Source organism: Ricinus communis, chromosome 9 (assembly GCF_019578655.1).
Source record: "Ricinus communis isolate WT05 ecotype wild-type chromosome 9, ASM1957865v1, whole genome shotgun sequence".
Lineage (NCBI taxonomy): Eukaryota > Viridiplantae > Streptophyta > Magnoliopsida > Malpighiales > Euphorbiaceae > Ricinus > Ricinus communis.
In genome coordinates, this window is record NC_063264.1 from 20,094,231 (window position 1) to 20,166,319 (window position 72,089).

Here is a 72,089-nt window from a genome sequence, read left to right on the forward strand (position 1 = left end):
CTTAGTGATTGGTTTGTCGTCTATGTCTCTTCCTATCTTTCCTATCAATCAACTATAAGATTTTAGGAATGTGTAAAATATAAATAAAAGACTATGAAATTTTGGCAAATTTGCATGTATAGAATAAAAATACCAAAATGATAAATGGTACCTAACTTTCCTTTTGTTGGTTAGGCATGTCATCTTAGACTCTGATTGAGATTTCTTTAGATGTTTCTACTCCAGATCCTTCATGTGCCACTACTATGAACATGGTAATTTCTTGCCTCTTTTAACTTGATGTCTCTATACTATACTTCTTCTGTCTTAATGTCTTGAATTTTTTTCTACATGATAATCATGGCTTACATTCTTTAGGCATTATTTCTACTGTCACCACTACCACTGCAAGCACTTCCACTATTGCTTTTTCACATTCTCAGGTAGTATTCTCTACTCTTATGCCTTTAAAATTTTGCTTGAAAGCCATGACTTATCTGTAAGCTTTTTTCTTCAATCCTAACTCCCTTTGTAGACCTATTCTTTTCTCCAATAGTAAGGATTTTGATGCTTCCATATTCCTTATGATTGATCCATTGTTAATTATCCTTCAACATTATCTATTGAGGAGCTCTACTAGGCAAGGAATTGGATCCTTAGCAATACTTACAGGAAAAATGGCCCATCCTTTATGAAATAGTTGATAGTCCTCCTCAATCTGAATACGACATAAGTTAAAGTCTTCCTAAGAAACCTCTAAGGACTACCTCTAACTTCAAGTGGAACTTCTTTGGATTCCTTGATTCTAGAAGAAATCATGTGACTTTGCTAAGGATCTGCAGGTCCGTCATTGTGGCTGTGGTAGCCATCATTATATGGTGAATGAGGAGGATGAGTTGATTCCTCACTCTATTCATGTTCTTCATGTTGCTTCTTGACTTGACTATGATCATGGTCATTACTTTTTTGAGGATTGTCCTCTAAGTTCCTCTAGAATTTATGCCTAAAGCCTAGGGATGACTTCTTAGCCTTGATTGTTGAAGCTATGTTCTTTTGATTTCCTAACAACATGTCATATTGGGATTTAATAGACTCGCTCATCCTGAGTTGTGAATTCCTTGAAGAGGTGGATTCCATTTCTGCTTTGGTGCACAATCTTACTTCATCTCATGTTGGATTTGAATTATCATTTCCTTAGGTATCCACCTTCTGTAAAAGCATATTCCTGCGACTGGATTCTTTGACTTTTGATGAACTCTTATAAATTTATTTTATAGCCTTAAATTCATATCTTACTCTTGTCCTTAAGAATTGACCTTAATTCAAAAGCAGTAGCGTTAATAAAGGCCATAAGAGAGAGTGAATCTTCATCTATCAACATGGTTTTATTTTTCTCAAAGAACTTAAAGGTTCCTTTATTGATCATGTCCTCAACAGGATATGGCTTATGAATTTGAGGATGACCTATTTGATGAAGGCCAGGTCCATACAACTCATGTATTACTTCTCCTACTACACTTGCATTAATATTAATTTGAGGAATTGATACTTGAGGAATATCTTTTTTGTTAATTCTAGTGTGTGGAATTCCTTAAGGAATAGGCTCTGCCTCATACTAGTAAGATTGAGAGTTAAGATTGGTTGCTCCATGAATTGTTGAGGAACCGATTGTTGATGAGTCAGGGACCTTCCTCGTTTACGGCTAGGCTGCAGTGGGATTCCTAACAAGTCCTAGATTTTCTTTATAGCAGTGAAGAGGTTGATAATGCTCCCCATTCTATCTTTGAATTTGATTCACAATAAGAGAATCCCTTTAGGATTGCCTCCCAAGCTCCTCACTATAGAGTCCAGTAAGTCTGACTACAAGAAATTCCTTAGCTCGTAGTGGAGTTGGGGATGGAAAATGATGATGCGTCTGAACAAATTCAATTAAGGGATTCATATGGTAAATTGGTGCTATCAGATCCTCGCTATACCCTTTGGGTAACCTTGTAAAGTCTTTATCGAGGTGTCTAGTATGCTCTTCCACTGTCTTGAGTACCTTATTACTCTGCTTTCTTAGACCCTCTAGGATTTTAAAGTAAGCTCTTCTGCTGTCCTGGGTACCTCATTACTCTGCTTTCTAAGACCTTTTAGGATTTAAAGTAAGTAGTAAGAATAACAGCACTAAGGAATGAAATAAATTGTTACATGGATTTGTAACATAAGGTCCTGCTGGATTTTTGTGAACTTCCTCCCCTTAAGGGCGAGGATTTTGAGGAATTGAGCTCCTCTTCCTTCTTTGTTCGATTTGTTCCACAAGTTGGGGAATATAAATATTGTGCCTTGTCGTTGTAGGTGCACCTTCCAGGTTATGAGACCTAGTAACATTTCTCAAAACAGTATTGATCTTTGGAACCATTAGTTCATGAATTCTTCACTAAAATAAAATAAACATCTTATGGATGCACTATATGAATATGTCCTACCGAGTGTGCCAAAATCAACACGGATAACTTATTAAAGATTAAGTTAATAATGAGCTCAGAATGTAAATTGAGCTATTAGCATGTCGATATGAGCTAAGGAATGTAAAAATGAATTTAAGGAATAAAACTAAAAGCTAAATTACGGTAAGCTAAGAGCGATGATGTAATTATGTAAGCTATAAAATTGAATTGCAATACATATAGCTGAATTAGTAATTGCAAAGTTTTAGAATTTATTTGCATAAAGTAATTGACTTACATATATAATTAAATGCTAGAAACACTTGAACACACTAAAAATTAATGATTAAGGATTGCTTATTTAAATTAAGGATTGTTGTTCTTATATAATAATAGCTTTCTAATCTAAGGATAAAAGATAAATTTTATAGACTCTAGGTCTATTTTGATTTGATTAATTGATTATTTGGGGTTTGTTCACTGGAAGTACTTGCCTATTTATATAAACTTCCATGCCTTGATAGATGCTTTGACATATTCTTTATCCTTCGCTTAGTCCTCAATTAACTCTCTATCTTGAGAGCACATACTGTTACTTTCCACATTTTGCACATGTTGATATGTTGTAACTTCCTTATTACTTTCCTTACTCTTTTCAACTTCTTATCTTCATTTTGCTCCACTCCTGCTTTTGCTCAACTTCTTTCCTCACAATATAAATATGCTTTTCTTTCTTAGATATATTTTACTTCTACATAACTTTCTTCTTAGTTGACACTTGTATTCTTTCGTTCCCACTTCATAATAATGTGCTTCAAACTTCTAGAATACTATGTAAGTGACTTTCTAACCTTCTTGCTTCCTTATTTTTCACATGTGAATAATTCTTAAGGATTATCAAACCATCCTTATCGGTAGGCTAAGAAATTACTCATGGGCAAGAATTTGAATATGGGCCAAAATCCATAGACTTTAGGATTTGACATTAAATGGATTTTTTATATAGACTTAATCAAATTTAATGGGCTTGGGCTAGTAATAAATTTAAATATAAATGCTTACATATAATATTATACAAATTATTTCTCTCATACAATATTGTTATTTATATATAATTATTGTTATTTTAGTATGTTATTTTAATTAATTATTTATTATATTAATATTAAATTAAATATATAATTAATATTAAATATATTTTTAAATTAAGAATTATTATATTATTAAAATAACTAATTTATTAGTTAGTATGATTTTTAAAATATAATTAAAATATTATGTTAGAATCAAATAATTATCAAATTTATAATTCTAATAAATTAGATTTATAAAATTAGATATTATAAATAAATTATTAATTATAAATAAACTATTAATTATAATATTATCTAATATTAAATTAATAAAAATTTGAATAAACCTAATTAACTAAAATATTAATATGGTGTTATTAGTAAATTAATCCATCCCCTCCAATGGAAGGGGTTAGACCGCTTGGTTCATATTTTATAGGACCGAAGGCAGCCATTCTTATCCCATTAGACTTTTAAATCTTTTGCTCTTTTTCTTTCTCTCTTCCAGTCCTCTCCCTCTAGTTTATTTGACAGGGGCGGCGGAGAATACCACTCTATCAATAACAAGAGAAAAGGTAGATTTCAGTTTCAGATGGTTTAAAAATATTGTAGAGATTCTTTGTAATTCTTGGTTGCATGCTTTCATATGCGAATCTATCGAATTTTTTATTTCTTCTTTTTCTCTTTTAGTTCAGTTCCTATCTTTCTAATCGCACAATGAGACAAGAAGACAATATAATGGAAGTGGGAGACGGTACTGATGAATCAAAGAAACGCAAAAGGAAGTTGGGTGCATTAGCTGAACATGAATGCTGTATGACAACACTGGAAAAGATTTATAAGAGAATCATATTGTCTTTAGCCAAGCCATCTTACCTTCTTGGCCTAGGCTCTGATAATCTGCGACCAGAAAATCGTGCTAGATTACGTCACCTCCTGCGGAAGTTGGTTAGGCAACATTGCTGGACAGAGGCAAGCGGTGTGCTCAGCGTTTTGTTGAAAGGGACATGCAAAGAAAATCATCCTACCATGAACCGGTTCAAGTATTTGGTATGATTTTGATGCTAAAATTATTTTCTGGTGACATTTATATTGATGGGCTTTTTTTTATCCTTTGGCAATTGCTTGAGCATGTCATTTAATTTAACTCTAGAGATTAATGTCTTGACAAATGTTTGTAAATTAAAACTATATGACTATAGTCCTGTGCAATAGTTTTTAATTTTAGATGTCAACTTTGTATTTGCAGCTTAATCTTTCTTTGCTCTGTTATTATGCTTGACCCGTGAACTTGCAATTGACAAAGTAAGATAGAGGACCATAAATGGATTAGTTCCATGCTTTTCCTTTTTGGTATCATATATTTTCTTGGAATAGTTCACTTAGTTTCTAAGAAATTCTTTTGATTTCTTGAGATTGTAAAATGTGCTTTGTATAATTTTGCATATGTATTACATGTACTAACCCTTATACTTTACCACAATTTTAGGTTTCAATGGAGTTTATCAAGCATCTAGAAACTGACAATGTGAATCTGACGTCAGTCAATCAGATATATGATATTTGGATGACAAGGATTGGAATTAACTTATCAAGTAAACGAAAGAGGAATGGATCTATGAAGGAGGTACAATATTCACAAGAATCACAATTATGATATTTGTTTACTACTGCTAATGTTGTGGACTCTGTCATTGAGGCTTGCCTTCATCAGATGGCAATGCTTGCCATTTCCATTTTGGGTTGATCAAGAACCTTGATCGTTGTGCAGGCAAATTTTATTGTTCGTTTGGAGTCCATACTTTTCCGACTTATGCAAGGGAATATTGAAGGTGAACGCCAGAATGCTAGAAGGTTTAATTTTAGTTTTTGCTCATTAATCTGCCTACATGTGAAAAGCAACTGTAATAGAATGTGTATTTTCATCATTAAAATTAATGTTTTTATTAGGATAATGGATATATCTTTTTCATTACTCCGTAGGAAGATGTAATGTTAAATATTGCCAAGAAAGAAGAAAGGAAGGCTAGTTAAGTTTGGGAATCTCTAAGCTCTAGCAAATTAGTTGTTATTGTCCCTTTTAATCATTTAAAGTTAGTATGACTGGTCAATATGATATATTAATTTTCTAATTTCTTCTTTGATTATTGCATTTCCAAGATTGCGACTATCTTCCTTCTTCTACTCCAATTATTAATGTTTTTATGTTGAGAATTTGGGTGATGCTTAGAAGCTCTGACATAACTTGGTTTGCGTCATATTTGATTGATTCTAGTCTGAAAGAGAAAATTGCTCATATAATTTAGTTGTTTCCAGCTATCTTCCATTTCTCGTATATTTATTGTTGTTTTATTGAGAAATAAATGGTAGCTTTCCCTTTGCAAAAGCACATGCAAAAAGACACATACATAATTAGTATTATCACATATACATGGTCCAAAATATGTGCCTTTAGAATGCAATACTAATTTTAGGTAGGAAAACAGCATCCTGGATATGTATAACGAATCTGCTTATATATACACCTAATAGACATCTAGTAAGGTGATAATCAAGTCTTCAATGTGATTTAGGCATGTCTTACCATTGATTTCAGTTTTAATAGTTCGTGGCTAGCATTTGTACATAATTAGGAATTTAATGAGGTGAGGCAGGGACAAAAGAGCTAATAATAAAAGCAAGGCACTGTTGGTTGGATAATCTTTCAGACTGGTGGCTTTTGTGCGTTTTTTGGAGGATGATGCTTCCTTTATGATTTGCATATAGTTGATATGCACCCAATGCATAGTTTATAATATTTAATAAATAAGTATTTGTATGAGTAGATTACTTATTTGATGATACCCTAATGTTTAGGGGGGGAAGACCATCACATTTCTTGTTTGTGTGTATCTCTCTCTCTCTCTCTCTCTTTCTAAGATCAACAATGGTAATTAGCACTATTTGTGGTTTTTGTTCTTCTGCAAATTATTTGATCTGAATGATTATTTTGCTCACCTTTTTCTTTTCTCTTTTTTTTTTTTTTTTTGCAGCTTGATGCAAGAATCTGAATTTGAGGGTCACCCAATGTTCAATATGATTGTTGGCTTGATATTCTCTCAACTTTGTTATTCTAACATCCCAGAAGACATGAAGTGTAAGGATTCTAATCAAATTCGTGGCCCCACATACACACACATGTCAGTTACTACTCAGTTGGACATGTCAGCTACAGGATTTAGAAATGAAGTTGGGGGCTCAGAGGGCCATAATTCACTCTTTGACGATGAATCTGAATCTTGCTTTCGCTGTACTTCAGAGACTTCTATCATGAATTGTAAAGAAATGCCTGTCAAAGTGAATAATGATCTTCAGGAAGAAGTATTACCTGTAGAGATTGATGTTAATCTGCAGACAAATGTCCCACAAGACTTCCAGCCACAGGCTTTCTATGTGAATTCTGCTGAAGATGAGGTGTCTGTTGATAACAATGGTGATGGCCATATGCATTTCGTCCCGAATTTGTCTGCCTTTAGTGAGTTCTTAATCCCTTCAGATTGGTTCTTTTCACTCATATTTCTATTTTCTTAGTCGTTTTAATTATGTTGGAGGAAGATCATAGATTTTTCTTCTCTCCTGCATGCATTTTACCAGCTGTCCTTAGAAAGGAACAGCGGTACATTATGCCACACTTAGTGAAGTCTGGACTTATGAAACATAGGAAAGATAAAACCTTACTTTATGATTTTGAAGGAATGAGGGTAATAAAAGCCGGACAGAATGGAGCTCCTAATCAAATTATATGTATACATTTATCACTTAAGTACTTGGGGAATGCCCATCCTTGCACTTGGATGCAAATGAGCTCACCTATTACATTCAGTTAAACAACAAGACTAAAGAGCACGATTATCCTTGCATGGTGATCATGGTGAAGTTACATGTCTTAGTGCTACACCCATATTTTGATATTAGTAAAATCTCTACTTCTCGGTGAAGATGAGACGAGGAAAGTATTTACAAATTAATGTAACAAAAAATAACATATTTTATTAGTTTTCTGTAGGCTGCAATGGAACTAGGACCATCGTGGTCTTGACAATCTCAATCTTGGTTATTATATAAAATTTATGCTTTCATTTAGTTTATTTGTTGAATGAGCATAGGTGAGTGCAATATTGCTGAAATTTGGCTTGTGCATTTCAGAAACTAAACTTCAGCCAGTGGCTTTTTAGTAGACTTTAATGGTATGTCTGTAGAGGTTGGAAAATGGGAGGAAAACATAACATGGAATCACAATTTTTGTTTCTTGTCATGTCTCCTACATCCATTTTCCTCCCGTTTTCCCTATTTTCTCTTTACCCTGATTTTTCACCCTGCTATTAGATGAAATCATTTGCAACTTTACTAAAAAAAGTTAAAAAGTTTTATTTATTGACTGGCACTAATGGGGGCATTGAGAATTCAACAGTATGGCATTAAAGCCCTTGATATGATTGCTTATTCTGAATGTTGATTGTGGTGTATCATTGCATGAAATCATGTACATCCTTAGGATTTCAGATTTTGGGGTTGACTGAATCAATAATCTTGGCATCAGAGGTGTGTAGATAATTGAAATTCAGGTGGACATGTTTGTAACTGTATACCACCTATATCTTTTTTCATTTATATGAACTCATTTTGATTGTTCTATTATTGGCAAAGAGAGCGGGGATTCATGGTTGTTGCCTTTACGAACTGAGAATTGGGAGTTAAAATGGGTGATTCAAGCTGATGAATATAACCACGCAGTGAGGTACTTACAATCAGCTGTTTACTCGACACCCCCAGTATTCGCAGCCCTGATTCCCTTGATACAGGTACAGCCAACATAACAAATAGATATTTTATCAACTTTGTTCAGGAAATTATATGCATATTATACTGGATTTTAACTTTCCCATCATTATCTGTCCAAAGTTTTGCAAAATTACTGCTGTCAGTGAAGAAATCTGATTTTCGCATGCTCTGTTATCTGTTCAAGAAACTAAATTATTTAGTTCAGTTTGACAGAGCACGGCTCAAGTTTAAGTGCTTTGATGTAATCATGTTACCTACACTCAAATGGCCTTCTATAGAAGGATTTAGCTGATCGGATTCATGTAAATTACAAAAGCAGCATGCAAGTTCAATCATTAAACTACTAGAGCATGCAAGCTGTTATGCGTTTCTTCTCCAATTACTGCATTGATGATGGGTAGTGTTTGATAAGTGCTACAATGGATCTACATACACACCCACACATTCAAAAGTTAAATAAATAAATGAGAAAAAAGAAAGGGTACCTGAAGATTGTCACAACTTGCAGCACTTCATAAAACCTGCACTTTGGCTTTTTATTTTGTTTGACATTCCATTTATCCTTGATATGTTTGCATTGTGCTATTGCGGACCGTGCAAAGTGCTATTGCTTGCTGCTCTCCGGGGTTGGGAAAGTGACTTTTAGACACGAGCTGGTCCAATTTCGTTTTTCTTAAAAATTTGATGGAGATCATTATTTGGCATTCAAATTCTCAAATCTCTTATTCATTTGCAGTAGTTGCAATCATTAAGCAATTGGTTAATCTTATTATTTCTGGTTAATGTATTTATTTCTGAATTCAAATTCTCCATTTTATTCCAGTTACTATTGATTGGACGCAAGTATAGGGAGGCCCTTGATGAACTTGAGAAGTTTTGTGGCAATCTAAATGCAGCACTTCCTATTAGGTATTAAATTCTTTTCTTTTTTTTTAAGTTATCAACTGTTTCTTGTTGCGAATGTGGATGAAAGGTGAAAAGATATGTTTTATGTGAGGGAGGAAAATTCAATTTATTTGACTAGCAAGGGAAATATAATTTATTCGAGGCTTGTCAAGTAGACCAAATTTGGAAAGTTAGATGCAAATCTATACAACTTAATGCGATTTTAGCCCATCCTTTTAAAATTGTCAAGTAGACCAGATTTGGAAAGTTAGATGCAATTTTGGTGCAATTAAAATTTTTAATCAAAATTAGGTGATGCGGCAGATGATGTAAATGTTTAGTTAATATCTTTGCCACGTCATTCTCATATATTCAAAATAATAGGAATTAATTAATAAAAGTAAATAGAGAAATTAATAATTCAAATTGAAAACAAGTTCAAGCAAAAAAAAAGAAAGAATTATTGTTAAAAGAAATTAAAAAGAACTTATTATCAGTTCCTTCTTTCTTTCTTCCTAACATTAAACCCTAGCGTCAATTTCTACTCTCTTTCTTCGCTTTCTGATACTGTCACCTACCTCCATTAATATAACACCTATCTCTCTAATCTCTTCTTTATCACAAATTCTGTTACGGCTATTGATTGGAGCTTAGGCTGTAAGTTTTTGCCTGTTGAGTTTAAAGATTTGACTGCTATTCTGTCAAAAAACAAAAAAGCATTTCGAAGCCCTTGTTGCCGGGGATACTAGAGAAGGATTTAGATTGTGGAAGTGAGAGAATCGTGATAGAGAAGGAAGGTTTTGATGGGAATGATGGTGAACAAGAGGGAGAGGGTTTTTGGATAAAGGGAATGTGGATTGGTAAGGAAAGATGGGTTTATGCAACCACTGGCCAAAATAACTGATTATGATTACCATAGGCAGAATCTACAATCAAGCCACAAGTAGCTTGGCCAGAGTTTTTTTTTTTCTCTTCTGATTTGATGGTTTTTTTATCAGTATCTTGGCAAGGTTAGTGTTTTTAGTTTATTTTCTTTATCTGGTTAGTGAGGGAGAATTTGGGTTGTATTGATGTGGCTATTTGACGTGGTGAAAATATTAATTAAAAAGTTTACATCATCTACTATTAGGCCATTAGTTATTTATTTATTTATTTACCATTAGGCCTTTATTTCATCTTCTGGCAATGTTTTCGAAGGACTTGCCAGCATAACATATAAAAAGGCCTAATTACTAATTAAATATTAAATCTTACACTTAACAATTTCATCCAATTGTTTCAAAATTTAAAAACAAATGCCCATGCTTTCAATTTATTTTCAAAAACAAATGCCCGTGCACAGATGTAAGACCTTTAATGGCTACATTGTTAAATTCATGTTAGAACTTTTTGCTGACTCCTGAATTATTTTTCTTTATAAGCATAGTCAATTCGCATCATCTTTCCTGTGAAACTGCAAGTGTTTGGAAACAAATTGAAAGCATGGATGTTTATTTTCAAATTCTGACAATTAGTTATTTATTAAAAAATATAGAGTTCATGATGTAATTAGTAATTAGGTCTATAACAAACTGGATTAAGAGGTATGACCTCATCCAAATAATATTTTGCCAGACTTTAAATCATGTTCATTACTGCCAATTGCTGCAGACAAATATTGTTTAAAGTTCTCTGTTTGCTTTGAATCTATACTAGTTTCTCTTTCCTAAAAAAAAATAAATTCTTCTTTGTTTTTAATGCTGCTTCTCTATTAAGACATATTATTTGTTGGGCTGCAGATTCATGTGTAATAGTTATACCCTTTTCTCCCTCATAACACATGAAAATGTTACGTCAATCAATCTGGTTTGCCAATTTGTGCTAAATTCTCTAGTTTCTGCAATGTATTTCAAAGCTATAACCCATCAGTTATCTATTTTAAGTTCTTGTTTACAGATAAATGTTTTGGCTAGTTTGGATTGTCGAACAACATTTAAATGTTGCCTATGAAAATTAAAAGGTATCGTGCAATCAAGGAAAATAAAACTTACAGTTTATTTGGTTTGATTTAATTGTGAGTTTCAATATTTTTCTTCAGGAAGTAGGATTTTGTATATGTAGGGAATATATGAAAAGTAGTTGCTTCCTATTTATTAATTATTGATATAGAATTTTTCTAGTGTGGATTTGTAATCCTGGTGTGAGTAAGATTAGATAGCAGGCTGTGAATTGCCGTGTAACTTGGTTATTTTAGGATGTTATTTGGATGATTAGGTTGATTAAAGTTTGAAACTTTGATTTTCTATTTTATGTTTTTGTTCTTGGTGGTTCTTCAGCCAGAAATGTATCAGGTTTTCCTAGTCTTGTCACACTTGTTGAAGCTGTGTTTCTCCCACATGCTTTTCTCTTATTTGTTCCTTTGACAAGCTCTTACAAATGTCTCTTCTACAGATTGAGGGCTCACCTTTTGGAGCTTGTTGATCCTAAGAATACTGTTGTAATTTCATCTTGTTTTGAGGACACTTTAAAGACTGATCCTACATGTCGCATGTCCCTGGATAAGCTTATCAGCCTGCATCAGAAAGGTATATTTTTATTGCACGTGCATGATTAATCCTATACCTGTTTTCATCTTCTCTTGGCCTATTTCCCTGTGTGTAAATTAAGACACAGAGAACTTTTAATTAAATGAATCACAAATGCATTGTAGAAAGACTACAACTTTGTTGTTGCGTCTGCACATTGTGCAATCATTCTTAAAGTTAAATATAGTATCTAACTATATGTTGATAATTCTTAGGTGGAATTCTAAAAGATCGACTCCTCAAACCTACTTTTTAGCAAAGTGGTTTTTGTGGTTTTGAATTAAAACACTTTATTATGCATAGTTTTGGAGTTTAAGTGCTCAAGATGGATGCTGGTTATGGAACTACTAGCAGCACCCAACCTCCAGCTCATTCCTTCATTTTGATTTGCCATTCTTTAGGTCAGGAAAGATTGTGGACATATTTCTCTTTTGGAGAGTAAACTTGTGGACATTGGTGATCATTTTCTTTCATTTATTGAGAATACTAGAGTTTTTCTTATTTTTTCTATTTCATTAAGAAATATTATTCTAATTCCTGAGCTTTTAGGAATTGCAGTTAAGTTTACATCCTCACAATGGAAGCAGTAATTTTGGTTAATGCCAGACTGTTTTCCACATATCTTAGTATGCATTTTTATGTGATAAAAAACTTGTTGCTTCTGATATATCTAGTTATATTTATTTTTCCTAAAAAGTTGCTCCATTTTGATCTATCGCAGGAAATTATAGCCCTGAATCCCTTTTGGAAATGATAGCCTTGCATTTAGAGGCTGTCTTTGGGGAATACAAGATATGGAAAGAGTTTGCTTTATGTTTCCTGCAAGTCTCTCAATATGAAGAGGATTGTATGTCAGCATGTCTGTATGGAGATGAAGGTAAAAAGATTCAAGGTTATTCTGTTCGTTACAACAGGATCCCCAAATTGTTTATATGTGGGAGATCAGGAATCAATTGGAGGTTTCGGTGCCGATGGTGGCTGACTCGTCATTTTAGCAAGAAGCTTCTTGTCTCGGAAATTGCTGCAGGTATTGTAGCATTTACATCCTTGCTGTTGAGCTAATCTCACGTGCACTGTAACAAAAATTTGGCCAAATACTTTTTGGTTTTCAAATCTCGAAGTTTTCATAATGTAATCCCTGTGGTTATTTTTCCCCACTATGCACGCCTCAAATTTAAGTGTTGCATGCATTAGATTCCTCAAGTTATATGTGCAACAGGTGATTTTGATTTTAAATCATCATTTGATGTAAATATCTTCCAGATCACTTAACAATATGTTCTCCCACATCTTTTTTCTTTTTTCTTTTCTTTTTCTTGTGTCAGGTAATTTGGAATTCCTGGCGTACAAAGCAGCATGCGCAGCGCACATGTACGGGACAGAGTTTGATTACTTTGTAAAGGCTTATACTTTCTTAGAGAAAGAAAATAACAGGAGTTTGTTTATGTTCTTGCAACTGCACATGCAAAATCACATAGGAATTAATCTATACTATCAACGGAGAACAAACTAATATTATTTCTATTTTCTCTTTACAAGCAATACAAGCTGTGCTCTTTCTTTTTGGTAGAATTATCTCCTTTGATGGTTTTTTTTGTTCGATCCTCTTTCCAAATTACGCATCATGCCTGATGTACACTGTAGGAGCTATTCAAGTGGTGGCTCGTCTTTCAGATGGTTTTGTACAATGTCTATGCATGGCAAAAAGGAACTGTATTGGTGCAAGAGAAATTTCTTTTGCATTCACTGTATTTTCTTCGTAGTAGGTGTTCACTACCATCCCTATTTTCATCGTAATGGGTGTTCACTACCATCCCTGAGGATAAATCTTTGATTAATGCTATGTTCCTGTTTCATGGATTTGAGATTATACAGGCTGGTGAAACCACTCCTTTCAAGTTATTTTCTGCTAGGTCTAGGGCATTTAAAGAACTCAAATTCAATGCACAAGGAAGTTCCTGAGCATGAAGAGAGTCTCCAAAGCATTCCCAAACCATCATGGGAATTTACTAAAATCATTTGAAGTCCAAGTTTAGCGGTTCTTTTAACGACAATAGATTTCTCATGTGATCATATTGTTTCTTAGACGTATTGTTTGAAAATAAATTTTCTGACCTGAGGAATGTGAGTCGTCCCTGATAAATTATTGTTCTGAAGCTCCAAGGCCTCCCGGTAAAGACAATTCAGTATTCTGTCAGGCAGGGTTCCTTTCCTGTCAAATTATTCCTTGAAAAATAAACGACTAGCTACCCTGCATTTTCCTCACGGAAGTTGAAATTTCATCGATCATTTGATTGCTTGCAAAAGAAAGGAAATGCTTGCCATGAAACCTTTATTTACTGGAATAAGACATGAAACTCAAATTTCAGATGTATCTGGTAGCTGTCCTAACAGATGGGAAGAATTAACATTAGATAATCCATTTAAACAATATGTTTTTAAGATTTAAGCCACCCTGGAATGGACCTAAATTGCATGAATGAATCGTGAGTTAACTCAACTTGAAATGGAGGAACCCGATTAGAACCGACATTGGAAAAACGAAAGTGCAAAAACACTTTCAGGATCTTAAGTTTTTCCAGCTTTTGCAGAAGGGGATTCAGAGACAATACCTGTTAGTCGATTAGAAGAGACATTCTAAGACTGACAATCCAGAAAGCTTGCCCAAACTATCAGGAAGGTTTCCAGTCAAATACTTTGAAGAAACATCCGAGATATACAGAGAACTTTTGAACTATGAGAAAACAATCTCAATGTTGTTAGGATATAAAAGTTGTTAAATCACACACATTCAATGCTCGCTGACTTTAGAATTTTGTATTTACTGTGAACATTCATCTCTCATTGTTGCCTAATTATAATCTGACAGAAACAAAATGACAGGGCAATCTTTTAGCAGTATTTACTGTGTCAGGTTCAGCAGTAACTTAATCAAGTTAACTAATGACTAACTTATCAATCAAGTTACAATCTTTCTTGTATTGGTGTTTAAAAATATTTTAGAGTTATGAGAGAAGAGAACGAGAAAAGAAAAGATAAACAAAAGACTTTTTTTTGTACTTTGATTTTTATACACTTGCATAAAACAAGTGGCTTTATATGTACACATTAAATAAAGATACATTTAAGAGGAGAATTACTAATTAAGCCAACCATAGACAACTCACGGTTGCAAAATACATTTATTTCTAATATCAGACTCAAATACATCAACACTCCACCTTGAGGTTGATATTGAATATATCAAGCTCATGCTTGAGAAAAGAAATTCTATTCATTGAAAGAGACTTTGTCATCAAATCAACAATTTGCATATATGAAGAACAAAATTCCATCTTGATCTGCAAATTTTTCTCAGCCTCATGAATAGCATGAAACTTCACATTGATATGCTTTATTCTTCTATGCTGAACTGGATTTTCAAAAATAGCAATAGCTGACTTATTCTCACACAAAAAAAAACAGTAGCACTTTCTTGCTCAAAACCAATATCAGAAAGCAAATTTCTCAACCAAATTGCCTGGTTTGCAGCAGCAGCAGCAACAATATATTCTGCTTCTGCAGTTGATTGGGCGACAACTTGCTTCTTTGAACTCCAACAGATTGCAGCTGAGCCAAGGTTAAAAACATACCCAGATGTACTTTTCATGTCATCGAGACTCCCTGCCCAATCACTATTAGAATACCCAATTAACTTCACACTTCCTATCTTGAAATATTTCAGCACTTCACTTGTTGTGCCCTTCCCTTCACATACCTGAATACCTTTAACAACTCCCAAATGAACATCTGTAGGTGAACTCATTGATAGATTATAAATAGTTATACTTATTCTGTTTAATTCCCTTGCATTTTAATTGGATAATGTGCTTAATTGTAGAAATTGTATTTATTCTGACCTGGGTGGTGAAATATCAAGGATTGAGTGGAATTCAGCTTAAAGACATGTTTTAAGGCATCACTTGTGAGAAACTAAGTTGTTTGGAGAAAGAGAAAAAATTTGTGCAGAATATCATTTTTAATAAGGCATGACCACGCCTTACAATTTGTGAGCTGCTGGAATCTGTAGAAGAGAATTTCGAGTTTTTAGTTAAATTCGTGGTGGACCCACTTTTATGTTATTTTCTTTATTTTGGAAGTGTTGGATAAGGAAAACTGACTCCCATATTATTTAGAATTTTAATTTATTTACATTACCCTTTATCTTATCCTTCCTTATAGGGATAAGATCATATAGGAAGTTTATTTCTTTTTTATAAGGATTATCTTATTAGGGTTTAGGTTTGACTTCATATATAAGGAAGCTAGTTCTACCAAGTAAAAGGGGTTGGATACTTTGAGATTATTATTATTTTTCTTCTATTCCCTACAATTCTTTTCTTGTGAATTCTTACTCCACCATGTGTGGCTAAGTTTTTAGTTTCTGATTCAAGAGTGAATAAATTCTAATTGTGATTTTGTGAGGCTTTATGCTTAACAAAATTCTTCTTTAATTCAAGTATTCTTTATTTCTTATTTTTATTATTTATGAATTTTTGATATTGATTGAACTGACGACTCAACTTTGATATTAATTTTTCTATTGCTAAACTTTGAGTTTGTGATTCGAAATTGTCATGAACGATTGATACAAGTAGCAAGGAGCTGGCTCATGTGTGCGTGATTGTGATCTTTTCGAATTACATAGCTTGCATGATAGGCTCTAGGAAAATAAAGGAACAAGATTAATTCAATTGCAGCTATCTCAATTAATTAATGTTAATTTAGTCATTCTCATTATTCTTAATGGTATCATTGAGTTGATATGGAATGCTATCCTGCCCAGTTGACTAATAGTAAATTTTGATTTGGATGCTGGTTTTAAGTCAATTATATTAGGAGAATTTACACTTGTTGCGGCTTTTTCGAATAAGTAGACTAAGTACTTGAATAGAAAAATTGATATTTAAGTCTATGATCATGATTACAATTAGATGGAATTAGCACTCTTGAATTGAAAATTTGTTAAGATTGATTTTTATTTACTTTAATATTTAGCCTTCATTTATTTTCTGTTTATTTATAATTTTGATTCAAACATTCAAAATCCCCCCGTTTTTATTTTACTTTGAAAAGCTATCCACATTGGTTCCCTTGGGATTCGACGTGGTTTCACTATTTCTACAAGTTAGTTTAGGAAAATCAGCAATTTATTTTGAAGGGCTTCAACAACCCGTTCAAATTTGGCAGGGTTGCCGGGGAACTGTTTTAGTTTCTCATTGTTTAATTTATTTGTTTATGACTCGTTCTTCTCAGGCTATTGATTTGTAGTATAATCCTGAAATTGAGAAAACAGTGCGTCAATTAAGAAAGGAGACTAGGCGAAGAAAAAGTTGTCGCACAGAAGAATTAGAGATAGATTTGGCTATTGGCGACACATATATTTTTCAAGAAGTTACAGAAAATATGGCGAACAGAACTCTCAAAGAGCTAGCCGCGCCGGATTTGAATCAACAACCTTTATGCATTACATTTCCTAATATTTCAGTTGATTTTGAATTAAAATCTGGCTTAATTCACTTACTCCCTTCTTTTCATGGATGCACAGGTGAAGATCCTCATAAACACTTGAAAGAATTCCATATTGTATGCTTCGGAATGAAGCCATATGGTGTGACCGAAGAGTATATAAATCTTAGAGCTTTTCCCTTTTCTTTGAAGGATAAAGCAAAATATTGGCTCTATTATCTACCCTCTGGTTCAATAACAACATGAAATGAGATGAAAAGATTGTTCTTAGATAAGTTTTTTCCTGCAACAAGAGCTGCCAACATTAGAAAAGAAATTTGTGGCATAACACAGTTCACCGGAGAAACATTGTATGAGTATTAGGAAAGGTTCAAGCAACTATGTGCTAGCTGCCCCCATTACCAAATTTCTCAGCAACTCTTAATCTAATACTTCTATGAAGGATTGTTGCCAATGGATAGGAGTATGATTGATGCAGTAAGTGGTGGAGCTTTGGTAGATAAGACACCCGAAGAAGCCAAGCAATTGATTTCAAACATGGTTAAAAATTCTCAGCAATTTGGTACAAGAGCTGATGGAGCTACTAGGCGAATTAATGAGGTAAGCACTAAAAATCTTGAAAATTAAATTTTTGATTTAACTGCTTTGGTTCGTCAAATGGCTATAGAGCAATTGCAAATGGCAAAAGTTTATGGAATATGCTCAGTTCAAGGACATCCCACTAATATGTGCCCAACATTGCAATAAGACTTGATGCAAGAAGCTAATGTTTTAGCCAGGTTTACTGGTCAACCTCAAAGGAAGTATGATCTCTTTTTCAATTAATATAATCTTGGATGGAGAGATCACCCGAATTTGAGCTATGGAAACCAAGGAGGACAACAAAATTATCCTTCTTAGAATTTCATTAGACCACCTCAAGTTCTCCAAAAACCTCAAGCTTCAAATTTAGGTATGTCTTTGGAAGATATTGTTAAAAATCTTGCTAACAATGCTCTTCAATTTTAATAGGAAACAAGGTCAAGCATTCAAAACTTAGGCAATCAAATTACTCAATTGGCTATGTCGGTTAATAAATTGGAGGCTCAAAATTCTGGAAAACTACCTTCATAACCAAAGATAAATCCAAAGGATAATGTTAGTGCAATTTTCTAAGAAGTGGAAAGGAGATTCCTTCAGGGTCGATTCCACTTAAGGAAAGTGAACCGAGTAAGGAAAAGGAAGAAGAAGTTTCCTCTAAAACATCACGTGGGGTAAAATTCGATCCTCCTCTATCTTTTTCATCTCACACTCTATTACCTTATTTTCCTAGTAGATTAGCTAAGCCAAAAGAAGATGAGCAAGAAAAGAAGATCTTGAATATATTTAGGAAGGTGGAGATAAATATCCCATTATTAGATGCTATCAAGCAAATTCCTAAATATGCAAAGTTCTTGAAGGAATTGTGCACAAACAAAAGAAAGATGAAGAAAAATGAGAAAGTGGTGGTAAGTAAGAATGTGTCGGCTATCTTGCAAAAGAATATGCTAGAAAAATGCAAGGATCCAGGTATGTTTTCATTACCTTGTGTTATTGGTATTACGAAAATTGAGCGTGCCATGTTAGATTTAGGAGCTTCCATTAATGTCATGCCATTTTCTATTTATCAAGAGTTGAAACTAAATAACTTGCAAAAGATTGGTCTAATGATTCAATTAACTGATCGTTCTTATATTCATCCCCTTGGAGTTGTTGAAGATGTTTTGGTGCAGGTTAATGAGCTCATATTTTCTGTCGACTTTTATATTTTGGAAATGAATGGTGATTCCTCATCAAAATTAGCTTTAATTTTATTAGGACGACCATTCATGAAAATTGCTAAGATAAAGATTAATGTAGATGAGGGTACTCTCCCATAGAGTTTGATGGAGAAATTGTTAAATTTAATATTTTCGATGTAATGAAATATCCTAATAATGTATATTCTCTTTGCCATATTGATGTAATTGATCCAATTGTGCAGGAATTATTTTCAAAATAAAATATTGGTGATGAGCAAGAATTAGATGCACAATCTAATTTAGAAGGAATTGATTATGAGATTGGTCAAAAAGTATTATTATATAATTCTCGATTGAAGCTTATGCCTGATAAGTTTCATTCTCGATGGACCAGTTCATTTGTTGTTACTAACGTGTTTTCCTATGGTGCAGTGGAAATTAAAAGCTTGGATTTAGACAAAATTTTCAAAGTAAATGGTTATAGATTGAAGATCTTCCAAGAGGGTGAAATTGCCCCATGTCTCGTAAGTTTTCCCTTGGATCACCCTACTTATCCGGATGACTGAAATATTTCTTCACTCCGTCGAGTATAACGATGTTAAATAATTGCGCTATTGGGAGACAACCCAAATGCTTTCTTTATTTTTATTTATACTTTTTATTTTCTTTCACTTATTTTATTTTATTTTTAGTTACTAGTTATTAGTTATTAGTTTTTTTTTTAGTGAAGAAGTTTAATTTTTTTAGCAGGAGACTAATTTGGATAAGGCGTGACCACGTCTTTTTATAGCTCTCCCAGAAGCATTAACTGAATTTGTTCTAGAAGCTCGTTTCTTATAAGGCATGCCCAGGCCTTAGCTCAAAAAATCTTCTGTTTTGTTTTGACTTCTTCACTTAATTTTACAAAAGCTCGTTTCTTATAAGGCGTGACCACACCTTGTCTCAAAACATTTTCTGTTTTGTTTTGACTTCTTCACTTAATTTCAAAGAAGCTCATTTCTTATAAGGCGTGACCATATCTTAAAACATCTTCTGCTTTGTTTCGACTTCTTTACTTAATTTTACAGAAGCTCGTTTCTTATAAAGCGTGACCATGTCTTATTTCAAAACATCTTCTGATTTATTTAACTTCTCTACTTTATTTATTTATTTTAATATTATTTATTTTTGTTCCAAAAAAGAAAGAAAAAAGAGGAGAATAAAGAGAAAAGAAGAGGGAAAGTTTTATTTTGCAGCAGTTACCAACGTTCTTTCTTTTGCAGCAGCCACCACCAATATTCACTTCCTCTTCCCTCTACCCAAACACCTATCACTCACCATCCATGGTGCGCCTTAAGACTACCACCCGAAAAAGGACCTCAACACGTCGGCGCAGTAAAGGGACACCTTCAAATCCCGACAATACGATAGTTCGCCAAGAATAGAAAATGACAGCAGCCCCACGTGATGACGGCTTACAAATCAGGGGAGTTTCAAATTTCTTTTCATTTCTTTTGTGAGTCATTTTCTTTTTGATACATTAAGGACAATGTGTAGTTTAGGTGTGAGGGAGGAATATGATAATTACATGATTTTCTTTTCTTTTTAAAAATATATTTTATGCTTAGAATTAGGTATGCTCTAATTCATATGTGCAAATTTTTCTTTTGCAACCTTGAGTTTTGTTTTGATAACCTAGAATACCATGTAAGTTAGAGATCCATTTTTGGTTTGAGTTTTAATGCTAATGTTTCTTTAAAATTATCTGATGGTATCTCATTAGTTTATTGATTGAAAAATGCACAAGACTTGATACAAATTTGAATATTCAAGTGAACTTTTGAGCCTAAGAGCAGTTCATTATATTTTACTCTAATTATTTTTGTTGAGTGTTATCAAACTTAGTATGTTTATTCTAGAACTTTCTTGTAAATGCATGTTGAGACCACATCTTTGGATTGATGCTTTAATATGATAAGGGCAATTAGGATTAATCTATTCTTAGACTCTTAAATGACCTACCTTGTTGATTTTCCTTTTAGTTAGCCACTTTGAACCTATTTGCCATTTTCTTTTTCTTGTTTTTAACACATATTGTTTAACCCAAGACCTTTCGTTTGCTACCCCTATTTTTCTGCCTTTGTCAAGACAAGAAGAAAAGTGTTGCATGGTACAAAAGAAATAGAAAAATAAAAAAATAAAAAAAGAAAGAAAGAAAGTTGATACTTATTCCTTTCATGATAGAGGATAATTGGAGAAGTATTCATCAAATATACTGAATTAAATTATTACATATTGTTCCTCCAAAGTTTTAGTGCTCATATAAAATATGGGAATAAACTTCAAGGTTTTCATTGTGTGTTTTGTGGTTATGTAGCATAGTTATCATGCAGGAACCTAACCTTTTTGTTTTGATTATTAAACACTTCCATTTTTCCTTTTATCATACCCTTTCCTAAAGCCCCATTACAACTCTTATGAAGTCCCTTTGATTTTTGCATCTAATTCATGTGTAGTGGTGGATACTTGATTCATTAGCAAACTTATGGTAATAACATGCTATAATTTGATTCTGAGAGTAAATGCTCCCTAAACACTTTGAGAGTATTGAGTGAAACCATGTTAGGGTGTTAAGTTTTGTTGCTTTGATTTTGATGAATTAGTGAGAAACTTGTTCTTTTTTATAAAATTTATCCTATGAGTGCTACTCTCTTGATTGTCATTATGATTCAACTCATTGATATATGTTTAACTTATTTGGTATTTGTGGAAATTAAAAGAGATAAAAAGGAAGTAAAGAGGAGAAATTGTATGTTGAATTGAGGTATGCTTGAGGACATGCATAAATTAGGTGTGGGGGAATGTGATAGATCATAAAAGTTATACTTATTGCGTTTAATTTCCTTACATTTTGATTAGATAATGTGCTTAATTGTGGAAATTGTGTTTATTCTGACCTAGGTGGTGAAATATCAAGGATTGAGTTAAATTCAGCCTAAAGACATATTTTAAGACATCACTTGTGAGAAACTAAGTCTTTCAATAAGGTGTGACCACGTCTTACAATCTGTGAGCTGCTGGAATCTGTAGAAGAGAATTTTGAATTTTTAGTTAAATTCGTGGTGGACCCACTTTTATGTTATTTTCATTATTTTGGAAGTGCTGGATAAGGAAAACTGACTCTCATATTATTTAGGATTTTAATTTGTTTAGATTATCCTTTATCTTATCCTTCCTTATAGGGATAAGATCATATAGGAAGTTTATTTCTTTTTGATAAGGATTATCTTATTAGAGTTTAGGTTTGACTTCCTATATATGGAGGCTAGTTCTACCAAGTAAAGGAGGGCTGGATACTTTGAGATTATTATTATTTTTCTTCTATTCCCTACAATTCTTTTCTTGTGAATTCTTACTCCACCATGTGTGGCTAAGTTTTTAGTTTCTGATTCAAGAGTGAATAAATTCCAATTGTGATTTTGTGAGGCTTTGTGTTTAACGCAATTCTTCTTTAATTCAAGTATTCTTTATTTCTTGTTTTTCTTATTTATGAATTTTTGATATTGATTGAACTGACGACTCAATTTTGATATTGATTTTTCTATTGCTAAACTTTGAGTTTGTGATCCGTAATTATCATGAACGATTAATACAAGTAGCAAGGAGCTGGCTCATGTGTGTGTGATTGCAGCCTTTTCGAATTATATAGCTTGCATGATAGACTCTAGGGAAATAAAGGAACAAGGTTAATTCTATTGCAGCTATCTCAATTAATTAATGTTGGTTTAGTCATTCTCATTATTGTTAATGCTATCATTGAGTTGATATGGAATGCTATCGTGCCCAGTTGACTAATGGTAAGTTTTGATTTGGATGCTGGGTTTAAGTCAATTATATTAGGAGAATTTACACTTATTGTGGCTTTTCCGAATAAGTAAACTAAGTACTTGAATAGAAAAATTGATATTTAAACCTATGATCATGATTACAATTGGATAGAATTAATATTTTTGAATTGGAAATTTGTTAAGATTGATTTTTATTTACTTTAATGTTCAACTTTCATTATTTTATGTTTATTTATAATTTTGATTTAAACATTCAAAATCTCCCCATTTTTATTTTATTTTGAGAAGCTATCCACATTGGTTCCCTTGGGATTCGACGTGGTTTCACTATATCTACAAGTTAGTTTAGAAAAATCAGTAATTTATTTTGAAGGGTTTTGACAACCTGTTCACTCATAAACCTTGATAACAATGTTGCAGGGAACATTAAATGAGGTCGTTTTGCAGTCAAGTAAAATAAGCTTCCAACTATGCTTCTGAATATAGAAGAATCACAGAGTGTCTCACCATCATTCTTCGACAACTTCAAGTGTAAATGCAATGGTGAATCAATTCCCTTGCAAGATTGCAGCTTAAATTTTCTTAGAACATCTAAGGCATACTTATGTTGTGAAATGAAGATACCAGCCTTGCTTTGATTAATTTCCAACCCAAGAAAGTAGCTCATCAAGCCAAGATTAGACATCTCAAATTTTTTTTGCATATTTGATTTGAATTCTGAGGGAGCTTTTTCATTGCTCCCCATCACCAACAAATCATCAACATAAAGAAAAACAACAAGCAAATCAACACTCTTATCTTTCTTAAGATACAAAGTAGCTTCATTAATGCTCCTATGAAAACCCAACTTCTGCAAATAAGAATTAATTCTGCAATACTAGGCCCTTGATGCCTGTTTTAGGCCATAAAGAGCCTTCTTAAGCTTGTACACTTGATGTTCCTTTCTAACAACCACAAAACCTTTAGGTTGACAGACATAGATATCTTCTTGAAGCTCTCCATTTAAGAAAGCTGATTTCACATCCAAGTGAAACACATGCTAACCCAATTGACCTGCAATAGCAATCAACAATTTGATGGTATCGTGTCTAGCAACAGGTGCAAATGTGTCACCGTAGTCAACTCCACCTATCTATGCATATCCCTTCACAATCAACCTAGCCTTATGCTTGAACACAGTGCCATCAGGATTGAACTTGGTCCTAAACACCCATTTCACACTTATATCATGCTTGTCACCAGGTAGGTTAGTCAAGAACCAACTATCATTTTCTCAATTGCAGAAATTCCTGCCTTCATTGCATCAATCCATTCAGGTAACTTTGCGGCCTCATCAAAACTTGTTGGTTCAGCAAAGATAAAATTGCACCTCTCATACACACTTGCTAAGGATTTAGTTTTCATAACCTCAACATTAGTTGTATCCCCTACAATAAATTCATCACTAGTCACTTCAATCTCAAAATCATCAGTTATAACAACCTCTTCAAGCATTAGTCCACTACTATTCTTTTGGACATCATTCTTCTTCCAACTCCAATAAGAATCTTCATAAAAAATGACATCTCCACTTACTATAATTCTCTTGTTGTTCAAATTAAAGACTCTGTACCCCTTGGATTGAGAAGAATAACCAACAAAGATTCCTTTCTAAGCCCTTTCATCTAACTTGATTCTCATATTGGCAGGTATATGACTGAAACAAATTGAACCAAACACTCTAAGGTGTTTCATAAAAGGCTTAACCCTAGACCATGCTTCAGGAGGAGTTTTCCCATCCACAGCCTTTGTTGCTAACCTATTCAACAGATACACAGATGTAGCTGCAGCTCCTGCCCAGAATATATTTGGAAGATGTTTTTCAAATAATATACATCTTGACATCTCCAAAATAATTCTATTTCTCTTTTTACACACTCCATTCTGTTGAGGAGTGTAAGGAACGGTAAGTTGATGATGAGTTCCAGAGTCTTTACAAAAATTATTGAATTCCTTGGACACGTACTTTTCACCATTATCTGTTCTTATAACCTTCAACTTATAATCACATTGATTTTCAACAAATTTCTTGAATTCTTTGAATGTTGACAATACATGCAACTTAGATTTCAAGAAATAAACCCAACACATTCTTGTTATGTCATCTATAAATAATATAAAACATTTGCTACCATTCATAGAAGAAGTTTGCATTGGACCACATAAATCAGAGTGAATTAACTCTAACTTCATAGTTGCTCTCTTCACACCATCATGAGAAATTGATAGCCTATGTGACTTTCCAAGTTGACACTATCACATTTATCATCATACACATTCAGTTTAGGCAAATCTGTCACGAAACCATTTGATTGCATATACTTCAAAGTCCTAAGATTAAAATGTCCTATCCTTTTATGCCAAAGAGAAGTGACATCAGCTTTAGCAATGCATACATGTACACATTCAACATCAAGCTTCAAATAAAAGCTATTGTTTTTCATTTTTAGAGCAAAAAACTTAGAACCACAAACATCAAATATGTTGCAGACATCACTCTTAAATTGAACACCGAAACCATTTTTAATCATTTGAGGAATACTCAAAAGACTTTGATCTAAATCAGGAATAAAAAGAACATTATGGATTGTTCTTTTATCTTGTAAAGTGTTCACTGAAATGAACCTTTGCCTTGAACCTGAACCATAGCACCATTTCCCAACTTCACATTTCTCTTAAAAGACTTATCAAGTGAATTAAAGTATGCAGCCACAGATGTCATATGACTGGTACACCCATTATCCATAAGCCAAATGGAGTTATGAAATGATTCAGCATCATGAGAAACCATAAACAAATGCTTACCCTGCTCTTGGTTCTCTTCATTTGCATTTACTTGCTGTTGAGCTTGCTTCTTCTTGGACCAACAAAAGTTTTTAGTGTGTCCAGCCTTCTTGCAAAAAGTACACTGAAATTTGGACTTGTCTTTGTCCTTGAAATGATAATCTTTTTCAGCATGATTTGTCCTCTTACAAATAGGACATGTTGGAAACTTTTCATTGTGACCACTGGTGGAAGAATCAATAGCTTTGCCTTTATTTGAGCTCTCAAATTTCTTTCCAGAGCTGTTGAACTTAACTCCTTTATGAGCAGCAAGAAAAGCACCTTCACTTGCTTCATGAGCTCGCATAGAGCCCTATGTTCTTGCACTTCTAACTTGCTAATAAGTTCACTAATGGTTAGACTTGTCATGTCACAAGATTCCTCAATAGTTGAAGTTTTGGCTTCAAATCTTTGAGGAACATTGATCATGACCTTTTCAACCACCTTTTCATCAGGTAGCTTTTCACCATAAAGTCTGATTTGATTTACAATATCCATAAGCCTGGTTGAATAATCTTTAATCAGCTCATCATCCTTCATTTGCAACATCATGAACTCCCTTTTCAGAGTTAAAAGCTTTGCTTTCTTGACTCTGTCGCCTCCCTCATAAGTTTCCTTGAGTTTATCCCAAATAGCCTTTGGTGTTTCAGGATCCATAATGCTGGTGAAGATGTGATCAACTAATAAATACACGTCAAAGCTTTATCCTTTTTTAAGATATCTTCATCATAAGCTTTGAGTTGAGCAAGGGTGGGATTTTTTCTCAGTGCTGGTGGATATTCATCAGTTTCTACAACCTTCCACAAGCCAAGAGATCTCAAATAAACTTTCATCTTAACTGCCTAAACATGATAATGAGTTCCTGTGAAAATAGGAACAGAAGTTGAGTATTAGAAGAAGCCATTAAAATCACTTAAAAACAACTTTGACGCTCTCAATCTCACGGTGTTTTACTCTCACCTTAATCAATCACAAATAGCAAGTAGAACTTTACAGCCCTCAAGAAGATGCTCTTATACCACTATTGGTATTTAAAAATATTTTAGAATTATGAGAAAAAAGAAGATAAATAGAAAACTATTTTTTTTTATTTTGATTTTTATATACTTATATAAAACAAGTGACTTTTTATGTGCCACATTAAATAAAGATATATTTAAGAGGAGACTTACTAATTAAGCCAACCATAGACAGCTCATAATTATAAAATACATCTATTTCCAATATCAGACTCAAATACAACATCTTGCTCAATTCAGTTAGAATTAAATGGCATTTTAGTAATAAATGTTGTATGGATAATTCACTTAAATTAATTCTGATGAGTTGGAACTGAACATGCTGGCATCTGAAAGTGACCAGTTACCAACCCATTTTTCACCTGCAAAAACAAAGGGGTGAGGTGACAATGGCATAGCTTATCAAAAGGTGACACAAATAAGGCATGTCCCTGTGTCACTGCCTATATACAAAAGAAGAACATCCTTGTGTCGCATTTCCATTGGAGAAAGGGTTTGGTAAAGCATATGGCATTGATTACAAATAATAAGCAGATTAATGAAAAAAAAGAAAGATGGTTTCTCATAGGGAAGAGGAAAAGTAAATGACTAAATAAATGCAAGTGTATATGTGAATCTATTACACATATATGCTCTAAAACTAATAGCAATAGGTACTTCAAAAATATATGCAGCCACTAATGTAGCACTATTATTATTAGCCTATGCCACTAGTCATTTCCTGTTACATATGGAATGCCACTAGTGGACAGCAACATAGAAGATGCTTCTAAAATTATATGTATATAAAAAAGCCAAATGATCCATTTCTTGATCAAGGCTTACTGCTTAAAGCAGTTAAAAAAGCTTGCACTTACGGAAATTTTGCTTTTCATGCTCTTTGGATTGTTGAAGATAAGACAACCCTGAATGCATAGAGATTTTGTCAAGGATTTATAGAACTTCAACCTTACCAGCACAGTTTTGCAGTTCAATTATGCTCCCAAAAGAGAAGCTGTAAATTCCTGATTATGTAGTCCATAACAGAAAATTGAAGGAATTAGCTTTATTGGCAAAGTTTCTTCAAGAGTCGGTTGGGTTAGTTTCTTGATAACATCTCGTGTTCAATTGTAAAATTATTCTCTGGTATTTCTTTCTGTTCGCTTCACCTTGATGATTATAGATGGAAATCTTCACTTAACAATCAGAATCAAACTTCTTAGACTTGATTCTGTTAGTAGAAATTGCTTCAGCAATAGTTACTTTGAAATTATAAGGTGAACATCTCTTAGCAGAAAAACTGTAAGGAATTTGACAATGCAAAACAAGTTTGTTTCACTATTCTTGGATCCTATATGCTTATGAGTCTATTCAGAGATATGGTCAGGTCGGGTAAATATAAGAAAGATAAAGAGTTTATAATGAAAGCTAATCGCATTAATAGTTGGACCAAAATTAAAATTGATTTATATTGAACATTTACACTCTTTTCCATTTTTACTTGGCTCATTTATGGCAGATTATAAGATGGATTTCAGATCATATAGCTTCATGATTCTAGAATTCATCTGGTGTCGTTTTTATTTGTATAAGAATTGACGTTTTAAGTTTCATACTGATGTAATTTTTTTTGAAAAAATAATTTATATTCATTAAATCTGTATTAGATGTTCATTAAACATGTGTTAAATGTTTATTGTTTTAATATTAAATATTTATTTTTTTAAACGTTAATGTTAGCTGTTTATTAACTTAATTTTATTGAAAAGAAATATATGTACTACGATATAAATATTTGTAATATAATTTTACCTTGATTTTTTTTATACCGACTATGTAAAAACGATTACATTATATCTACATTATACATATTTATTTGAAAGAAGTAAGTTAATATATTGTATAACACTAAAATATTTTTTTTCATTTTATTATTTCCATTTTATTTACTCTTTCGCATCTTTTTCTCAAATAAAATAATTTTTTTATATATTTCAACCTAACATCTTATCAAACCATCTTAATTTATTTGTTAGACCACTAAATTTATCGACTTTTGAGATTTTCTTAACATGAAAAGTTCATAATGAAAGGAACGGCAAACCCACTCGCACTATTGTCATTTCTTTGAGCTCATCTAAGAAATTTAATAGTCAAATTCTATGTACTGAAATCACATAGTGGTTAAAAGCTTCTAATAAATATTTAACTTCACCTGTCAAAATTAACCCTGAATTTTCAGGAGTTGAGGCAGCCCTGCCATGGCGCCTCTGACATATATTATATAGAACTATTTTAGCATGTATCATTGATTTATACCTAAAGTATTACTAAAGAATACATATTTGATCAAGCATATCTTAACAGGTTAGTGGCAAAATCATTATCTACATAATGCACTAACCTTTTCTTTTAAAATTAGAAGAGCATCATTGTGTTAATCTGATCTTAGACACGGACCAATTAATTAAATTGTTCTCCTCCGGATAGTTTATGATAGTTCTCCTAGTTGATAGAGAAACACACATTTTTCTTCGAATACGATCCTACTTGTCTTCAGGGCATTCAGTGTTCAGTTATGGGGATCTTTCTGTTACTTTGGGTTGTGCTGCTCCATACCTGTTTGATGACAGGAGAAGTTGTTTATGGTGGAGATGCTGAAAGAGTGGCATGCAAAGAATCTGAAAGAGAAGCTCTTCTTGACTTCAGAAAAGGTCTTGAAGATACTGAAGACCAGCTCTCCTCATGGCATGGAAGCAGTTGTTGTCACTGGTGGGGGATAACTTGTGATAACATTACAGGACATGTTACTACTATTGATCTCCACAATCCATCAGGTTATGATACTTCTACCAGGTATGGAACTTGGACCTTAAGTGGAATCGTTAGACCTTCACTCAAAAGACTTAAGTCCTTGAAATATCTTGACTTGAGTTTCAACACATTCAATGGCAGATTTCCTAATTTCTTCTCCTCCTTGAAAAATTTGGAATATCTGAACTTGTCAAATGCCGGGTTTAGCGGCCCCATTCCTCAAAATCTCGGGAACCTCTCTAACTTGCATTTTCTTGATATTTCTTCTCAGGATTTAGCAGTTGATAATATTGAATGGGTGACTGGTCTTGTCTCACTGAAATATTTGGCAATGGTTCAAATAGACCTTTCTGAGGTAGGAATAGGATGGGTCGAGGCATTAAACAAGCTTCCATTTTTAACTGAGTTGCATTTACAGTTATGTGGTCTGTCCAGTTTGAGTTCTCTTCCTTTGATAAATTTTACTTCACTTGCTGTTATAGACCTTAGTTATAACGCCTTCGATTCAATGTTGCCGAATTGGCTTGTGAATATTAGCACTCTTGTATCTGTTGATATTAGCAGTAGCAGCTTATATGGAAGAATTCCCCTCGGTTTCAATGAACTGCAAAATTTTCAGTCATTGGATCTTAATAGAAACGAAAATCTCTCAGCAAGTTGCTCTAAACTATTCAGGGGAACCTGGAGAAAGATACAAGTTCTTGATTTGTCCAACAATAAGTTACATGGAAGACTTCATGCTTCTCTTGGAAATATGACTTCTCTCATCGTTCTTCAGTTGTACATGAATGCTATTGAGGGTAGGATTCCAAGCTCCATAGGTATGCTTTGCAACTTGAAACATATCAACCTCTCACTTAATAAATTGACAGGAAGTTTACCAGAATTTCTGGAAGGAGCAGAACATTGTCTTTCTAAATATCCTTTATCTACTTTGCAACACTTCGAGGTCAGTAACAATCAATTAGTTGGCAAGTTGCCAGATTGGATCAGCAATCTTAAAAATCTTGTTATACTTGATTTAGCTGATAACTCATTTGAAGGTCCCATCCCTTGTTTTGGAGATTTTCTGCACTTAAGTGAACTCAGACTTGCAGCAAATAAATTTAATGGTAGTCTTTCTGATAGTATATGGTTGCTTTCCGAGTTATTTGTCCTTGATGTCTCACATAATAGAATGTCAGGTGTTATCTCAGAAGTCAAATTTTTGAAGCTAAGGAAATTGAGTACATTGAGTTTGTCATCAAACTCGTTCATTTTGAACTTTAGTTCTAATTGGGTACCTCCATTCCAACTTCTCAGTCTGAATATGGGATCATGCTTTCTGGGTCCTTCCTTTCCTGCTTGGTTGAGATATCAAAAAGAGATCATTTTTTTAGATTTCTCAAATTCTAGTATTTCGGGTCCTATTCCAAACTGGTTCTGGAACATTTCAGGAAGACTGACCTATTTGAATTTATCTATCAATAGTTTGGAAGGTCATTTACCGAGTTCGTTCAGTACTGACCTATTTGAATTTATCTATCAATAGTTTGGAAGGTCATTTACCGAGTTCGTTCAGTACAGATCCCTTTGGACTTGTTGATTTGAGCTCCAATCTCTTCTATGGTTCCATTCCTCTTCCAGTTGCTGGTGTCAGTTTACTTGATCTTTCAAATAACCATTTCTCAGGCCCTCTACCTGAAAATATTGGTCATATCATGCCAAACATAATTTTCCTTTCTCTTTCCGAAAACAATATAACAGGTGCAGTCCCAGCCTCGATCGGAGAGTTGTCATCACTTGAGGTCGTTGATCTTTCGCTGAATAGTTTGACAGGAAGAATTCCTCTGAGCATAGGGAATTATTCTTCCCTCAGGGTACTAGACATTCAGGACAATACTTTGTCTGGTAAGATTCCAAGATCCTTAGGCCAGCTAAATTTGCTCCAGACACTTCATTTAAGCAGCAACAGGTTGTCAGGAGAAATCCCTTCAGCTCTTCAGAATTTGTCAAGTCTTGAAACTCTAGACCTCACAAATAACAGGTTGACAGGAATTATTCCACTTTGGATCGGAGAAGCTTTCCCACATCTCAGAATACTTACCTTGAGGTCAAATACATTTCATGGAGAGCTTCCCTCAGGACATTCAAATTTGAGTTCCTTGCAAGTATTGGATCTGGCGGAAAACGAGTTGAATGGCAGAATTCCTTCAAGCTTTGGTGATTTTAAAGCCATGGCTAAACAGCAATATAAAAACCATTATCTGTACTATGGGCATATCAGATTCGTTGAATCACAAGCATTCTTCCAAGAAAACATAGTTGTGAACATGAATGACCAGCATCTACGATATACCAAGACTCTTTCCCTGCTAACTAGCATAGACCTTTCAAGAAACAAGTTAAGTGGGGAGATTCCTGAAACAATAACTAAATTGGCTGGCTTGTTGGCTTTGAATTTGTCAAACAACAACATCAGGGGACAGATTCCCAAGAACATTTCAGAATTGCAGCAGCTGTTATCTCTTGATCTTTCAAGCAATGAGCTTTCAGGTCCAATTCCATCAAGCGTGTCTTCAATGGCATTCTTGTCATCCTTGAATTTCTCAAACAATAACTTGTCAGGTGCAATCCCTTATACAGGTCATATGACAACCTATAGTGCATCTTCTTTCGCTGGAAATCCTGGTCTATGCGGTCTTCCCCTTACAGTAAGTTGTCCACATAACGATCCAATAACTGGTGGAGAGACTGCTGAAGCTAGCAATGCTGATGAATTCGCTGACAAGTGGTTTTATTTAATCATTGGGATAGGATTTGCAGCAGGTGTGTTGCTTCCTTATCTTGTTTTTGCAATTAGAAGGCCTTGGGGTTACATATACTTTGCTTTTGTGGATAGAGTTGTCAGCAAATTGTCAAGCTTGAAAGACAGAAAAACTACAAGTAGATGAATTATGCACTGTAATGCCATTTCTTTTCTTTTGCTGATTGCAAACTGAGTTTATGTTAAATGAGACAAATCACTTGAATTATTGTCTTGTAAATGTGCTTAGGAAACAAAATTGTACTGTAGTTTGACTGTTGCATCCTAATCACATTTATATTTTTGCAGCTATAGAACATTGGTGAATTATTAGGTGCCTTCACTAGAGTGCTTTTTTTTTTTCTTTCAATATTTTAATGTATTATCCAAAAGAATTTGGACACTTAAATTTTATTTAAACTTAAAAAGATAGTAACATTATTAAAGAAATATTTTTATATTATTACTGTATATTCTATATAATTATTACCATTTAATTGTTATAATAGAAAAAGATATACATAAATTAGTAAAAAATTACAAAAATATATTATTACACAAATATAATACTATTTGCATTATTTTTTATTTATTATATAATTTATATCATATGGTATAAAAAATCACTAATTTTATGAAATTAAGGAAATGAATTACATAATTTATTAAAAAATTTATTAAATCAATTTATATTTTATATAAAAATAATTTTATGTAAAATTGTTAGACTTACAAATAATTTTTAGGCCCAATGGATAAAACAAAAATCCAAAAGACTAAAAGTATATAATTATTAAATTAATTAATTAACTAATTAATTAAATTAAATTAAATCAATTAACTAATTAATTAAATTTAATTAAATAAATAAATAAATTAATTAATTAGCTTGGTTAGTTAATAATTAAAGGCAACCTGAAGCAAAGTAGTGGAAAGAAGATAGGCAGAGACAATTATTTCTATTCCCCAAAAACAAGGAGATAATGGAACTTATGTGACACAAGACAGAAAAAGATCCCTAAGTAAACTAAAACTTGGAGATTTTTATAAAAAGAGTAGGGCATTAACTAGAAAGGGACAGAAAAAATGATTCTATAATAACAACTACACTGCACAATATAAATTTCTAGTAAACACATTTAAAAATTTTAGTTTTATAATCAATTATTATTATTCATAAATTTTTTTTTATATTTATGTTCATTGCAAACATTCATTTGTTTATGCAATTCTCTAACAAATTAAATACCAGTCATTTAGCAATCATTTACTGCTATTTTTCAAATAATTCTAGCAGTGTCTTTTGAGGATCTAAGTAAATTATGGTAAAGGAGCTTAGAAATTCATAATATGATTAAAGAAGTTAATTAAGGTGTATTAATTGTACCTATACACGTGGCACGATCAACATTAAATTTTTACCAAACATAATTTGGCACGCTCAGTAGGACCAGTCCTCCTAGCACCCAAAACAAGAAATATTACTGAAGAAAAATATTATGGGTTCTCAAGACGCTAGAGTCACTGCTGATGAAACAAGACAAGAAGGTTTTATTCCTCAGATTATGGAGCAAATTGAAAAGAGCATGGCGCTCTAACAGGAAATGTTGTTATTGGGGAGAAAGTAAGGTATTACTTTAGTTCAAATTTCTGATGCTAACCCTATGATTGATGCTTTCAGGATGTAAGTAGAGGCTACTTGAAAATATATGGAAGAGGCTCATAATAAGCTCATGGAGAGCCAGAAGAAAGCAGCTGATGATTTGATGCAATAATTTAGCAACACTATGGCTAATATTGTTGAAAAAGTTACTTTAAACTTATCTTAACTGAGTTCTAGGCCACGAGGCTAGGATGTCTTATCACAAACTTTGGGGCAGAATGCAGTTGCAGAACAAGAAGGATAGTCTTATCAAGAGGGGAATGATGCTCCAAAGCCCTAAGCCTTACTTGTTCCTGATGAAAGATATGTTTCCCTCAGAGGAGGGATGACAACTTATTAAGAGAAGCAGTGTCTGCTGGCCGCGCTCACATGGGTAGACCTATGTTGCTACACTAAATTTTTGCTACTATAAATCCTGCTATTCAATCAATGATGTATGATCAGGAAATGATGCAAATTCTATCTTATTGGCATACCTCTAAGAATAATAAATAGAGCGCATCAAGGATATTAACCAAGACTTCTTGTTTAACCTTTGCCTTAGATGATGGATATGGAAGCTGTAAGAGATGTGGTTCAAGAGCAAGGTCCAAGGCAAGTAGGAAGATTAGAAGTTCACAAGCCCTATCATAATGCAATTGACAGAGACAATCCATATATAAGAGGGTACATAATCCTAGACTTTTCATTATTTTTAGGAGAAAATGGTTAGTCAACTTTTGAACATATAGCTATGTTTACTATACAGTATAATGAACTAGCAAATTCTGAAAATTTTATAAATTTCAAATTAAGGTTGTTTCCAAATTCTTTAACTGACACTGCATTTACATGTTATGCTACTCTCTCTATTTAATTCTATCTTAATTTGACAAGAAATAGAGAGATAGTTCTATACTTAATTCTTCAAAACTAAACCTGAGGTATGCATCGCTGAATTATCGAAGATAACTCAAAGGATAGGATAGACTATTGATCTCTTCATTACTAGGTTCACAAAGATGAGGAATAGATGCAAAATTTTCTTTCTTGAGACAAAATTTCTAAAGATAGCACAAAGAGGATTATACATTAAGCTCAAGAAGAAATTTCAAGGAATGGAGTTCCATGATTTTTATGAACTTGCAACAAAAGTGGTAGAGTATGATGAGCTACTTAGAGAAGAAATCTACTAAGGGGACATACTATTAGGAGATCAATTCCTTAGAAGTAGCAGTAGCTGATTTCTGTAACACAGGAAGCTGTGTTTGCATATCCTTGGTGAAGAAGGTTCCTAAAACTTGAAAGAAATCCTATGCTACTAATGCATAACCTCAATACACATTTAATGTCTCCAAAACTGAAGAGATGTTTGATTTCTTACTAAATGAGAAATTCATGAAGCTTCCACAAGATCATAAGTTTCCTCTTAAGGAAGAAATCAAAGGAAGGGATTACTGTAAGTATCATAATACTTTTAATCATTCAACTAACTCGTATTGGGCTTTCAGGAATTTGGTTCAGGACAGGATTAATAAAGGAGTCCTAAAGTTCTCAGAGATAAAAGGTGGCCATGCTTATTGATAAAGATCCTTTCCCACTTGTAGCTCTAATGAGTATTGTAGTTTTTGATCCTAAGGACCCTGTTAAATAGAAAGGCAGAGCAAAAGAAGGTTAAAGGAGGTGGAGTTTTAGCCAGGAAAGGTGTTTCATAAAGTTTGAGTTCCTAAGAAGTTTTCACTCACTAAAGAGCTCCAAAAAGTAAAGAGGTTCCCTGCTATATCACCTTTTTTAAGCGAACTCCATACGAGAATGCCATTTTCTTCTCAAAAACCCAAAGTTTCAAAGGGGAGAACCTAGGTTTATTATACCACCTAGAGTGCAACTAAGTTACCAATGATATAGGCTGCAACACAGAAAGTTCCCGGAGGTATCATTGACAAGGACCCAGAAAAGGAGAATGCAAAGATAGAGGACTGATGAGAAAAGAAAACAGAAAATGGTGGAGACTTCAGGTAAAGAAAAATTCAAATCTTATAAAAAGGTCATTGAAGATACAGGTAATTCTGATGATGATAATGATTATTATCTTCTATTGGGAGTTTTAATGACAATATACAGGAAGATCAATTAGTAGAAGACACCTTTGTAGTTGGAGAGGTCCTTATTTCTTATGAGTGTGCTACTACTACTGTGACCTTGCCTCCCTCGTTTATGTCTAAAGGAGCAGATAAAGAAGATTTGAGTTAGATCCAAGGAGCATCAGACATTATGGGGTAGTCATTTGAAATACCAGAGGAGGACTTTATAGTGACATCACAACTCAAGCCAACAAATCAAAAAGGGTAATATTTAAGAAACCATTTATGGAAATGACACAGCACGTAAAGCCTTTGTACGTAAAAGCTCACCTTAATGGGAAACCTATTCCAAAAGTGCTCGTGGATAATTAGTCGGCTGTGAATATACTACTGCTCAAGATGGTGAAGGTTCTGGAAAACTAGAAGAAGATTTGATAGCAATAGAAGTATTTATAGGTGAGATTACTAAAACAATTGGTGTTTTACCTATAGAGATCACTATTCAAAGTAAGACTTCACTACTATTCAAAGTAAGACTTCACTATCTACTTTCTTTCCTATAAATTCTTCTACTAGTTACAATGCTCTATTAGGGAGAGATTTAGATTCACGCTAATTAGTGTGTGTCGTCCTCCCTTCACCAGTTTTTGCTTTTTTTGAAAGGTGATGATGTAGTGGTGGTATGGGTAAATAGGCAGCCTCTTTTCATTTGTTCAGAAGCAACAGAAGCCAGATATTATGATGTGGACTTTAGGCCAATCAAGTTTGTAGGAAGGAAAAAGAATGGAGATCCTAAACATATTTATATGTGTAGAGAGGAAACTAAGAATCATATCAAAGCATCCCTCAAACCTATAACCATCGTGCCATATAGGTTGATGTTTCAGCCTATCATAGAAGAGATTGATGATTAAGTACTCCAACAAGGAGTTGGCGGCAACTGCAGCCGCTATATTTAAGATGTTTGTTTAGTAACATTTTGAGAGACTTGAGTTGAAGGGGCTTCAGGATGTAAATGGAGTCGAAGTAATTGTTGAGGAAGAAATAGATGATATAGAGGAAATACAAGTTGAAGACTTAATAGTGCCATCCCAGAAATTTGAAGATATGAAACCAAAAGTCCATGATCCTTTAGAGAAAGTTAACCTTGGCACCTCAGAAGAACCAAAGGTGACATACATTAGCACTTTATTACCAAAAGATTTGAGAAAAGAAATTGTGAAGACTTTACACGAGTACAGGGATTATTTTGCATGGAACTATGAAAAAATGCATGGGTTGAGTAGGAGCTTAATAGAGCACCACCTTCCCATCAAGGAAGAATTTTAAGCCATATCAACAATCAGCCAGGAGAATGTCTAAAGAAATTGAACTCATGGTAAAGGAAAAAATTGAGAAATTACTAAAAGCAGGCTTTATCAGACTAACAAGGTATACCCAGTGGCTTTCCAATATTATGCATGTTTATGAAAAAGAATGGGAAGCTCTAGGTATGTGTTGATTTTAGAGATTTAAATATAGCAACTCCTAAAGATATGTATATAATGCCTAATAGTATACATGTTAATTGATACTACTGCTACTTATGAAGTATTATATTTTATAGATGGTTATTCTAGTTACAATCAGATTTTAATTGCTGTAGATGACATTTCTAAGACTGCTTTTAGATGTCCAAGATTAATAGAGACATTTGAATGGCTTGTTATGCCCTTTGGATTAAAAAATGCAGGTGCTACTTACCAAAGGGCAATGAATGTCATTTTTCATGATATGCTATGTCACCATATGGAAGTTTATATTAATGACATAGTAGTAAAAAAGCTATTGACCATGTAGTGCACCTATGGAAAAGATTTCAGAGAATGATAGAGCATAAACTAAAGTTAAATCCTTTTAAATGTGCTTTTGGAGTCTAGGCAGGAAACTTTTTAGGTTTTGTAGTGCATCAATGAGGAGTGGAGGTGGATAAAAATAAAGCCAAGGCAATTATTGAAGCAAAATCTTCACAGAATAAAAAGGAATTTTAGAGATTTTTGGGTCAAGTAAATTATTTAGGGAGATTCATTTCTAACTTGGCAGAAAAACCAAAGAATCTTTAGACTTACTCAAACTAAAGCAAGCAGAGGGGTTAAAATGCGAGGAGCACGATCAAAATGCATTTGAATAAAGAGTACTTGACAAAACCATTAGTCTTAATGCCTCATAGGGATGGATTTTCGCTTAAGTTATATTTATCAACTGTAAATGAATATATAGTTGCTTGTTAGCATAAAATAATTCTATGGGTTATGAGCCAGCTATTTATTACTTAAGTAGATTTTTAACCCCACAGAGGTCAGGTATTCACTAATTGATAAGGCTTGTCCGACACTTTATTTTGCCTGTACAAAGTTAAGACATTATCTCCTTAAGTCAAGGGTGTATGTGGTATCTCAAACTCTCAAACGTACTTGGTGAAATATATGCTCAACAAACTACTTATCACGGGTAAAATAGGTAAATGGTCTTTAGCTTTAACTGAATCCTCATTGATTTATTTCCCTAAAAATATCTATGAAAGGATAGGCATTGACTGATTTCTTGGCTGACCACCCCTCCTTGGAGTTTTGAGAAAATAAGGAGCAGGGATTGCTGGCAAACAATATGAAACTTCAGACATGGATCCTAAAGTATAATGGGTCAAACACAGAAAAATCTATAGGTGTAAGAGTCATCATAACATCACTAAGTAGAACTTAAACAACATTATCGTTCAACTTAACATTTGACTGTACTAACAATCAAGCTGAGTATAAGCTCTTATGATTGAATTTGGAAATTATGCAGGAGTTAGGAGCAAAAGAAGTTTTGGTGATTGGAGATTCTCAGTTGGTTCTCAAACAATTATCAGAGGAATATAATGTAGTAGTTTATCTTTAGCTCCTTATTTTACTACTACTACTCAAATTATTTATTCATTTAAAGAAGTTTCTTGCTTATATATACCTAGAGAAGAGAATTAGGAAGCAGATGAGCTAGCTCAGATAGCTTCAAACATCAGGATGAGTGAAGAGCTTACTCAAAAATTGATTGTGGTGGAGAAAAGAATGCATCCGTTAATATTTGAGAGAGGAATTAACGTGAAAAATTTTAGTTTGGATGCAGGAATTATTGAAGATTGGAGGAGTGACTTAAAAGAAATATCTTAATAGTCCTAGAAATAAGATACCTCACAAGATAAAGATGCAGGCTCAGAATTATGTTTTATTAGAAGTAGAATTGTATAGAAGAGGTCACGATGGATTGCTATTGAGAAGCTTGGGATTTCCAAATGCAATAGAGGTAATGAAACAAGTACATGAAGGCGTATGTAGAGCATATCAAGTAGGAGTGAAAAAATGAGATGGCTAATTAGTCGATATGGCTTTTTTTTCCAACTATCCTAAAAGATTGTATAAATTATGCCAAAGGATGTCAACAATGCAAAACATATAGAAATATTCAAAAAGCTCCAAGGGATGAGTTATATTTAATTGTCAAGCTATGGCCATTCAAGGGATGGGCTATTGATTTAATAGGTAAAATTCATCCGGCCTCATCTAAGGGGCATATTTTCATTATTGTGGCGACTGATTATTTTACCAAATGGGTAGAGGCGATCCCTATGAAAAAAGTAGAATAAAAGAACATTTTTCAGTTCATAGATTTGGCATCCTATAGTCCATTACTACTAACCAAGGAACTATGTTTAGTAGAGTCAGAAGATTATGGAATGAAGCTTCTCAAATCTACTCCATTCTCTGTGCAAGCTAATGACCAAGTAGAGGCATCAAATAAAATCCTTATAAAAATTTTGGAGAAAATGCTAGAAGACAATCTGAGAGATTGGCCAAGAATTCTTTTTGAAACTCTCTAGGCTTATCTGACATCTAAAGAATTCTACAGATGTGAGTCTATTTTTCCTTAGTTATAGTCATGATGCCATATTGCCTATAGAGGTAGTAGTGCCTTCATTAAGAGTAGAAAAGCATAATGGTTTGTAGCCATCAGAGTAGAATGAGGCCATGATGATGGAATTAGAATAAATAGAGAAGGAAAGAATGCAAGCTCTCAACAATCTAATTGCCTAGAAAAAGGAGTTAGCCAGAGAAGTACAACAAAAGAGCAAGGAAAAAGTCATTTGATGAAGAGGACTTAGTCTGAAAAATGATATTACCTATGGGAATGAAGGACAAAGAACTATGCAAATAGTCTCCAAATTGGAAAGGTCCTTTTAAGATTCATAAGGTATTGGAAGTTAATGCATACTGGTTGTTTAGTTTAAAAGACGAACCATACATAAGATACATCAACGGAAAGTACTTAAAGAAATATTTTTCCACTATATGGGAGATGATGGGAAAAGAGAGAGTTGTAGCGTAAAAGCTGATCCACAACTTGAAGGATCTTGAAATGATATTTCCAATTGTTTAAAGATCTGTAATGCTAAAAAATGGCCATTCTTTTACTTAGTTTGTCTTGGCTTTAGTTCATTTTCTTTTTTATAAGTTGGCTTTAGAGCCACTAAAATTTAAATTAATGAAAGTAGGCCTCATGGTTACTTCTCCTATTCCTATTGTTTTATCATATTTTGGCTCATAAGATTTTGCAGAAATGCAACAAAACAGATGTCTACATGATGCAAAGTGGCTGGAGGTGTAAGTGTGGAAAGGCAGAGTGAAGTGGCTGCATGAAATGAATGGCTGCATGATGCAGATAGTATGGTTGTGGTGCAAGTATATGAAAAGTAAAGTGAAATGGCCGCATGAAATGGTAAGAGAAAAACAAAGCCACCCTTTTCTAGAAAAAGAAGATACAAATATAAAGCATAGTTGAAAAAAAGATCAAAACTTGATCAAACATTAAAGAAAACCAAACTTTCAAACTTTAACTAAACTAAACAAAGATGGCTAACACCCGTGGCCATCACCAACCAAGTATCAAAAACCATCTCAAAAAGCCATAAGGAGTATAAAAGTTGGTACCACAAGAAGAAGTGTACTACAACTCAAGGTGGCTGGATAAAAGAGAACTAAATCGACTCCATCTTTGACACATGGAATCTTGAGTAGCCTAGGCAACCAAGAGTCCTTCGTTGTAAGCCTGAATGAAAGGATATTATGCTTTCAGTTTTTGACCTTCAGTAACTATCCTAGAAGAAGTAGCCTTATATTCTACCTTCAACTTCTCACTCTTTGGCAAAAGTTCAACAAGTCTGGCCTCTTTAGCAATCATATGAGCTTTTAAAGCCTGAATATCATATAAGCCTCTTGATAGGTGATAATTTGGTCAAGAAAGTTAAGCTATCAACAAGGTCTTTAAGTCTGATCCGAGCTTTGGCATACTTGAAATAATGGTTAGAAAGTGTTGAATGGAGTTATCCGACCATTCACTCTGATGGCTAAGTCAGTATTGGTTTTAAGTTGTAAAGTATATAGTAATTGTAGAATAATGAATGTACCTAACATGTTGTATTACAGTCCTTTAAATAGAGATTGAAGGTCTCATAGTCCTACAAGGAGTAGGACTTTGTGAATATAAAGTCTCTCAGTCCTATTAGGATTACTTTTCTTAATCATACAATATAATCTAGGTCAGGTCAGATTTCTAACTAGAGTCCAACTAAGACTTAGTCTTTAAGACTTATTGTTGTACTTGATTTTAGACTTAGTCAACCCTTTGCTTCTTAGTTATGACCTCGGCATATAATGCTTGGCCTACTCTTGTCTGCTCATCTTATTCTTTTATAGTCGACCTATTCTATCATGCTTGACCTATTCTTTCATAGTCGACCTATTCTCTCATGCTCGACCTATTCTGTAATGTTGGGCCTATTCTTCATACTCGACCCTATTTTGATTAATTATCAATAGGCATCTGAGACTCTTGTAGGCACTATGAGCATCTTCAGTTGTTGTAGTCAATGAATCAAAACTGTCCTTCAAAGCCTTAAAGGATAATATTCTTTGAGAAAGACTAGAAATGCTAGTATGTGTCTTCTGGGCTGAGAGAAACTTTGCTCTAACTTTAGAGGAAATATCCCCAATCAAGACCTGATTCCCTAGTGAAGAAGCAACCGCCCTGAGGGTATGGAGAGAAGTATGAACCACCTATTACTGGGCCTCATTCAAGCTCATCAGTTCAAGGCTTAACAAATGCTGAAGAGTAACCTTGGTCAACTTGATAGAAGCCTATGAAGGAAGAGAATATATAAAGCCCTGATCTGAAGAAGCCCTAGTGAGAAATCCAAAATCAAAGCCAGAAAGGGGATTAACGCACTAAGGTGCTGAGGCCATAACCTATAAAATAATATATCAGATCAGATCATGTATGTAAAAAACAAAGCAAAGTATAGGTAACAAGAAGTTCTAAAAAGTGAGAAATACCTCAAAGAAGATGAAATGAGAAGGGGCATCAGTGCTTTTAGAACTTTTGGAGGCACCATTCCTAGAAGGAGGGTCAAGAATATGCATATGCTGGTCAAACATATTACCTCTAGTCTCAAACTCAATATCATCATCATCTGTGGATTTATATTGAATGACCTTCACCAGAAAAATCACAAAGACTAGACGGCAGAGAGATTTCCTCATTCTACAAGAAAAGTAAAGTAAATGTTTAAAACATTTACAAACAAAGTCTTCCATTCACTAAAAATAGAAAATAAAGGTATTTCACTTGAGAGGAAGAGGAAGAGGACTTATCCTCATTCTAGTCATAAGAAGAATCAGAAAGACTCAATGGACTGTAGAAGTGTTAGAGAAAGCACTCTTTTATTTAATCTGTCCTGAACGACCTTACTGCCTTAAAAACAAAAAGAGCTTAAGTAGCAACTTTTAAAAGGAGGTTTCGGCTTGGACATGTTTTTTTTTATGAATGAGGAGGCCTGACTTAGGGTGGAGTGATTGCCCTTTGGTAGATGTCTTTGGGGTAGCAAGGGTAGCTATAGTCTTTAATTTCTTTTTAGACCAAGGAGCAAGATAGCCCTAGAAAGGAGGGAATGTAATAATAAAAATAATAATAAATAAATAAGAGAGAAATATGTACCTACTAGCATCGACTCAAGGCTGTCAAGAATAAAACTAGAATAAAGCAAAGGCCAAAAAGTCTCGAAAGTAAAAGTCTTTGATTTAGTGACTAGGATGATGAGTAAGAAAAAGATTGTTGCTGTCCTACTAAACTCTGAACAACATCAATAGTCATATGGTCAAGGACAGAGAGAGCAGAAAGTTCAAATATGGAATCACTTGGTAAAGGTCGAACTATCTACTCCATAAACAAGGCAAATATCTCATAAATCATGGAGAAGTAGCATAAGGAAAATTGGTGAAGCAAAAAGAACCCCCCTAATGATAATAGACGACTGGTAATAAAAGCATAATATAGCTTGGTCTTAAGATCAAGTAAACATCCCGACTTGAAGCAATACAACAAAACCACCAAGGATTAACCAATGGACCAAGGAAACCCTAAATATCAAGATGTTGAATAGATCTTTCAGTCAAAGAATAGAAAAAGGTAAAGATCCTAGCAACTATCAATGAGGTGGTAACAGTCATCAGTTTTATGCTTGGAAAAATGGGAGGAGAACGACATGGCTCTGATATGAGTGTGGGAAAGTAAGCAAACAACTAAAGCTGGATAATCCATAAGTGACAACCAGCTCTGAACAAAGGTAAGTTAATAACCACCCACTAAAGAGAATGATAAGTATAAGCCATAAGCATAGTACCCAATATGAATGTCCTCCTAAATACTATAGCCTGAGCTATCAGAAGTATCTCCATGGAGGGCTTATCAAACACAGGGCAAATAATATAGTGACTAATAAGAACCTATAGGAAGTCAATCTGCTCAACCATAGAAGGTAAGCCACTACCTCTAAACCATCTCTGAATAATATAGTGATAAGAAGAATGTGAAGTGGAAGATACCTCATGAGCTAGTAAAAGTGGATGCCCAACATTTAGTAGTATGGTCGTTTCTTCACCTATATAGGCAAACTAATAAGGAAAATAATATCCTTAAGAGTCAAAGAAGTAGGCCCAAAATGGGAAATGAAAGAATGAACAGAAGGAGGCCAAATCTTCAAAGCAACACAAAGTAGATCCTACTATATTAAAATTCGGTGCCTAGTCATCTGAATGAGATAAAAAATACCCAGACGCTTCCACATATTCTTAAAATGAGGCTGAAGTTTGTCTACCTAGGTGCATCAGTCTAAAGAAGATTTAGGCCAAGCCTTAATCTTGCTCGAAGATTCTAGAGGTTGAACCACATAATCTAAAATAAGCTCACTAACATTATTAAAAGGATATGGGGAGATAGGGAGACTACCCTAATCATAACAAGCTCCTACGCTCATGATAAGAGCTATCATGAATTGGGGTAAAAATATAAGGAAATTCCTTGCAGTGGAATAATTTTTTTATTTGGTAACAAATGAATGCAGGTGTTAGATAAAGAAAAATAGAGAAAATGGAGAAAAAGAAGAAAACTTGAAGGTCAAGAAGAATGGTAAAAATGAGCCAAATAAGAGAGTAGAGGAGATGCAGCAAGAGCAACGTCCAAAGGGGGCACCTGTAGAAAGAAATAAAAAAAGATCAAGAAAGAAACATAACATGAAGAAAGAGCATAAGAAAGAAAATTACCTCCCCAATAGTAGAAGAATTCCCTCGCAGATTTACATGAAGAGACATGGTGAGAAGAAAAGAAGAACCAAGGAAAAGAAGTCCCTAAAAGAGTGCAGACATGTCAACGGTGAAAACAAAGGGAAATATCAAAGATAAGCTAAATAAAGAAAATACCTCAATAGTGGCATCATCATAAAAAGTCTTATTTCCAGAAGATGAGTGGTGGACAGAGCCTTGGTCCATTACTGCAATACAAAAGAAAATGTGCACATGTTCCAGTTATTTTATAGCTACTAAATTATTTTAAAATATAAGCCTGATCATATAAATAAAAATTGTTAAAGAATCTAAATATTTTGTTGGTCTAATAAAGTTTCTCAAAGTTTTTCAAAGAACAAGACTAACACAGTATTTTAGAAATAGTTTTCCAAATTGGAAATGATTTTGGAAATCCAATTAATATTTTAAAATATTTTATTAAGGGAGCCGCAAGTAAAATGAGTGTTTTGGGATCTAGTTCCCCAAGTTGGAAATATTCTTGGGGGAACCAGGAAATATTTTATTAAAAGAGCCCTAAGTAAAATGGGTATTTAGGGATTCAATTTTTCAAGTTGGAAATGATCTTGGGGATCCAGTTAATATTTTAAAATATTTTATTAAGAGAGCTCCAAGTAAAATGGATATTTGGAGATCCAATTTCCCAAGTTAGAAATGTTCTTGGGAATCCAGCAAATATTTTAAAATATTTTATTAAGAGAGCCCCAAGTAACATGGATATTTGGGAATCTAGTTCCCCAAGTTGGAAATATTCTTGAGGATCCGGTTAATATTTTAAAATATTTTATTAAGAGAGCACTAAATAAAATGGATATTTAGGAATATAGTCTTCCAAGTTGGAACCCCAAGATGAGTGCTCTCCTATTCCGACTTCCCCAGAACCTTCGGTAGCACAGCCGAGACAGCGACGGGTTCTCTGCTCCTGCGGGGGTGGGGAAATATACTTAAGGATCCAGGGAATATTTTATTTTTGAGAGAGTCCCAAGTAAAATTGGTACTTGGGAATCTATAGCCTAAAGTAAAAATAGTTCTTGGGGATCCAAAAAATTCCTGCGAGGCTATAAAATTAATTTTTTTTTAGGCTCTTAGGATTTGAATTTTCAATTCCCAAAAGAATATTTTTACTTCGTACTCTGAAATAAAATTTATAGATCCTGAAGTAAAAATCAAAATTTTTCATATAAATTTTCAATGCCTCAAAAGCAAACATATTCTATATACATCAGGCTATGTCTTAAAATTTTTCTAGGCAGTTTGCACTATAATTTAGCTAAAAATATAATAAAACATTAAGGACAATGAAAAAAATTGTACCTTTTATCTATCTCTTTTGATACATGATAAATTCTTTTACAGGTGGGTATACTTTCTAATACCAAGGTCGGGTCTTTATACAAACAGAGTCCCATAAATCACTAAAAGAATCAAAGCAAATGGGTATGGTTTGAGCCGAATAGCTGGTTGTTGGTTTGGTCCAAGACCACCGAAGAAAACAGTTCCAAAAGTAGATGGAGCAGCAACATTATTTAAGGAGGACAAGCGTACAACAGTGACATCGCACGAGCAAACAACAGTAGTTGCAAACAGTGGGGGGGATGATGAGCGGTGGCGATAAGACGACATGCGGGTGAAAGGCAGCGATAGCGTGATCTACATGGCTCTTAATAACAGACGATGACTATTGTTCTCTTAAAGGCAGCAGTGGTGACAACTTGAAAGGAAGGATGACCAAACAACACCACAGGTGAGGGGATCCGATGGAGAGAAGAGAGAAAAATGAGAAAAAGTAGAATTTTAAAGATTTTGTGGAAAGGAGAAGGGACTTTGAGATATATTTGTGATTTTAAATGAGTTTTTAATTGTAAAGTCAAGAAAATAGATGGTTTTTAAAGGAGAAAGTTGAAAAATAGAGAAATTTAGAGTCTCAATAGGAAATAAAGAGATTGAAATTAAATTTTTTTTGGGACTATTTTACTTTGATTTTCCAATGCACGCGTCATATGGTGATATTAGACTTTTGACATAAAATTCTTTCACATTGGATGTGAAAATGATGAGAAGAATGAAGAATAAAAGAAAGAGAATTCATATATATAGCCTTGATCAATGGGCTAGGCATATATACATAAGAGTACAAAATATGTTGGCTTACAAATTAATTTTAGGCTAAAGGATAAAAGAAAAATCCAAAAGACCAAAATTCATAATTATTAAATTAATTAATTAACTAATTAATTTAATTTAATTAGTTAGCTAGTTAATAATTAAGGGTAATATGAAGCAGAATAATAGAAAGAAGATAGGCGGATACAGTTACTTTTATTCTCCAGGAACAAAGAGATAATGGAGTTTCTGACTCACAAAGCAGAAGAAGATCTCTAAGTAAATTGGAACTTGGGGATCTCTATAAAAAAGAGCAGGGCATTAACCAGCAAGGGATGAAAAAAAGGAATCTACAACAACAACTACACTATACTACACAACATAAATTCCTAGCAAACACATTTTAAAAGTTTTAGTTTTTTAGCCAATTATTATTACTTAGAAGTTTTTCTTGTATTTATATTCATTCCAAATATTCAGTTGTTTATTCAATTCTCTAGCAAATTAAATATCAGTTATTTAGCAATCATTTATTGCTATTCTTCAAATAATTCTTGCGATATCTTTTTAGAATTTAAGCAAATTGTGGTAAAGAAATATAGAAATTCTAATATGATTAAAAAAGTCAATTAAGACGCATTAATTACAAAGGTTTGTGTACCTATACATGTCACGCTGAGCATCAAATTTTCACCAAATAAAAATTTATGCTCATAATATTATTTTTTATTATATAAAGTAATTTATTTCATATATTATGCAAATAGAAATTTTTGGCAAGTTAATTGAAAAAATCACTTAATTTGGTGAAAATTTACATATGGTAGTTAAAATTAATAAAAAGATATTATTATATAGATATTAAGGAAATGAGTATATAGTTTGATTAGAGTTTATTAAATCAGTTACATTTTACATAAAAGAACTTTTGTATATTATTTATCTTCATTATATTAATTTTTATTATACAATGTAATTTATTCTATATATTATGCAAATAAATTTTTTTGATAAGTTAATTGAAACATCACTAAATATGATGGAAATTTGCATAAATTAGTAAAAATTTACAGAAATATATTATTAAGTAAATATAATGTTATTTATGTTATTTTTTCATTTATTATATAATTTATACCATACGGTGTATAAAATTACTAATTTTATGAAGTTAAAGACATAGTTTAGTTAAAAGTTTATTAAATCAATTGCATTTTACATAAAAATATTTTAATATAATATTTATGCTCATTATATAATTTTTTATTATATAAAGTAATTATTTTATATATTGTACAAATAGAAATTTTTGACAAGTTAATTGAAAAAATAAATAAATTTGATAAAAATCTACTCAAGTTAGTAAATATTTACAAAAAAGTATTATTATATAAATACATTATATGGTGTACGATATTACTAATTTTATGAGGTTAGGGAAATGAATAATATAATTTGGTTTAAAATTTATTAAATGAGTTACATATTACATTAATAAAAAATCTTTATGTATAATATTTATGTTGATTATTTAATCTTTTATTATATAAAATAATTTATTCTATATATTATACAAATAGAAATTTTTAACAAATTAATTAAAAAATCACTTAATTTGATGAAAATATACACAAGTTAGTAAGAATTTACAAAAAAAATTTATTATGTAAATATAATGCTATTTATGTTATTCTCTCATTTGTTTATATAATTTATACTATATGTCGTACAAAACTACTAATTTTATGAAGTTAAGAAAATGAGTTATATAATTTAGTTAAAAATTTATTAAATCAGTTATTTTTTACATAAAAAATATTTGTATGTAGTATTTATATTGATTATATAATTTCTTATTATATAAAGTAATTTATTCTATATATTGTACAAATAAAAATTTTTGACAAGTTAATTAAAAAATCACTTAATTTGATGAAAATTTATACTAAGTTAGTAAAAACTTACTAGTGTACAAAATTACTAATTTTATGAAGTTAAGAAAATGAGGTATATAGTTTGGTTAAGAATTTATCAAATTAATTAGATTTTACATAAAAAATATTTTTCTATAATATTCATATTGATTATATAATTTTTTATTATAGAAAGTAATTTATCTTATATATTGTGCAAATGAAAATTTTTGACAAGTTAGTTTGATAAAAATTTATGCAAGTTAGTAAGATTTATAAAAGATATATTATTATGTAAACATAATGGTATGTATATTGTTTATTTATTTATGATATAATTTGTACCATACGGTGTACAAAATTTATAATTTTATAAAGTTAAGAAAATGAGTTTTATAGTTTGATTAAAAATTTATAAATTAGTTATATTTTATATAAAAAGATAATAGGTTACGTGTAATAAATAAATCTTACTCATATTAGAACTAACAAAATCAGAACAAATATTAAAGTTGGCTATGAATTCATCCAATAGTCTAGAAAGTATAATAGTAGGTAGGGAAAAAGATCCCAGATACCCCAACCTTTAACCGTTTTTGCAAATCTACCTTCACCTTTAAAACTTATCAATTTGGTGCAACATGTTTGTGTATTGTATCATTCCTACCCACCGGTGTTTTGGCGTATGCCATTAATGACATGGCGTCCACACATTACTCTACATATATATCTACGTGGCTGAGGACATAGAAGTACCTCAAAACTCACCGTTTCGTCCCAATTCCTTCCCCAATTGTTTTTCCAATTTTTTCTCCAATTCTATCCCCAATTCTAATTTATAGGATTTACAATTACAATACAACTAATAACTTCTATAACTCATTATGTTCCTCTCATTTCCACTTCAAACTATAAGGGGCATCATCAAGCTTTTGTTGTCAATAATATATGATGCTTTCGTTTCAATTTGGTCATGTAGGGGCGGAGTTGTGCTTTTATCATGACGATTGGGTGAATGAGACGAAGTTTGACGATTGGGGCGGAACGTTTGTTGTTTTTCAAGTTCGGTTTCTGTGGTATGGTTGAACATTGTAATGAATGATTGAAAAGCTGAAAAATATAAAAGGAAGTTTGATGAAGGAAAGGTTGATGTTTGATGATCAGTTTGTGTCTAATTCTGCCAGAAAAGATTTATGGTTGATGTAGCAAGATGTAGGATTTGGGTTTGTAGTAGATGGGTGGGGTTGAATCTTGTAATCAATGGTGAATTGAATTACCAACTTTTATAATTGATTATGCAATGAAGCTCTTATTTTTCTCTTAAGATATTTTTCATGTATTGCTTATGGCTTTGATGAAGTAAAGTGAACCTATAGTTATTATGACAGATTCACATTTGGACAGATAAAATAGGCATTAAACAACCTTTTAACATTACTATAATATAGAATCCTTACAAAAATCATGAGGTACATTAAACATATGTCTTCGAAAAGACAAACACATAAAACAACTAGACAACTAATATTAAGGCAAATTAATTGATATGGTCCAAATGACAGATTTGTTCCATGCAACTTTATAAGCTCTAACAAAAATACAGTACTGCAACTTCTCTAAGGCAACTTCTTAAACTTCTGCATTGGTTTTGGCAAAACATGTTGCCCTTCTTGAATCACAAAATCTGCATTTTTACTAGTCTTTGTTTTTGTAGCTACCACCTTCTCTTTGCCTTTCAAACTAACTGATATATTAGTTGCTGCGCTTTTTTGAGACAACCTATCGAAGACAGTCACATTCTCTTTTGCCTTTGTAGCTGTTGAAGTTTGGCTACAAACTTTCACACTTTGTTCATGACTAGCTGATCTTTGTTCCTTTGTAGCTGTAGTTAATCTTTGGGTGTCAAACCTCTTTCTGGATTGCCTTGTTGCTGTTGCTGTTTCTGTGTAACCACTAATAGTCCTCACATTCCTTTCCCCTGGCATCTGCAATATGATATTTTATATTTAGAACATGAAACATATGAAAACACAAAAAATTAGAGATTCACATCTGACATGTTGATTACGTACTCTTAAATATATATTACCAGTCTCTGTGGATATGTGCAGGCCATATCCTTTTCTAGCTTACAGTAATACAACAACACATAACTCATAGGATTACTAAGTATAATTCACTCAGAACTAACTTATGAATAATACCTTTCTTTTTTTGGCAGCTGTTCTCTTATCATATGGTGGTTTGGATTGTGAAGGAGCAGCTTCTACATTTTCAACTGTGGTCTGATTTGGTACATCAATATTAGTAACATTACTTTTAGAAGCTGATGGACATCTAGTTCTCCTTCTGCTTCTCTGTTACAAGTAGAAAATTCATGAATGAGCATACTGAAGTTTTGAGATATGACAGCTCCAATAATAAAATTTTACTTGATTTTCCAGGATATCTTTAGATGGAGGTGGATTATCCTTTCTTGGGCACCCTCTTTTATTGTGTCCATATGCATAACAAATTCTACACTACATCCTGATTCCATTTCTACTTAATTTGTTTGGATCCCTTTCTTTTTCATCAACCGCTTTCTTTCTGTTCACCTTAGGTCTTCCTGGCATCCTTTTGAATGGTGGTGGATGCACTAGTCCCTCAGTGATCTCATGCCACATCTTTTTGCCATTTAAAGATTCAAAGGCATACTGATAGGCTTGTAATACATATCCTTCTTGTAGCATTCATCAACATAGTCATCTACATTCTGCCTCAACCATTGAATATTGGAAATTGCATGAATGCAAGGAATTCCAGTCAGTTGCCAAGCTCTGAATGTGCAACTCCTGTATGGCAGAGACACTACAAACTGATTGTCAAACATTTTAACCTGAAATTTTTCATTCAAAGCTGGCTTTGGTATACAGAATCCAGTTTCCCACTTTAACTTCTCAATCTTCTTTCTAATCCTTGGGCACAATTCATCCAAATTGTTTTTCATCATGTCAGACTTCATTTTAATCATTTCCATCAAAGCACCCCTAATCTCTTCCAACATGTCAATAATATGCAGCAACCTTGCTTTGCATATCCATCCATTAAAAGTCTCAGCAATGTTGTTGTCAATATTGTCACACTTAGGGAGAGTAGATATGTATGCTTTACAAAAGAGTCTTGGATCCCTGGAAACAAATCCATCTTCTGTCTCAGGATCAACTTCTCTAAGTTCCTTCAAGTTAGCCACAAATTGTGCTTCATATGTACTGTATACAATTTTCAAAAATAGCTGTTTCAGTTCAATTCCATTATGCGATTTCTTCCAATTTGCATAAATGTGTCTTGAACAATTTCTTATTTCAGCATGTGGGACAAACTCTTGTAATACTTTAATAAGGCCCTATACACATCAACAAAATAAATTGCATGTAAGTAATTTAACTAGTAACTGATTCAAGTATTAGAAAAAATAGGCAACAAATAAACCTTTTGTTGGTCACTTATGAAGGTCCATCCTATGCCTGTGTCAATGGACAAGTCATTGAAAAATCTGCTTAGGTACCATCTCCAAGTGTTTTCGTTCTCAGCCAACACCACTGCCCAAGCAATGGGGTACATTTGGTTATTACCATCACGACCAATTGCACTTAAAATTGCACCCCCAAGTATATTCTTCAGAAATGCACCATCTAGGGATATGACAGGTCTACATCCTTGCATAAAACCTTTCCTTAATCCACTAAATCATATGTATAATCCTTGAAAGACAAAATTATCCCCTTCCATATTGCATTCTAGATCAAAACATTTTTTGCTATCAACTCTTTTCAATTGATGCACATAGGATCTCAACTTGGCATAATGATCCTCTATTGATCCTCTAAGCTTTACTAAAGCTAGCTTTTTTGCCCTATAACATGAGCATTTTGAGACTTTTAGTGCATATTTTTTCATCAAATCAGATTCCATTTCACCTACAGAATAATTTGGTTTCCTTTTAAATTCATTTAAAAACTCATCAGCTAGCCACTTTGTAGTTGCCATATTATTTCTTTGCACCCTAGCACAGTTATGGTTAGGTCTAACAGTCCTAACCATGAATGTCCTCTCATTTGGAACCTTTGAAGCATACACTCTCCAACTGCAGTTTCCTTTACATTGTGCTTCCATCCTATCTTCTCCAGTCCTTTTCCACCACACATCATATACCCATTTGCAATAGCATAATTTTGTACTGCTCCTCTAAATTATTCTGCATTTGTGAATTTTATTCCTACCACAAACTTTAACTCTTGATGATTACACTCAGGATTGTAAATTATTTTTTTCTCCATCTTTTTTTCCTAAAACCATAGTCATCCTCATCACTTGAAACAGGAGTATCAACCTTAGCATCACTGTCAGGGTACTCAGAATGGTACTCATTACTATCACTCACATTGTCATCCACTCTAGTATTGCTATTAGCCCTCACAAACCCAGTGTCATCTCTCCCTTGGTCCCTATCCAATCCTAACCCAAATCCATTGTCAACTACAGTCTTACTAAAGTCCTTCAGATTCTATTTTACAGTAACATATTCCTCATCCATATCTGAATAAGAAACATCAGAAGATAGGCTATCCTCATCATCACATTCATCATTTTTAGGGGTATAATCTTTATCTTCACTAGATCTAACATAGTCATCAATATTGTTCACACATTCAAGCTCTACTTCATTTTCCCCTTTATTTACAACACTTTCAGGTTCAGTTTCATTTTGATTTGCATTTTCAAATGCAACTACAGTTAATGGGTCATCTACATTATCATTATGAGGTTGATTATCATTTTCAGTTATAGTTTGCCCACAGTTTGGAGTCATTGTTACAGCTTCAGCATAAACTTTTAAAAACCCATAATCTAAAGCTTTTGCAAACATCTTTTTGCATTCTTCCTCGATCTCAACAAAAACTAAGCCTAGATCCCTCCCTATAGGGTTCCATCTCCTAGGGGGTTCATAGGCAACACTTAAGAAATGTGTATATCCCAATGTTTTCACTATTTCCTCAATATCATCCATATTGAAATTAGAAATACCACTAAGATTTACACTACACCCACCAACATACTTGACTACAGGATTACTAATTAATGCCCCACCATGCTGAAATTCAATAGGAATACTGCATAAATATACACACAACAATTAAATTAGTAATGCCGCAATAAAAATACAACTTTATAGTAATAACAAATGCAAATGCCTGTAGTAATAACAAATGCAAATGCAATAACAAATGCATTTGGAATTGGGGCACTTTGTAGTAATTGGGGCACTTTGTAGCAAATGCATTTTGTTATTACATCCACTTAACAAATGCATATACGACATGGCATTTGTAGTAATTGCATTATGTTCAGAAAGTGCTCGAAGGTTGTAGTAATAACAAATGTATATTCCCTACAATGTTATACCCACAAGAATAAGATTCCCCACTTGCATTGCTTTACCCATTCAATGTATTAACAAATGCATACCTTCGTTGTCGTTTTCTGGAAGGAGCCATCTTGCCGGAGACCATAACACAAGCTTCAAAATTAATGGACGACAGAAGGGATAAAGATAACAGAGTGAAATGAGTGAAATGAGAGGAATATAATGAGTTATGGAAGTCATTAGTTGTATTGTAATTAGAAACTCTATAAATTAGAATTGGGGATAGAATTGGGAAAAAATTGGGGAAATCGTGGGACAAAACGGTGAGTTTTGCATTCCTTCATTGTGCTCAGCCACGTAGACAAATATGTGGGGCCACGTGTGGACGCCATGTCACTAGTGGCACACGCCAAAACGCGGTTGGGTAGACATGATACAACACGCAAACATGGTGGATTAAATTGATAAGTTTTAAAGGTGAGGGTAGATTCGCGAAAACGGTTAAAGGTTGGGGTATCTGGGATCGTTTTCCCTAGTAGGTAATATATAATAACCAACTATTCACTATAACAACCAATACTCTCACAAACTTCAACCATATTTCCAAACGCATTCAGCCATCTCTATCGCTAAACAAACAATTGATTGATTGAATTATGATTTTGAATAAGTTAAAATTTAAATATTCCTAATTTACACAATATTTACATTACAACAAACAATATGATTTCAGAAAATTTAACCTAATACAAAAGAAAAGGACAAAATACGATTTTCAACAAATAAATAATGAAAAGAAACTCTCACATCTCTCTTTCTCTCTTTTTACCTTTCTATTCTCTTCTTTTCTTTTTAATCTCTTTTCAAAACGAACACAAAACATTAAAAATAGAAATCACAAATCTAATGGTGATTGAGATGATCAAAGGCGACCTAAAAAAATTATAAATTACTAAATAAATGTTGCTGCTGGTATTGATATGGTGGTAGTAGTAGTAAAAGAGGAGAAAGCAGTTGTGATTGAGAATGCTAAAATTGTCGAGGTAAAAGTAGACTGTTAGTGCAGTTATGGGATATAAAAATTGAGAATTACATAATGGTGATAGTGATAAAATTGCTTATATCTTATTTGCTCATTGTATATGTTGCTTCCTCTTCTTTCTCTTCTTTAGTGAATTCAAAATAAAAACTTTCTAATTTACAATTTCTTAAGGACAACTTCAAAATAACTTTCACTTTTAATCCTTTTTGTGTAAGAAAAATTTATGCTCTCTCTTCCCCAAATTAAGATATAACCCTAACCTTGAAATACAAATATCTATTTTTATTTTTATTATTTTTTAAATAATAAAAAATTATCTTTTAAATAATATACTTAATGACGTAAAATCAACAAGAATGTCCTAGTAAAAAACGTTAGATTCCTTAGGGAATAAATTATTTTTTTCCGCTGGCCAATTTTTTTCCTAACATTAGGACCCAAATAATATTGCAAAACCAATTACAAAATAAAAGAAAAAGCAAAAGCTATTTATTAAGTAAAACCAAACATATGAGAAGTTTCTTTAGCAAATCAAGTATTTTTAAATCCGGGGAAGTATTATTAAAGATCAAGGCAAACCAAGTAACAATCAATATATATGAATCACTCCTAGTCTTATATTTTAACATATTTAAAGAAGCACAAATGTTAGAAGAATAGAGTTAATTTTATTGATAATTTTAAATTATAAGTATATTGCTTTAGAAATTACATGTACTTTCTGTAATATCCAGAATTTTCTTTTAATAATAATAATAATAATAATAATATTAATAATATTAGTAATAACTAATAATGAGTTTTTATTTAATTTAATTTAATTTAATTTTAATTAATTTAATTAGGATGATTTAAAATAGAATTTTAATGCTAGATAAAAATAAGGGATTATTTTTCTCTATCTAATTAGTTTGATTTTCAAAGAAGTTAATAAGTAGATTCCTTAGGGAATAAATTATTATTTTATATATATATATATAGGTCACTTAATTTTTTTTCCAATATAAATATATGAATTAAATATTATATTTGAAAGTTATGAAATAATTAATAGATAGTATTGATCGGTCTAAATTATGTATAGATATTTAAGGGTATTTAAAGCTTTAATGATATATTTCTATATATAAAATGGTGAAGATATGTGCTTTTGCCTCACTTAAGCTTAATTGTCTATTTTCAGGAATATTAGCAAAAAGTAGAAAATATGGAGCTAAAAGAAACTTAATGGGACATATTCGTGTCAAGGCCCAAGATTAAGACGCATGGACTTCTAATTATAAGGCCTAAGGGATATTTTAGTCATTTTGTATAATTATTACGATTTATATTAAGAGTTATTTATGAGATAGTATTTGGTGGAGATTAATATACTTAAAGTCTTATCTATTAGATAGACTTATATTAGTATACTCATCTCTAGAGAAATTTATTTAGAGAAGGACTCCCCTCTATATAAATCTCTGCAAAACCCTAAAAAGTAAGAGAGGAGGAGGAAAGGAAGAAGAATGGGAGTTTTCTCCTACCTGCTCTCTACATCTGCCACAATTATTCTCTCCATAATTCTCTATAGTTTTCCATAAACACTTATTTTAGTTTTCATTACTCTTTTTAGGATCTAAGGAGCTTTTCAAGAAGTGGAGACTGAGGACCAATCTTCTTCCTACTTGAAGAAATTATGGATCTTGAGGGAGCTTTTTATTTTATTGTTTTATGTCTTTCTATTTAATACCTTGATCATTGGGTTAAATATGTTAGGCTAGTTTCATAAGTGTTTAGTTTAGTTTTTTTACTTTTGTATGAACCTTGTTATTTATTTATTTAATGAATAATTTCTTTAGTTTCATATCTTTATTAATTTCAGTTATTATTGTTAGTTAACCATCATATTAATTTAGCAATAGTAATTGTTATGAAAATCTTTAGGTTTAAAAGTATTAGAAACATCATCTTTACTTTAATCTATGTTAGCATAAGAAACCTAGGTTGCATCATTAGCTTGAGTGACTTAGGGAAAAAGGCACATCACTATCTCATTCATTAGATTTAGGCTTAAAGTAAAACAAGGAGATTACTAAGTAAATGACTAGATTAAATATTGTTTTAGCATATATTTTTAGATCATAAGCATTTGCATTTGCATTGCATTGCATATTTATTTATTGTTTAGTTACTTTACTTTATAAATATCATTCTCTCAAAATATTGATTTAGAGTGTTTAGATTTACTTTCACTGTTTTGTGTTGCTAATTAGTCTTTATAATAAGTGGCCTCATAGTTCCTTGAGAGATCGACCTCGTGCTGAACTTATCCTTACTATAGGAATGGTTCGTGCACTTGCGAGTACTAAAAAAGAAATATCAAGTATTTTAGAAAAAAGAATTTATTAAGGAATGGCAAATTTTAATTAGCAAATGGTGTTGGTTTAAATTGGAATATAGTTAGCAAATTGATTATTTAAGTTAATTAAGTGTTAGGACTAATTTGACAATTAATTTTGAAATAAGGACTAAAAGTATAATTTCTTTAATATCGGGTTTAAATGAAAATTTTCATGATTGGTATTTTTGTAATTAAATATGTCGGTAAGGCATTTTAATAATTTTCGTCTTTAAAAGCAAGGGTAAATAAGTAATTCTCTATTTTTTAATAATTGTAATTTGGCCCAAATTAAGTAGTTAGGGGCTTAATTCAAAAGCTAAAGAAAATTTAGAGGGTTAAATAGAAATTTTGCAGGAAGAAATTGTTAGTAATTAAAAAAGACGAGGGACTAAATGGTGAAGAAGAAAAGTTGGAAGACTAACTGATAATAAGAAAAAAGAAAAGAAAAGAGAAGGAGATCGAAGGAGAAGAGGAAGAAGGAGGAAGCTTCATCAGCTTCAATGGACGATGGATGGTCAATCGGGTGTGGTGGCGATGTGTGCCGGTAATGGCAATGGGTAGCGGTAGCGGAAAGAAGAAGGGTAGTCGTAGCTTCCCTTGACACCATGCGTGGCGTTTTCAGCGTCCAATAGCAACGAGGTTGATCTTAAAATGACCGATGAGTTGAGGGCTTCTTTTGGGAGTAGCGGCATCGGCAATGGTGGCCGAAGGAAGGAGTTCCAATAAAGTGATGGCAGCTACAATTTTGGGCTTTTCCGACCGTCTCCAGCGAGATATGGCCGATTAGAAGACATATCCGGACTCCTCTCACTCAAGCTTTCTAATGGCACCAGTTTTGCTGCGATCGGACTCCGTTTGAAAATCGATGGCCGAGATCGTCTATAAATATCTCTAGACGATCGGGGGTCGGATCAGAGGATCGAGTACTGGAATCATCATCAGTGCATTGCCTCAAGTCCGTAAGTGCGCTCGGATCATTGATCGGACTCCGGCGGTTAGAGGCGAGTCGACCGGGTGATCAAGCGTCTCTGTAATTTTCTAGCCGTTGATTTTTAGAGATTGTTAATTAAAAATTATTTGATTAATTATAGTGTTGTATACCATAAAAATTATATGAGGATTGATTATCGAAATAATTAGTTTGTCGAACCATCTGCCAGTAATTGTGACCTGTGATGTGTTGCAGAGTCGAAAAAATAAGAATAATGTAGTTTTGGTGGCCCGACTCCCGTTAATTAATTGTTAAAAATTAGAAGTGTTTTTGGCAGGTTCTCACCCGTTATATGGGGGGTAGACGTTCATATTTAGGGAAGGTTCTGCCAAATTTTTGATAGAATTTATCTGAGTCGAAATTCTTAGACAGTTAGTTCTAAAAGTCTAGGCTTAGGATAATCCGACATTTCAACTCGCTCCGCCCGAGGCTTCGGAGCAGAGCAAGAAGGTCGTCGGAACTGTGAATTAAAGTCATATATCTGCTACATGTGTGTCATGCTAAATTTTTACATAAGCAATTCTGATCAAATGATTTAAGATGTTAATTATTTATTTTAATTACTATTAATATATGTATCATTTTCTACATCATTGTGTATTGACTGGGGAGGAGGAGATGGCAATAGAACATGCCACTTGATGGGTTGCATCAGGACCGCGTGCACACCGGTGTGAATCTGAGCTAGGTAGTAAAAGGTAAATTTTTGGGACTTGTCCTAGTTGAGTTCAACTCTCTAGGCTGTGTAGTATGTGTTGGCCGGAGTAAAGGTCCATGGTCAAGCGTTGCTCTTAGATGTCGGCTTTATTGGAAATTAAGTGATCATACTAGATTTAAGGATCCTGGTTGAGCTCCGCTCTCTGGGAAGCAGTCTTATTGGAGTGAAAGAGCCGAAAGGCTAAGACTGTTAGTGTTAGGAGTTAGAGTTCTGCTGAGGAATTTGTCCCGTAGTATGTAAAATTTATTTTATAGAAGCATAGCATGACACGTGTTTTTTGCAAGATATAGTATGTTATTTTAGTTAAATAAATATGTTATTGAAGTGTTATTCATCTTATATATATGATTTTAACTCACTCTCGAGAGTGACAGTCTCAATTTAACTGTTTTTCAGGTATTGTTAGTTTTTCTACAGTTCTTTTTCTCTAGCAGCCTGATTCCTTCATCTTCGGGTTAATATAACTATTAAAATTTTTGAATAGTTTTTTAATAGTCTAATTAAATTGGACTCCATATACGTATTTTCTATTTTTCTATTATTATAATTATATTATAATTATTAATATTAGCCAACATTTAGATCCGGCTCTACCCAAACTTTTCTGGTTCACCCCAGTATTCCCTACTTATTTTTTATATGTTCGACTTTTAAAATTCTAGAATCTCCGCAGTAGAAATTTCAGACTTATTATTTTATAATTTCATGTAAATTAAGGTCTTGCCTAATTATGCTGGCATACTGAATTAAAGGTGTAATATATGGGTGATTAAAAGTTGGTGATGAATTAGTATTATAATGGTTAGAAATTGAATTACACCTTGATTGAGTTAGTGGTGATGAATTAGTATTATAATGGGATTTGGTGGCATTTTTCCTACCCATTCCCTAGTGCCAGTCACGGGCCCACAGATCGGGTCGTGACTAAGTTGGTATTAGAGCCTAGGTTTAGATTTCCTTCGACCTAGGTTAGGATTCTTGGTACTGTAGAGCTAGGATCAAGTCTGTCTTTGTTTGTTTTCATTGACTCTAGTCTCAGCGTTTACTATTAGAGAGTCTGTCATTTCTCTTTCTTGTGAGCTTATCTTTTATTTTGTATTGAGAATAAGCGCTGTAGCGATAACAAGATCAGGAGCGCGGTAGACTCATTGCCGTTTCTCCAAGTGATTAGTACAAACCAGCCTTAGATGCTTCGATTGTTACTTTCGACGGTGGGTAATACAGTTTAGGATTGGTACAAAGTGTAGTTGCAATCGTGCCATAAACTGCCTCGTCATCGCATCAGGTATCGTCTTAATGGGTAAAGCCGAACTTAGTACTTAGAATGCCGAGCAGAGGTTAAGGTTGAGTTTTGTGGTTGTAAGAAGCATAAGAATGGTGGTTGGTATATCTTTCAGGCGCTTAGAATTTAGAGAAACTTAAGCGAGCACTATTTATTTTTCCAAGTAGAGCAATAAGTATTTTAAAATGCAATATTGCGCCCAGTCCCGCAAGAACTCATCATGGCATTTCATTATTAGGCATGCACATTTCAATAACTCATTTTCAGGGCATGCATCATACATCAATGCATTAACCCATTGGTAAAAAAAGGGTATCATCCTGGTGTGTGATATTGTAGAATTTTATAAGAAAAAGGAAAATGACTAGAGATTTTACGATTTTATAAAGGTGTTTTTAAGATAATAATAATTTTTATCAATGGCGATTATAAGTAAATAATAAGTAAATCTTTTAAGTAAATTGTGTTAGCTTGAAGTTCTCTAGATGACAAGCTTAGTTGCTATGAGAATGGATTTGTGGCTCAGAATGCTCTATTTTGGACTATAGAGGAACAGAGGAGACCTTCTAAATTCTAGTCGAGGAGAAATTTTGTTTCAGGATGGCATGATTTCAATACCCGAATAATCTTGAATCAGTTATCGCAACTAGATGGATGATATGATATGGATGTTAAAGGTATTATGTACGTGCAAGGGACACGTCATTAGGAAAGAAGTTGGCGAATAGAATTTAGCAGGACCAGAGTTGGTTCATATCGTTTAAGAGAAGATTATTTTTTGACCGCGAGCGCAGTAGCCATAAGAGTTATGTGGACCCGAAGTAGGAGCACGCGGAGATTTGTATTAAAGAGTATGTATTCTTAAGGCGTCTCATATGCAATAAGTGCTGCAGTTTGGTAAGAAATGCAAGTTAGCCCATTTTGTGTGGAACTCTTGGAATTATTGGCAGGATTGGTGAGGTGGCATACAAGTTGGACTTGCCACCAAATTTCTCACAAGTCAATCCAGTATTTCATTTATTCGTGTTGAGGAAGTATATTTTCGATCCTTTGCACGTGTTGCAACCTCGGTATGTGGAAGTAAGCGAAGATTTGAGTTACGAAGAACAGTCAGTCATGATCGTGGATTCTCAAGTTCGACAATTTTGCTCATGAGTTTTACTGATGGTTAAGGTCTTGTTGTTGAGTTATTCTATCGAGGGAAGTACTTTGGAAGCCGAGCTGGAGATAAGAGGTTCTTACTCTCATTAGTTTCAGTCTTAGTATGAGCCTTTTTTCTTTAAAATTCGAAAATGAATGTTCTTAAGGGGAAGAATGTAAGACCCGCAATCTTCTTTTTAATAATAATAATAATAATATTAATATTAACAAATAACAAGTTTTTATTTAATTTAACTTTACTTTAAACTAATTAATTTAATTATGATGATTTAAAATAGAAGTTTAATGCTAGACAAAAATAAGGGATTATTTTTTTATATCTAATTAGTTTGATTTTCAAAAAAGTTAATTAGGTAGATTTCTTAGGGGAGAAATTATATATATAGGTCACTTAATTTTTTTCCAATATGAATATATGAATTAAATATTATATTTGAAATTTATGAAAGAATTAGTAGATAATATTTTTATAAAAGAATTTATAAGAGAATGACAAATTTTAATTACCAAATGGTGTTGGTTTAAATTGAAAAATAGTTAGCAAATTGATTATTTAAGACAAGTAATTTTGAAATAAGGACTAAAAGTATAATTTCTTTAATATGGGGTTTAAATGAAAATTTTCATGGTTGGTATTTTTGTAATTAAATATGTCGGTAAGGGTATTTTAATAATTTTATCTTTAAAAGTAAGGGTAAATAAGTAATTCTCTATTTTTTAATAATTGTAATCTGGCCCAAATTAAGTAGTTAGGGGCTTAATTGAAAAGTTAAAGAAAAGTTGGAGGATTAAATGGAAATTTTGCAGGGAGAAATTGTTAGTAATAAAAAAGATGAGGGACTAAATGGTGAAGAAGAAAAGTTGGAGGATCAACTGGCAATAAGAAAAAGAAAGAGAAAAGAAGGAGATCGAATGAGAGGAGGAAGAAGGAGGAAGCTTCGTCAGCATCAATGGCGGGCGATGATGGATGCTCGATCGGGTGCGGCAGCGACGGCTAGGGATGCTGCTGTCGTCGGCGTGATCATTAGTGCTGCTGGCATCAGCGGGCGATGACGGCATGCGTGAAAAGGAGAAGGGCAGCCGTTGCTTCCTTTGCCGCCATGCGTGGCATTTCGAGTGGCGAGGTTGGTCTTAAATGACTAGTGAGTTTAAGGCTTTCTTTTAGGAGTAGCGGCGTCGGCAATGGTCGCCGGAGGAAGGAGTTTTGGTAAAGTGATGGCAGCCAAAATTTTAGGCTTGTCCGGCTGTCTTCGGCGAGTTATGGCCGATCAGAAGGCATATCTGGACTCCCCTCAACTCAAGCTTTCCAATGGCACCAATTTCGCGGCAATTGCACTCCATTTAAAAACCGACAGCCGAGATCGTCCGTAAATATCTTCGGACGATCAGGGTCGGATCGGAGGATCGGGTGCTGAAATCATCATCAACGCGTCATCTCGAGTCCATAGGCGCGCTCGGATCGTCGATCGGACTCCGGCAGTTAGAGGCGAGTCGATCGGGTGATCAAGCGTCTCGGTAATTTTCTAGTCGTTGATTTTTAGAGATTGTTAATTAAAAATTATTTGATTAATTATAGTGTTGTATACTGATGTGCATAGTTTTACACATATTTGCTTGCATATTATTGTGTATTTTCTCAGCGATTATTATACTTTTATTACAAGATCACCCGTGTTTTATGTTCTTTTGCGTTTCAGGAAGATTTATAGGTCCATCATCAGTGTTTAAGTAATTTTAGATCCATACATGCGAAAACGGATGGGAATTCATCAAGATTGGATAAGAGCTCGCATTGCATACATTAAGCATGGCCTAGGTCAAGGCCGTGTTGATTCAGCACGTCTGCACTCTAGCCGTGATCAACCATTGGCTCTTGATCCTCAAATGTGGCATTTTGGGCACGGTTTCTGAGGCTATCAAGGCCTCCAACACGGTCCGTGGTGGCTCAGCACCGGCGGGGGAATGGCCATGAAGAAACCCTAATTGGTGAGATCCGAAAGTTCAGCACGGCTTGGACTCCAGCCGTGCTGAGAGAAATATATAAGGAAAACTATTTTTCTTGAGCTAGGGAGAGTTCTGGCGGCTGGTTCAATTTTTGCATAGTACTGAGTTCGGGAGAGAGTTGTAGAGAGGGAGAGTCCCGGAATCGCAAGACTCTGAGTGCAAAACAGTAGTGGAGCAATTCAAGAGGCAATTGGGGAGATCAATTGTAGTGTAGATTAAGATTTGGAGCTGTTCATCCATGAACGGGTTGTCAAAGCCCTTCAAAATAAATTACTGATTTTCCTAAACTAACTTATAGAAATAGTGAAACTAGGTCGAATCCCAAGGGAACCAATGTGGATAGCTTCTCAAAGTAAAATAAAAAGGGGAGATTTTGAATGTTTGAATCAAAATTATAAATAAGCAGAAAATAATGAAGGCTGAATATTAAAGTAAACAAAAATCAATCTCAACAAATTTCCAATTCAAGAGTGCTAATTCCATCCAATTGTAATCATGATCATAGGTTAAAATATCAATTCTTCTATTCAAGTACTTAGTATACTTATTCAAAAAAGCCGCAATAAGTGTAATTCTTCTAATATAATTGACTCAAACCCAACATCCAAATCAAAACTCACCATTAGTCAACTGGGCACGATAGCGTTCCATATCAACTTAATGATAGCATTAAGAATAATGAGAATGACTAAATCAATATTAATTAATTGAGATAATTCCAATTGAATTAACCTTGTTCCTTTATTTCCCTAGAGCCTATCATGCAAGCTATGTAATTCAAATAAGCCGCAATCACACACACATGAGCCAGTTCCTTGCTACTTGTGTCAATCGTTCATGACAATTACGGATCACAAACTCAAAGTTTAGCAATAGAAAGATCAATATCAAAGTTGAGTCGTCAGTTCAATCAATATCAATAATTCATAAATAATAAAAACAAGAAATAAAGAATACTTGGATTAAAGAAGAATTCTGTTAAGCACAAAGCCTCACAAAATCACAATTGGAATTTATTCACTCTTGAATTAGAAACTAAAAACTTAGCCACTCATAGTGGAGTGAGAATTCACAAGAATTGTAGAGAATAGAAGAAGAATAAGAATAAGAATAATAAGCTCAAAGTATCTAGTTGTCCTTATATAGGAAGTAAAATCCTAAACCCTAATAGTAGAATCCTTATCAAAAAGAAATATGCTTCCTATTTAATTTTATCCCTATAAGGAAGGATAAGATTAAGAGTGATCTAAATAAATTAAAACCCTAAATACATGGAAGAAAGTTCTATTAATCTAACACTTCCAAAAATAAAGGAAATTAACTAGGGATAGGTACACCACAAATTAATCTTTGAAAATTTCGAAGCTCTCTTTCACATCTTTTAGCAGCTCATGGGATGCAAGGTGTGGTCACGCCTTGTTGACAGTAGTCTCCTGCACAGATTTCTGCAGAGCTCATGGGCTGTAAGGCATGGTCACGCCTTGTCGACAGTGATCTTCTGTGTAGATTTCTGCATTTCCTCCAAAAGACTTGGTTTTTGACAAATGATGACTTAAAACATGTCTTTAGGCTGGATTTTGCTCCATCCTTGATATTTCATTACCTAAGTCAGAATAAACATAATTTTCATAATTAAGTACATTATTCAACCAAATCCCAAGGGAATTAAACACAATAAATATAACTATTTGTGACCTATCAATCCAATTCGAGAGAAAAGGGTGTATATGTTTCATTTTTGTTATTCTTTCATTGTAATTGATTTCCTATTTGTTTTAAACATGAACATGTGTAGGTAGATCGATTAAACCCATTGGGATTTCTTTACTATGTTGTCTTAGTATTAAATATTAATAAGATAATGCATGATTCGTGAGACGTTGTGAATTGTGGTGTTTAGATTGCTTTATGTAATTGAGAAGTCCATTTGGCAATTAGAATTTTGAATAGCAAGAACTGGTTAATAATCACTTAGAGATAAGGATAATTAACTAGCCAGATTAAGAATTAACAAAGCTTAATAGAGGTGGATTAAAGCTTAATGCTAATTTAAGAATCAATCCGTTAGGAAGAGATTCCAACTTTAGGTTCTTGAGTTTAGGAATTCAGTTATCGAGAGAGAGAAACTGAATTCAATTAAGAAGTCGTCCATAGGTAGCATAATTAGACTCATCAATCTATTATCTTTTGTTTGATTGCCAACTAGTTTAGGTTCCCTTTGGGTTTGCTTTCTTGTCTTGGTTGTTTCATTTATCCATTCATTCCTACATCTCACTTAGTACTCAGCTTGTTATTATTATTAAATTTAGAAATTATTCATCATTCATTTTAGGCTAATATAACAGAGAACAAAGTAGTAACTCTAGGCTTTCACTTTCCCAAGGAATACGACCTTGATACTTGCCATTAGTGCTAGACTGCATCGATAGGTCCACTGCCTTAGATTGTAGCTGCATAAGTAGCCTATCAAGTTTTTAGCGCCGTTGCCAGGGAATGTTTGAAAAGTAGAGTGAAATTTGCTATTTGTTACTTTAGCCATTTTTATTTATTTACTTATTTATTTATTTTATTTTTGTACATATTTATTTAGTTTAAGTTCATGATTCAGGTAGTGAATGATAAGGGGGTTCAATGCTAAATTTAAACTCTTTGTATGATGCGTTGGAGAATGGGATCAGGAACCAAGAAAGTGCTATAAATTGGGATACCCGTGCAGCCTTAGCAGCTCGAGCGGAATCGTTTTGCAGGGCTACCGATCAACTCTCCACTCCTATCCTTTCATCTTAAGATTTTTGTGAAATTTGTTGTGGTTTACATTTGAGTAATGATTGTCCATTGTGCAGTGATTTTGCTCATTGTTCTTATAACTTTGAACAGGTGAACTATACGGGAAGTTGGCTAAATAACTCGTATGAAAGCACCTACAACCAAGAATGGAGCACTCATTCACCCCTTGGATGGAGCTTAGATGGCCAAGAACCACCAGGATTTTAGCAACTACATCAGTAGCCTTGATAGGCATCATATTATATGTATTTACATGCCTGATTGTTTACATTCTTGTGCATGATTATCTCGTTTTATGCTAGAATCACTTGTCTTTTGTTTCCTTTCACGTTTCCGGTCATTTTCGAAGGACACTATCAATAATCGAGGGAAATACGCATGATTACAGACTAGAATCCATCAAATTGGACGAGGACTAGCATCCCGAGGGTTGAGCACAGCTTGGACTCTGGCCATGCTGAATTGCCAACTAGCTGCTCTCCAAGAGTGCCTTTTGGCATGGTTTCAGGCCATGGTGGCTCAGCACCGGCTTGGGCACGACCCCGAAAGAGTCCAGGCCGACCAAAGGCTTGACCATGGCCGTGCTGAAGGGACTATATAGGCAAATTCGATTTGGTGAATGGTGGCTCGATTTTCTAACTTGATTCCAATATACACACTCAATTCCTTTGTTTTGTAGACCTCGATTGTCGACTTTGGGAGATCAAATTCATCAATGGAAGGGAGGATTGCACTTGTTTCAACATCGATTTTGAAGATCAAGACGAGATTTGGGAGCATTCAAGAGGCAATTTAGAGTTTGATATTTTGAATTAAAAAATTAGGGTTTCTCATCCAACTTGAAAGAGAAGGGTGTACATGCCTTCAATTTTCTTTTCCTTATTTGTTCCTTACTTTGCTTTAACTATGAACATGAGTAGCTAGATCTTTTGAACCCATTGGAGGTTCACCTTTGTTGATGGATTATGCTTAGTTGTTAGACTTGTAATTGCCATTCTTGTAATCTTCTTGTTATTCAGTAATAAAGTTTTAATTTGAGACGTTGAATTAATTATCTTTTGGGTTGTTTCTTGACATTGAGAAATGCTTGTTACAACTAGAATTTGAATAGTAAGAACTGGTAGTTAACACTTAGAGATAAGGTTAATTTACTCGCCGGATTAAGAATTAACAACTCTTAATAGTTCTAAATCACGCATAATGCTAATTTGTAATAATCTGATAGGAAGAGATTCCATTAGGTTAGTGCAGGTTTAGAAACTTGGTGAGCTCGAGAGAGGAACTGAGTTCGAGTCAGGATTTAGGCACGGGTAAGCAAGATTGGTAATTTATAAAATCAACCTATAGAATTCCATCACTTAGGTCCCCTTTAGGTTTGTTTCTCTTGTTGCGGTTGTCTTTCGATTATTAGTTGCTGTTTATTTATTTATTGGCATTCATAATCATTAGTTAGTTAATTTAGACTTCTCACACCCTATTTCAGACTAGATAACATAGCGAATAGTAGTAACTCTAGGTTCACCCGATCTTCAAGGATACGACCTTGATACTCACTAGTGCTAGGCCGCAGCGATAGGTTCACTACCTTAGGTGTAGGTTGCATTAGTAGTCCATCAAGTTTTTATCGCCGTTGCCGAGGAACCGTAACGGTGAGCTAGAGTGAATTGTTTTCATGTTACTTAGTCATTATTTGTTTATTTATTTATTATTTATTCTTTATTTTATCGCTTTTATTGATTGGTGTTTGTTTGGATTGTCGATTTCAGGTAGTTTACGACCAGGAGCTCTAATCCTGATCCCATAGAATCCTTATCTAACCTGGAGTGCTCTCTCAGATTATTAAGATGATGCTTGCAGGTAGTTGAGGAGGAGGTCGGACTTATAGTTCAGGTTCATAGAGCTAACATGATGGAGAACCATAACCCCCAGGCCGATGACGATCAGAGGACGATGTACGAGTTTGCTCGACCATCTTTAGATGGGACAAAAACTAGTATAGTCAGACCTGCTATAGCAGCCAACAATTTTGAGATAAAGGTCAATGTTATCCAGATGATCCAGCAGAGCGTGCAGTTTGGAGGATTGCCCAGCGAGGATCCCAATGCACATATCTCCAACTTTTTGGAGATTTGTGACACATTCAAGATAAATGGAACAACCGATGACGCTATTCGGCTGAGATTGTTTCCATTTTCCTTGAGGGACAGAGCAAAGAAATGGTTACAATCTCTTCCACAGCAGAGGATACTACATGGAAGGCGTTGGCTGAAAAATTTCTCTATAAGTATTTTCCTTTCGCTAAAACTACTAAACTTAGAAATGACATATCTTCTTTTGTGCAGTTTGATGATGAAAGCATGTAAGATGCATGGGAGAGGTTTAAGGACCTTTTGAGATGCTGCCCACATCACGGATTGCCAGTGTGGATGCAGGTTCAGACCTTCTACAGCGGGTTGAACCTTGCGACGAGGCAGATGGTGGATGCTGCAGCAGATGGGGCTCTAAACAGTAAGACGCCTGAGTAGGCTCAAAACTTGATAGAGGAAATGTCCATGAACAATTATCAGTGTATCCTCTATGAGCCGACCAGGAAGATATGGAGTGGTCAACCAAATGGATTCTACAGCAGCCTTGGTAGCTCAGGTGGAGCTTCTAACCAAGAAGATTGACCAACTCTAGATGCCGATTCATCCAGCGAATGTTGGCTGCGAGTTTTATGGTGGCCCGCACTACAGTGTGAACTGTACTGCGGGAGGTATGTTTGCTTCATCTTCTTCTACTTTTCTATCTGTTTCTACTGTGTCTTCTGATTTTGAGCAGGTTGATTATATGGGGAATGCCCCAAGGCAGCAGAACAACCCTTACAGTAACACATACAACCCTGGGTGGCGCAATCATCCCAACTTCAGTTGGAGGAACAATAATGCCCAGGGTCCACCAGGTTTTTCAGAGACTTCATCAGTAGCCATAACAACAGCCAGCTGGGCCTGCACAAGCTCCTCCTCTACCAGAAAAGAAGTCAAATTTAGAGAAGCTTATGATGAAGTTTGTGATGTCTACGGAGATGAGATTCCAGCAGACTGATAGTGCACTTAGGAATCAGTAGGCCTCGATTTAGAACTTGGAAACTCAGATTGGCCAAATTTCTAAAATGCTTTCAGAGAGACCCTCAAGATCGCTCCCCAGCACTACAGAGTCAAACCCGAGGGAGCATTGCAAGGCTATCACCTTGCGATCAGGTAAGCAATTGACTGGTTCTTTGCCTTTAGATGATAAGGATGATATGATTGTATAGGACAACCCAGCTAAGGAAGGACCAGAGCCTGAATTGGTGGAGATTGAGAGGAAGAAAGAAGACAGGCAAAAGAGCCCTGTGCGAGAGTATTAGCCCCCGGTTCCATATCCTGCGAGGTTGAGGCAGGATAAGGTGGATAAGCAATACAGTAAGTTTCTCGACTTGTTTAAGCAGTTGAAAATTAACTTACCTTTTATTGAGGTGATTTCGCAGTTGCCGAAGTACGCCAAGTTCTTAAAGGAGATTTTGAGCAACAAGAGGAAGTTAGAGGATCTTGGTCAAGTAGTACTTAATGAGGAGTGTTCAGCTATTCTCTAGAACAAGCTGCCACTCAAGCGACGAGATCCAAGGAGTTTTACTGTCCCTTGTATGATTGGCAATTTGCCAATTAGTGGTGCATTGGCTAATTTAGGAGCTAGTATTAATTTGATGCCCACTAGTTTATTTGCTAAGTTAGGGTTGCATGAACCCGAACCTACTAGGATGAGCATTCAGTTAGCTGATAGGACTGTTAAGATTCCTAGAGGTGTTGTTGAGGATGTACTTGTGAAGGTGGATAAATTTATCTTTCCTGTGGACTTTGTGGTGATGGATATGGAGGGTGAGAGCACTGTGCCTCTTATCCTGGGTAGGCCTTGCCTAGCTACATCGAGGACTGTTATCGATGTAAGCGATGGGAAGCTTAAGCGTAGAGTTGATGATGAGACCATTACCTTTGACCTAACCACTTCTATGAGACAGTCACTAGACCATGATAATGTTTTATATTCCGTTGATGTGATTGGTGATGTGGTTGAGTCCCATTTGCAGGAAATGTTATGTTATGACCTTTTACAGGTAGCATTAGCTAAGGATGATGAGGAGTTGTTCAACGAGCAAGTGTTGGAGCAACTCGCTGTTTTATTGGCTTCTGAGCCGATCTTGTCAACTGATTCTTATCTTTTTCTTGACAGGTTTGGAGTGCAGAAGGTAAAGACCTCATTTGAGGACCCACTAGTCTTAGAATTGAAGGAGTTACCGAGCCACTTGATTTATGCCTTCTTGGATGAAGAGAAGCGCTTACCAGTGATCATAGTAGCTGATCTGACTCCCGAAGAATAAGCCATGCTTTTGGAAGTTCTAAGGAAGTACAAGAAGGCCTTTGCCTTCAAGATAGCTGACATCCCAGGCATAAATCCAAGTTTCTACTCTCATAAGATTTCGTTGGAGGACAGTTTCAGGCCGGTTGTTCAGCCTCAGAGATGGCTCAACCCGAACATGAAAGAAGTGGTAAAGAAGGAGATAATTAAACTTCTTGATGCAGGTTTGATATATCCCATTTTTGACAGTTCATGGGTGAGTCATGTGCAGGTTATGCCCAAGAAAGGAGGCATGGCGGTGGTAAGAAATGAGAAGGATGAGTTGATCCCGACTCAGACGGTAACAGGCTTCCGAGTTTGCATTGATTACAGGAGGCTTAATGATGCAACTCGGAAGGATCATTTCCCTCTTCCTTTTATTGATCAGATAATTGAGCATATGGTAGGTCACGTGTTTTATTGTTTTCTTGATGGTTTTTCAGGTTATTTCCAGATTCCTATTGCACCTGAGGACCAAGAGAAGACTACTTTCACCTGCCCCTATGGGAAGTTCGCTTACAGACGGATGCCATTCGGACTGTGCAATGCACCAGCTATATTTCAGCGATGCATGGTGGCTATTTTCAAGGACATGATTGAGGAGTCTATGGAGGTATTTATAGATGACTTCTTTGTTTGTGGTGATTCTTTCTCCCTTTGTTTGGAAAATCTTGAGCGCATGTTAGCTAGATGTATTGAGGCTAACTTGGTATTGAATTAGGAAAAATGCCATTTCATGGTGAGAGAGAGGATTGTGTTAGGGCATAAGATCTCTGATGTGTGCTACTTGTGTTAGCTACAATCTAAGACAGTGTACCTATCGATGCAGTCTAGCACTAATAGCGAGTATCAAGGTCGTATTCCTCGGGAAAGTGAAAGCCCAGAGTTACTCCTTTGTTCTTTGTTATATTAACCTAAAATGAGTGATGAATAATTTCTAAACTAACTAATAGCTACAAGCTAAGTTCTAAGGGAGATGCAGGAGTAATTGATAACTAAAATAACCAAGACAAGAAAGCAAACCTAAAGGGAACCTAAACTAGTTGGCAATCAAATAAAAGATAAAGGATTGGTGAGTCTAATTATAGTACCTGTGGACGAATTCTTAACCGAATTCGGTTTCTCTCTCAAGATAACCGAATTCCT

The 72,089-nt window shown here is 33.9% G+C and overlaps 4 protein-coding genes and 1 non-coding gene across 6 annotated transcripts; 3 read left to right on the forward strand and 2 right to left on the reverse strand.

The window, feature by feature from the left end:
• Positions 1-3,909: 3,909 nt before the first annotated feature.
• On the forward strand, positions 3,910-13,320 carry LOC8277924. Of its 2 annotated transcripts, none has more exons than XM_015718712.3 (10): positions 3,910-4,056; positions 4,172-4,531; positions 4,971-5,108; positions 5,253-5,335; positions 6,514-6,995; positions 8,168-8,322; positions 9,126-9,211; positions 11,618-11,751; positions 12,473-12,778; positions 13,077-13,320. In XM_015718712.3, exons 2-10 carry the CDS (start codon positions 4,199-4,201, stop codon positions 13,262-13,264), a joined length of 1,905 nt encoding a protein of 634 aa, XP_015574198.1. In that variant the 5' UTR covers positions 3,910-4,056; positions 4,172-4,198; the 3' UTR covers positions 13,265-13,320. The 2 variants fall into 2 exon arrangements, with proteins under 2 accessions (XP_015574198.1, XP_015574199.1); XM_015718713.3 differs by having other exon boundaries at positions 4,177-4,531.
• Positions 13,321-25,089: 11,769 nt separating this feature from the next.
• Positions 25,090-26,365, reverse strand: LOC125371208. The gene is made up of 3 exons (XM_048379744.1): positions 26,043-26,365; positions 25,511-25,950; positions 25,090-25,442 (listed from the first exon to the last, which is right to left on the reverse strand). The coding sequence occupies exons 1-3, from the start codon at positions 26,363-26,365 to the stop codon at positions 25,090-25,092; spliced, it is 1,116 nt and encodes a 371-aa protein (XP_048235701.1).
• A 2,813-nt stretch (positions 26,366-29,178) lies between these two features.
• LOC125371070 (receptor-like protein EIX1) lies at positions 29,179-31,061 on the forward strand. Its single transcript, XM_048378927.1, has one exon. The coding sequence runs from the start codon at positions 29,285-29,287 to the stop codon at positions 31,049-31,051; it is 1,767 nt and encodes a 588-aa protein (XP_048234884.1). The 5' UTR covers positions 29,179-29,284; the 3' UTR covers positions 31,052-31,061.
• On the forward strand, positions 31,061-32,619 carry LOC112534749 (receptor like protein 22-like). The gene has a single exon (XM_025157196.2). It carries the CDS (start codon positions 31,221-31,223, stop codon positions 32,451-32,453), a length of 1,233 nt encoding a protein of 410 aa, XP_025012964.2. The 5' UTR covers positions 31,061-31,220; the 3' UTR covers positions 32,454-32,619.
• A 36,220-nt stretch (positions 32,620-68,839) lies between these two features.
• On the reverse strand, positions 68,840-68,946 carry LOC112534750. The gene has a single exon (XR_003079011.1). It is a non-coding gene; the product is annotated as a small nucleolar RNA R71 (small nucleolar RNA).
• Positions 68,947-72,089: the final 3,143 nt, after the last annotated feature.

Bases quoted from the DNA above. Each gene is read 5' to 3' on its own strand.
- LOC8277924 (XM_015718712.3), top strand. From the start codon at position 4,199: ATGAGACAAGAAGACAATATAATGGAAGTGGGAGACGGTACTGATGAA. The intron at 4,532-4,970 runs GTATGATTTTGA...CCACAATTTTAG, and splicing joins TGAACCGGTTCAAGTATTTG to GTTTCAATGGAGTTTATCAA. The intron at 12,779-13,076 runs GTATTGTAGCAT...TTCTTGTGTCAG, and splicing joins TGTCTCGGAAATTGCTGCAG to GTAATTTGGAATTCCTGGCG.
- LOC112534749 (XM_025157196.2), top strand. From the start codon at position 31,221: ATGCCAAACATAATTTTCCTTTCTCTTTCCGAAAACAATATAACAGGT.
- LOC125371208 (XM_048379744.1), bottom strand. From the start codon at position 26,365: ATGGATCCTGAAACACCAAAGGCTATTTGGGATAAACTCAAGGAAACT. The intron at 25,951-26,042 runs GTTAGAAGTGCA...TAAGTTCAACAG, and splicing joins ATTAGTGAACTTATTAGCAA to CTCTGGAAAGAAATTTGAGA. The intron at 25,443-25,510 runs GTTCATTTCAGT...TTCCTGATTTAG, and splicing joins GGTTCAGGTTCAAGGCAAAG to ATCAAAGTCTTTTGAGTATT.
- LOC125371070 (XM_048378927.1), top strand. From the start codon at position 29,285: ATGGGGATCTTTCTGTTACTTTGGGTTGTGCTGCTCCATACCTGTTTG.